The sequence below is a fragment of the Saccostrea echinata genome, unplaced genomic scaffold (assembly GCF_033153115.1).
Source record: "Saccostrea echinata isolate AGI-Se365-2 ecotype Australia unplaced genomic scaffold, CSIRO_AGI_Sech_v1 ptg000040l, whole genome shotgun sequence".
In the NCBI taxonomy this organism is placed as follows: domain Eukaryota; kingdom Metazoa; phylum Mollusca; class Bivalvia; order Ostreida; family Ostreidae; genus Saccostrea; species Saccostrea echinata.
Genome location: NW_026889789.1, coordinates 1,984,156 through 2,056,244, shown reverse-complemented (window position 1 = coordinate 2,056,244; position 72,089 = coordinate 1,984,156). Strand labels below are relative to the sequence as shown.

At 33.5% G+C, this 72,089-nt stretch overlaps 1 protein-coding gene, 2 long non-coding RNA genes and 2 pseudogenes across 5 annotated transcripts in view; 3 read left to right on the top strand and 2 right to left on the bottom strand.

The window, feature by feature from the left end:
- The window catches only part of LOC133200506 (uncharacterized), a 3,577-nt pseudogene extending 920 nt beyond the window's left edge, over positions 1-2,657 (top strand).
- Positions 1-15,156, bottom strand: part of LOC133200444 (uncharacterized) — a 121,696-nt gene extending 106,540 nt beyond the window's left edge. Inside the window, exon 1 of the mRNA XM_061336241.1 lies at positions 15,096-15,156. The gene's annotated coding sequence lies outside the window, so the exon portion shown is untranslated. The remainder of the gene's footprint in view (positions 1-15,095) is intronic.
- Positions 3,214-6,110, bottom strand: LOC133200505 (uncharacterized; annotated as a pseudogene).
- A 10,998-nt stretch (positions 15,157-26,154) lies between the features above and the next one.
- On the top strand, positions 26,155-39,170 carry LOC133200451 (uncharacterized). Of its 3 annotated transcripts, XR_009722950.1 has the most exons (7): positions 26,155-26,261; positions 30,542-30,611; positions 31,598-31,740; positions 36,797-36,906; positions 37,123-37,288; positions 38,207-38,443; positions 38,906-39,170. It is a non-coding gene; the product is annotated as an uncharacterized LOC133200451 (long non-coding RNA). The 3 variants fall into 3 exon arrangements; XR_009722948.1 differs by lacking the exon at positions 38,207-38,443; XR_009722949.1 differs by lacking the exon at positions 38,906-39,170 and having other exon boundaries at positions 38,207-38,839.
- Positions 39,171-61,357: 22,187 nt separating this feature from the next.
- On the top strand, positions 61,358-70,733 carry LOC133200450 (uncharacterized). Its single transcript, XR_009722946.1, has 4 exons — positions 61,358-61,501; positions 67,843-67,952; positions 68,169-68,334; positions 70,436-70,733. It is a non-coding gene; the product is annotated as an uncharacterized LOC133200450 (long non-coding RNA).
- The last annotated feature ends 1,356 nt before the right edge of the window (positions 70,734-72,089 follow it).

Sequence of the window (72,089 nt, the reverse complement as noted above, 5' to 3'; positions counted from 1 at the left end):
AGGTGAAATTATTTTTCAAAATATGACATCTTTGTTTTGGATGGTGGCCGTGGGTGGGATTTAATTGAGAATATTTTACTAAAAATCTTAAATAGGGTATCAACAGAGTAGCTTACAAGTTACAACTGAATGAAAAATAATCCAAGTTTAATTATTTTACAAAGGAGGAAAAAAATCAGAAGTGAGGAGTCTCTATCATCTTCACAGATGGACCAGCTGCAGATTACACATGTGACAGAATGTCAAGATCAAGAGAAGGTAAAGCTCCTTTAAAACACCATTGATGACAAATGGCCAACATAAAAACATTTTCAATAATTTTTAATAATATAATAGTTTTCTTAACTGTAGATTGAATTACTCATGATTCACAGTATACAGTGCAGGAAACTAATTTTGTTACATAAACCAGCATCAGCATAAGCATTAGTAGCATCAGGATCGAGCTAGCATCAGGATCAGCATTTAAAAAACAGCATTACCAGGATCAGCATCAGCAAGCATAGGATAAAACCAGCATTGACCTACATAAAACCAACATTATCCTACTAGCATCAGAAAATCAATGAACTTTAATTCAGTAAAAAATTAAAAAAGAAAGAAAGAAGATTGGTTAAAGTATTCACATTATTGATACATAGTGAGATATTATGATAAAATAATTGTAAAAGGCACTTTTATTGCTTTAAACGGCAATGCTGAAATTCATTATCTACTTCCGGTAGCATGATGATGCTTCCGGTAGCATTGACCTAATTATAAAACAGCATCAGGATAAGGATTACTAGCATTAAATCAGCAAGCAAAGGAAGCATTCAAATCAGCAAGCAAAGGAAGCATTCAAATCAGCATCGATGCTGTAACAAAATTAGTTTCCTGCACTGTATTTCAAATTATATTTTTTCAGTTGATATCAGAGCACAACTACTCAGCATCCTGCACATTTAACTGTACTCAAGAAATGCAGCGTCTCTCAACAGAAATAGAACACCTGGAAAAGGAATTACATGCGTTAAGATTAGAGTCTAGTAAAAGGAAGCCAATGTCAATTCACGATATTAAGGACAGTGAAGAGAAGGTACATGAAGTAAATCCAATTATGGTTTCCTATTTCCTAACAACTTCAGTAAAACTTGTTGCGAAGTGCCATTGAGGGATGAACAACTTTGATTGATTGTAAATATATTTTGTTATTACCGTTGAGTTCATAATATACATAATTTAAAATGATAGGAAAGAAAAATCATTTCACTGTGAGGGTGAATAACTTCAAAAGCATATTTTGCTGTAACCTTGTTTTACTGTATGATAACAGTTATCAGAACTCTTAATTTAGGTTCACAATTTTTAAGTTTGCTTGATAGTTGAAGGCATTTTACCTGTAATTAAGATTGTGTGGTCATTCTACAATAATCATTTTTTCCACTAGGGATCATTTCAATCTCTCTGTCTCATATTACCAGTTTTAAATGAAATCAATGCATAATGTGGATGGTAGTAAACCTGACTGAGACTGATATTGTTATTACTTGAAACTAATTTATCTGCAATCTTTAAAGTTCTTAGATTTATTTTAATCAGTAAAATATATTTATTTTCAGATGCTTTTATATACATCCCTACAGTATGACATATTCGAAATCTTAGTCAGATTGTTACAACGGTTTGAACTTGATTACTATAATGGCTGGACTCCTTCAATGGAAATAGAGGACCAACTACTTATTGTACTGATGAAGTTAAAACTCAATCTTCGGGACATTGACTTGGCCCATAGATTCCGTGTCAGTCGACCAACAATTTCGAACATCTTCCATACCCTTGTTCATGCACTACACGAGATGCTGTCTGATGGCGTAGTCAATGAATGTTTTCCAAGTCAACTTAAATGCAAAGGTTTGTTTTAACATTTATTATAATGACTTCCAAAAATTTAATGCATTTAAAATTCTTGTATACTTGGAAGTTTTACTGTAACACATTTTTTTTTGCACAATTACAAATCATTGGGTTAATTTTTTTCCAACTTTTTTTCAGGGTCTATGCCAAAATCTTTTGAGGATTTCTCCTCAGCTAGAGCTTCCATGGATGCAATTGAAACTACCCAGGACATCCCAACACATATGGACAGTCAGGCCATGGCCTACAGTACCTACAAAAGTCGACATACTGTTAAAGCAGTGACTTGCATGGCTCCAAACGGTGCACTTACATTTTGCTCTAAGCTGTATCCAGGTTCTACTTCTGATGTAGCTATTGTACGTCACAGCCAAGTCCTACAAAAGTTTAAAGCTGGAGACCTTATTTTGGCCGACAAAGGTTTCACCATTCATGATCAGTTGCCCCAAGGTGTCTGTTTAAATATACCAGCTTTTTTATCGACACGAGGCCAGTTTACCAAGCAAGAAGCAGCACTGTGTTACAAGATTGCTAAAGCACGCATTCATGTGGAAAGAGCCAACGAGAGGATAAAGAACTATGAGATTCTTCGTCACATCCCATCTACTTACAGACCAATCTCAACAAAAATATTTCAACTCTGTTCTTGTCTTGTAAACTTGCAAGCTCCACTTTTGAAAGAAATTGCTTATAGAATTACATATTATAAATCTGCATTGGTGTTTGACAGTCTGTTACATTATACATCACTACAGTAAAAATGTTCATACCAAAGTGCCAGGGATAAACAAATTTTGATTTGTTATCAATGTCAATGATTATTTTAGTCAAGTTCATAGTATGTTTTAATACTAGAAGGGAATGAAAATCCCTTTGTTAGCATGAATTTATTACAAGGGTGTTTGCTGTAACTATATTTTACTATATAATTTGGAAGAGGGTCTGCTTAATATTTTAATTGTTGAGTTTCAAGTAAATGTACCTTTAAAGCACAAATCAACAGCTTAGTATTACATTCAACAATTTATCTAACGATGATAAAAAATGTTACATTTCCACATTGAGAATAACATCTTCAATTCATTAATAAAATGATGATAAATTTTATTATTTTTTATCTGTAGTACATGATTAAATTAAACACAATTGCTATTTAAAATATTCTTATAAGCCAGAAGTTTTCTGATGAATTGTGATATATCACATCATACAAGAATAACTGGAATTTTCAACACATTTAAGATGAATTACTCGTTTTGCACTGTGGGAAAATTCTAGAGATACAGAAACAAGTGTCAAAATACATGAGAAACCAGAACTCAGTTTTCCATCAGTGCTGGAATGAAAATGTTAAAGTAGAAATCTACTAGCTTTGAAACATTTGCAGTCCATTCAATGTCTTTTACTATTCTAATCACAATGCAGTCTACTCTTGTCCACACAATTAAGTCGCAGCATGTTTTATTACATATATGTAGCTGGCCTTGAATTTGATGATAGTATGGGTGACTGGTTTTCAGGCACAGGGAATCCTGTTTGATATCTAAAAATCAAAAAAACTCTTTTAATGTTGTGTTATGCCTATTCATATCCCCTCCCTTTTCCATCTCTTCATACTATGTTGAACAGTTGCACTTGTAAATTAATACATGTATCCATTGTGATCATTTACTCATCTAGATTTTTAATTTTAAAGTAATGAACAAAACAGATTTTTAAATCCAACTTATAAATTATTATTTACCTATGAAGAAATCCTTCAAATTTTGTGCTGCATCTGCTACTGTTGAAGACGATGCTGTATATGGAAACTTCACCTCAACAATATCAGGAATGGCATCTTTGACTTCTGGAGTTTGATAAAATACACTGCATGTTGGTGGTCGTACAACTAAGCCATCAGGTGAAGCTCCCAACACTCCGGATTCATGCAACCATATCCCTTTCAGAAAAAAAAATGTAATACTACTGAATGCAAACCATAATACAATTGTAATGCACACAAAGTCTAAGTTGAGCATTTATAATTCCTTCCACTTCAAATACAGTACATCGATATGCTTGTACAGAGTGGTACTGGGGTACTTTAAGTAGATCTCTATTCCCAGTAAATTTTCTGTAATACATCGATCACTAAATGAATTGAATATTTTTTTTTACAATTAGACTTTAGTATTTGATTGTCTACTTGTCACTAGGATCATTTGTTTTGACACAATGAATTTTAACATTCTGTGAGAGGTTGAAGGAATATCATTTTTTTGCTGTATACCTGATTGCTCTACAGCTGCATCAAAGTCGTTTTCATACTTTCTCAAAGCATCATCTTTGAGTGATACCCCATGCCACAGCTTTGATGGACTCCAGATTGTAAGCCGACATAAGCCGTTTCTTCAGTGACATTGTCATTCTGAAGAAGAAAATATGATTATTTGGTTATTGATCAAATAATTTACCCTGCATCTATATATCTAGTCATTACAGTCAAACCTCATTATCTTGAACTCAATTGGACCAAGAAAAAAGTTTGAGATATCCGAGGATTTGGGATTCACAAGGATTTAATTGATTTATCGAGAATAAAATATGTCTATAATAACTGGTTGGGACTTCAAATTTACTTCGACATATCCATGGTATTTAAGATATCGTGTTTGAGATAACAAAGTTGAACTGTACTTTGAAAGGCTATTTTGAAAAAAATTGAATCACACATGTCTTACCGTCTTTGCTTGGAACTGAGAACTGCACCAAAGTTGGAAGCTGTTATTCGGTATTTTCTTACAATCGACCACATTGGGTTGTTTCTTTGCCCAATTGTTGCTAATGCTGTTCTTTTAATGGCTTCCTCTGACAGGGATAATGCATGTCTTAACCATACCATAAGGGCATCAGAATGAACATACTCTGGTGATGTTAACAGGTCTTCAATGACGGGAACAGGTGGGCCTGGCTCACATGGCTCTGGTTCAAGAATCCATTTTAATGCTGAAAAATTTCCAGACTTGTGTCATTCTCAAAAATAATATCCACATGCATATACAAGGTAATTATTATCTAAGAGATCATGCATTTAATTTTGGCGAACACTGTAATTTTTTTTTTTATTTGAATGCATTACATTTCAAAATTACAACTCACTTGCCAATATTTGTTCAGAATTGTTCCTGTATATAATTTTGCATGTGGCATCCTTAGTGTGAATGTGCCAAGGAAAAATTGGTGCAAATGTACAATTAACATTTACTAACTTATTAATCAGGGTTTCATACTGACATATTCTATTAGAATAATATAAGAATGACCTGATGATTTGCAAAAATATGAAAAAAAATAATCTTTATAAACTCTAGGGAAATGGGAAGTGCGTCAAATGGTGGCAACATGGGGAAAAGAGTTAAATGAAATTTATTCCTTTCAAAAAATGTATATATAAAAATGCTATCATATTTATTACCTGTCCAATTATGCAAAGATTCTTATTTATTACCTAGTAGGTTAAAAAATTGGACAGATTATACAAAGCCAACAATATGCTCCTCATCTTTGTACATTTGTACATTTACCTGCTTTTCACACAGTGAAAATCAACCAACGGACAGAATCAAAATAACAATATCATAACACTCTTAATGTAACAATCAAATCAAATTTAAATAACAACAACAATAACATCAAAATCATAATTTCATTCTTATATTTTACCAATAAACCTTCCAAGCTTTGCTAATTCTTGCTGCAAAAAACACCGGTCACTTTCATCAAAGGGGCGGCTCAAAGCACTTCAAATGTGAAGCAAATGTTTTATGATTGATATATATTTTTAATGATTGATATGTTTTTTTTTAAATCATATGTAATGAATAATTGCAAGTATATGAATAACTATATTTAAAAGAAAATACATATTGCCTCTCTGACAATAAAATGTTTAAAATATAAATACTTACCAGTAATCTTGGCGTGCAGGGGGAAACAATTCTTCTATTGTTTTTATGTCTTTTTTAATTGACGTCTTTGGGTTCTTCAACCACCCACACTTTATGTCAGTCTTGCTCACACATTTGTATCTGTGAATTTATGTCTCATGGTTTACCAATAAAGTATCACTTCAGCCTTCTGGCTCATGATTGAAATACATGTGAATAATCTTGAATCATCTGGTCATTAGACTTTGTATGCTAAATATGTTAAATGTATCTCTTACCCATATAGTAATGCAGAGGCAACATGATGACACTCATATTTTCCCAGGGGGCACTCACATGATGTGTTCGAGACTTCATAAGAACTTCCTAAAATTGCCCGTATGATACAATATATATATAAATAAAAAGTCTGCTATACAATCATTATACTACAAATATTTAACAGTGTTTAATATTTTTTACATCTGAAAATATGTTCTGTTCAAAATAACCAGTAGAGATGTATCAAATATGTCCTTTCCATTTTCCGAATGTTTATTCTTTAAATATTGAATATGAACACTTCCGAAACAGAGAACATTACATCACATTTAATGATGACTCCCCCCCCCCCCCTCATCTTTCCGATTCAGCATGGTGGTATTGGGACATCGGGAGGGGTGTCCGGAGGGAAACCAACACTGTCTTATTTCTAAAAGCTTTACAGATTACAATATGTTTTCAGTATTGTCTAATTGTCAGAGATGTTAACGGAAATGTACACAATAGCCTTGGTACTTACCGTGACTTTATATGATGTGTTCCTCATCGAAGCTTGTACAACCGCATGGATCATTTTCGTCTCTTGGTCAAATAAAAATTTTAGAACATGGTTACTAATAACGGCGTTCTCCGACTTTCTCATCAACTTCGGTTTCTCGGCTGTATAATTCGCCCAATATTGTATCGATATAGCCATATTTGTTTGTCACCGGAAATACATCACCGGAAGTGATGCTAAACGAGACTTTCTTCTTCATGTCCAGAATGGAGGAGTAATTCACCTGTCGTAAGTCTGCACTGTCCTGATTGAATCCATATTGTCTCACTTATGCCGAGCAGTGTCAGATTGTAATTTCTCATCTCTGCTGCAATTTGCGCTGTTTCCCTGTTTCGTACATGGTTCTTACGTTCCAAATTCCTATGCTGATATTTCTGGGTCCGAGAAGGGTTTTCGGCCTTGTAGTTTCCTTCTGTCTCTGGCTTTCACCACATGGCGTCCTTCGCCTTCCTTTTGGAGAACATTCTCTTCCAGAATTTGAGAAGTCTTGATTAAATCTTGTTTGCGCTTCTGTAGCAATTGCCGTTTTACATAGCGGGTTGCTAACCCTGCGCAAAACCCCCTGGACCCGGAAGACCGGTGGTTTTCTGTTGGGGTTTTCCTTCCCCTAGTCACAGATTCCAGTTATTTAAAGGCGCTGGAGACTCGCCTTTTGCCACTGTCAATCAGCTCATCAAGAAATATGTCAATTAGTTAAATTGAGATTTTTAAGTTTGAAAAAAGAACCGTGGGAGGAGGAGATCTACCTCTGTACCTTAACAAACTGCGCGATTTTGAACAAAGTATTTATTTTCTATATACCTGTTAGTAGAAACTGTAAGATACATTACTGGAATTATTCCGTCAGCAATGGTAAAAAATCAATTTCCCGCGCTTGCGTGGGATTCATCTGGCATATATATATATATATATATATATATATATATATATATATATATATATATATATATATATATATATATATATATATATATATATATATATATATATATATATATATATATATACAGTGCAGGGAACTAATTTTGTTACATAAACCAGCATCAGCATAAGCATTAGTAGCATCAGGATCGAGCTAGCATCAGCATCAGCATTTAAAAAACAGCATTACCAGGATCAGCATCAGCAAGCAAAGGATAAAACCAGCATTGACCTACATAAAATCAGCATTATCCTACTAGCATCAGAAAATCAATGAGTTTTAATTCAGTAAAAAATTAAAAAAGAAAGAAAGAATATTGGTTAAAGTATTCACATTATTAATACATAGTGAGATATTATGATCAGATAATTGTAAAAGGCACTTTTATTGCTTTAAACGGCAATGCTGAAATTCATTATCTACTTCCGGTAGCATGATGCTACTTCCGGTAGCATTGACCTAATTATAAAACAGCATCAGGATAAGGATTACTAGCATTAAATCAGCAAGCAAAGGAAGCATTCAAATCAGCAAGCAAAGGAAGCATTCAAATCAGCATCGATGCTGTAACAAAACTAGTTTCCTGCACTGTATATATATATATATATATATATATATATATATATATATATATATATATATATATATATATATATATATATATATATATATATATATATATAGGCGTTTGCAATGAAGATCCTTTTCTTTGCACTGTATGGCAGATAACAAGAAATAGCCTTCTCTTTTTCTATGTTTTCTTAAAGGATAAGATATTATAGACATTTAACTTCCTAAAAGCATTACTTAACAAAAACTCCTTCTATCTATGCGCATGAAGGAAAAGGGTATCAATCGATATTTATTAGTCATTAATCTAAAGATATAACAACTTCTCATTACAAAGTTTGGATGAAATAAATCTAAAAATATAGTCAGGTATTTTAAAAGATAGAACTGATTTTATTCCTAGTTTCGTATAAAAATATATCTTGCAGGATGTCATTACATCGAATTATGCTGATCGACTCAATGCTCTGATATAAAATTTCAGAGTTGAAACCAGAAATATTTCCAAAGAGAAAATTCAGTGAAACATTTATAACAAGTGTTAAGCACGCGGTTTGTCATTAAAAAAAAAAAAAAAAACAATGAGAACGAAAAAAGGCCTTGCATCATCGATTCACCCAGCTTTACGCCAGAAAACAAGACATTTTGGGGTTTTTCTCAGTTACAGAAAAAAAAAACTCTAAAAGAGATAAATTGGACCTCATATATTGTGTGATGCTTTTTGAAACGTTGCATATTTGCTCAGCAGCTTCGCAAATACATGTACATATAAAATTTTCAACTCCTTGGATAAGGAAAGGTAAAATGCAACAAGCAAATTGTAGTCCCCGCGTTCGGTGTATTAGTGGATGGGAGATGTCATTATTTATGGCATATTGTAACTGTCTTGTTTGTGTGTCCTTTCTTGTTTGTGCATCATAAACAGAAGACATAAATTATTTATTTAATAACAATAATGGCAAAGATTATACCTTCTCAAAACTACATGAAACTTCAAGATCAAGGTTATGAGCTCAGATATTATGATACAATTAAAAAGTTGTCACAAGTAATGTATAAAATATCAAATACAAGAGTATACAATCGGAAAGGTCTTGAAACAGGTAATGCACATGTCAAATGTAAATGCCATATATTCTCTCAATCAAAAATTATCAGCAATGATAAAATTTTTGAAAAGTAGGTCAAACGTCGAGGTCAAGGTCACTCAATCAAAAAACATAGTGCATTTGGAAATGTCTTGTCACAGATAATGTACATATATAATATGAAAGCCCTTTTCTCATTCAAATTTTACGACAAATTTAAAGTAATGTTATTTTTTTTTTTTTTTTAAAGTAACTCAACTTCAAGTCAAGGTCAAGGGGTAAAAATTCCTAGTATATTTGGAAAGGCCTTGTCACTTGTAATAGACATATTAAATATGAAACCCTAACTTTTCTCAATCAAAAGATATAAGCAAACCTATAATTTTTGAAAAGTAGGTCAAACTTGAAGGTCGAGGTCACGGGGTTAAAAATTCATAATATTTTTGGAAATGACTTGTAACATGTAATATGCATGTATAATATTAAAAAACCATTTTTTTCTTATTCAAAAGTAATAACCAATTTATATTAATGTTAAAATTTTTGAAAAGTAGGTTAAACATAAAGGTCAAGGTCACGGTGTCAAAAATCTTGGTATATTTGGACAGGTCTTGTTACAAGTAATGTACGTGTGGAATATGAAAGCCCTATCTCTTCTCATTCAAAGGTTATGACCGAGGTTAAAGATTTTTTTTTTGTGACAGGCAGACTGACAGACGAACAGTTAGACAGACTGACAGACAGACGAATGAGATTTAATGTCCCCTTGCTTTCCCATAAGCGGGGGACAATAATATAGATCCTCTACAGCTCTGTCTGAACTTACATGTACCATTCAAATCTGAGCTAGAATCTTGCTATTTTCATTTATACACTGAATATATGCACATTAGTTCACAGTCTGCTTTTATGTATATCTTCATAAAAGACTATATGTACCAAACGTTATATTCTGATTCTATTTAAAAAAAGAAAATGAAATAAAATGAAAGTGAAATAAAAAGAGAAAACGAATCTCCACTTACCATCAAAAGAAGCAATTAACCATGTTGCAATTGTATAAACTGTGTGAGCTACATATAAAGAGATGGACAGAGACACATTAAGAAATCGTTTTGGGGGAAACTGATTTTATTCCTTCCTTCATTCCTTATAAGAATATTTGTGTTTTTTTTTTTCCTTTTATGTCATGCATCTTGTTTTGTTAAGAGCCACATGAATACGGAAGTTACCTTATTTAGCCTGCATTTAGTCCTTGTTTGAAAAAGTAGACTTAATATTGTAAAAGAAAAAAAAAACAAGTAGCACTTTAGCCATGATAAGGGTTCTTTTCATATATCAGGAAGAATACAACAAGATTTAAGTTCTTAAATTATGATAATCGCCCTTTTTTAACAACTGAACCGATTGATCTTAAATAAGAAGAAAGGCTGATAATTCACAAGACAAAGCTTTGTAAGCTAAGACAGTGCGAAATTTGACACTTGTTATTATTCATATATGAAAATATAACAAACAAGAGGCCCAAGGGCATTAACGGTCACCTGAGTATAATGCAACACTTTAAATGATCCATAGAAGTATAAAACAAAATTAAATGATAGACGAAGGAATGTTGCCCAAGAATTTCAAAAATCTGGTAAAAATACCTTTGCTTATTCTAGACCCGAGTGATCTCATTGGGATCATACATAATTTTCCCAAGTCTTACAGGGATGGTAATGAATGCAAAACATACAAATACAATCGACACTTGCCTATTGTGTAAGGTATTCAATATATACAGTTATGTTTTTGTCACTTGCCTAGTGCTACAATTTAGTACACACAGACTTGGGTTTACAACGTGCCTATTTGCCACTTGTCACTAATTACAATAAGTCATCCTGACTCTCTGTGACTCTCTGTGATTCTTTTTTCACTTTGATAAAGTATAAAACAACTGTATACAGTCTCTTGTCAACCATGACAGTGACAATAACTTAGATCATCACAGTGTAAACATGCAGTATACAATTACAACTTTGCTAAATATATAAATAATCTTTATGTCAATCTTTTACACTGCTTTCCAGGCAAGAATCTGACTTTGGGCATTCTTTGCTCATTTAGACCACACATTCATTTATTCATTTTTATTTTGTAAGAGGCACTCTTCCTCGTCATAACTATGTACTTAACTCATCGGCTTGATTCAAGGAACCACTGTCTGTTTTGTTGGGTATGCCAGGGACATGAAAGATGGTTGGAAACGTGGGATAATTTGCATAACAGGCGAAGTCCGTTATGCATAAATTATCCCACGTTTCCAACTGTCGTTGATGTCCCTGGCATACCCAACAAACTAGACTGTGATTCCTCATATTTACATTTACATGTTAGATGAAATTGAAAATATAAATTTAAAAGATTTAAAATACACAAGGCCTTCCATGTTAATTTCAATAACCCCGCCCACTGACGTCACACACAAAGACAGCCGCACGATATTGACATGCATAAAAGTCTCCTGACATTTTACCTGACGAAATTAACATTCCGGTTGAATTATCAAGAAATCAGCTCTCCTAACTTTTAAAGTTATCAATGAGAAAACAATTAGAAATATAAATATTAAAATATGCATGAGAGGTGAAGGTAACATTGTAAGAATGGGTCTAAAATTAAACTTGCATAAATAGCAAGTCTTTTTTCACATCTCACTCTCTATTCCGTATGATACAAGTATACTATTAACTAAGAATTCAAAACAAAATTAATTATATGATCACGTCCATGTATGTATAGAAGATTTTAAACCAATGCCTGACAATCAACGTGTTCTAACACGATGTCCTAATTTGCAAATACATGTAACATGCTAGCTTTTACGTCATTTGACGGGGTTTAGTTTTTTTCAAAGTTACTTGAGGTAAGAAACCGTGTGGTGAATTATAACATTCAACATGTCACAGCCCTTGGTTACAACAGAGAGAGCTAATGAAAGAAGAAATAGTTTTTCTCTTTTAAACCATGAGCTTATGTTTATTTGACGCAACTTCACTAATGTCGTAAACTAATTTTACGACTATTATCAATCGGAGAAAAATAGACAAACATGCGCTGACAATGTATAAACTTGGTTATAAAGTGGGCGTCCTCATCATCTTATGGTGATTTAAGAAGTTGTTGTTGACCCCTGACTATGAAAACAGATTTGTACTTTTGTAATTATGTAGTAAAATTGCAGACTGAATGTTGACCATTCATGCAATTAAAAGAAAAAATGCTCGTTTAGAATATTAACTGTGTATTTTGCATATCCTTAATACAGTGCATTCATCATTTGTCTCAGTGATTCGTATAGTTGGCTAATTAATTCTGGAGGACTCATGAGAAAACTATGACAGGATCCAGCTGTACTACAAACTCAGTAACTCATATACAGCTCTTGAAAACGGATTAGAACAACAATGCAAAAATACATATGTAACTGTACAGTACATGACTGGTGTGCCACATTGTATTGTATGTTTATTGTTTAACGTCCCTCTCTCGAATTTTTCCACTTATGTGTAGATGCCAGCACTTGCCTGTGGAAGGCTACAAATTTTGACCTTTACTCGGCACTTTGGGCCATTGAGCAGTGAGGGATCTTTTTCGTGCCAGCACCTACTGCGACACGGGACCTCGGTTTATACAGTCCCATCCGAAGGACCGGTCTCCACGTTCCACAGTGGGAGGTGTGCCACATTGATAATATAGTTAAAAGTGCTCCCCTCAAAATAAAGATTAAACAAGAAGCAAGGTTATACAAGCTACTAACCTCGACCACGGAACCACCATCGGACTGAATACTATAACTTGAAAATCGAGTGGTTCTTAAAATATTCGATATATAACGATAATATAAAAGTGTATTATATAAATCTATTCTCTTGGCTATCACTCATTCTAAACACTGGCTCATATCATCTGTTAATACTGGCTACACATGGTAATCCTTATCAGGAACATCGGACCTTGAGTCATTTGGGTTTTTATTCGGAACATGTACACATCCTTTTATGACAGTAATCTTATGATTTGTTGCTTCAGGGACATATGTTTATCACTCATTGAATGGGGGTATATTAAAATTTTTATCATAGTTTAATTGTAACTATAGATACATATTTACATTGCAAATGTTTTATTTTATGTAACATTATTAAGAGCAATGCGTATCTATATCCGTATAAACAAGGGTTCCCCGCGTCATAATGGTTCAACGTAATTTCTCAATGACGTCATAAAGGGTCGACGCGCAATCAGTGGATCAGTTGGGTTTGAAAAATAAAAAGTTTCACGCGTTAAAGATTATAATCAGGTAAATATGAACAAGTCACAAATGTAAATATAAGTAATAAGGTATCATTTTAAAACATCTATCGGGTTGGTACGAGATCAAATTTATCATAAAGCCCTTCGGGCTTTATGGAATTTGATCTCGTGACCAACCCGTATTTATAGCCCGATAGATGTTTAAAAATGATACCTTATTTCTTAAATGTATCCTATACGTCTCAAGGACAGTTTGTGATCTGTTGCATTATGGGATATATGTTTATTCCCATATTGCAACTTGCAGTTTACAAATGTATGTGAAACTTACCCAGTACTTGTATGTTTATTGTTTAATGTATATTGCCTTTTTTCTTCGTGGGTCTAAGCTTTCCCTATTTCAGTCTAGACATTAGTGTTCATGATTTTCTGTTAAGAATGAGTTTTAATGACTGGAAATTTGGATTATCCCTCTTTTAAAAAATATTGTAAATTTCTCATGTTTATATTTTGTGTCTGTTAGAATTATATTGCATTATTCATGTTGTTGATATTACTTTTGAAAATTTCAAGAAAATTATTAAACGCCATAAAAGTGGCACGACATGAACAATTGTCTTACAGCCTTTATTCATTGAAGGAGGACAAGATGTGGCGTTATAGTGATGAAGGGACAAGGGCAAGAACTAAGCAGGTAAATGGGGTTATTGGGCTATCAAAATACTCATTGCATTAATATACACCTTTCCTTCTGCCAGTTCAATGTGCTACACAAAATATGACAAGAAAAAAAACAAAACATGTTTTTGAAATATTGATGTCCCCATATGGCAGCTTATGGCAAATGCAATTTTTTTCAAATGCAAGTCAATCTACAAGGACAAGAAGTCAAAAATATTGGTACCTGAAGAAAGGACTTGTCTCAAGGGATATAACAATGAAATTTGAAAGCCCTAGCACCAAACGTTAAAAAGTTATTGCAAAGGTTAAAGTTTTTTTTTTTCTAAAAAAAAGTAGATGAAACTCCTAGGTCAAGCTTAAGGTCAATTGGTAAAAAATGTTGGTATCAAAACGCGAAGGTCTTGTCACAAGGAATGAAGTTGTGAAATATAAAAGCCCTAGCACCAACTGTTCAAATGTTAGGACCAAGGTTAATTTTTTTAAAAGTAGGTCAAACTCAAGGGTTAAAGTCAAAGGGTCAAAATCGTTGATGATCAAGATAAGATCTTGTCACAAGAAATACACAAGTGAAAAATAAATATGAAAGCCGTAGCCCGTAGCACCAACCATTAAAAAGCTATTGCCAAGGTTAAAGTTTTTCAAAAAGGAGGTCGACCTCCAAGGTCACAGGATCAAAATTGTTGGCATCCACGGGAAGGCATTGAATAAATTTAAGATATATAAAATAAAAAGGCCCAATACTCATACAGATCAGCTAATGAGATTTAAATGAGCTTAGGTTTAGATAAAAAAAAAAAGATGAATTATGCATCTAAGAACACAGCCCTTTCAGTAATCCAAAGAGAGCACTGATTTCACTTTACAACGAAACATTAGTAACTTACCCTAAAATATGTCGTCAAAAGTCACATAGGAAAGAGACAGCTTCTTGTGTTTACAAAACCACTTTCTATATCTTTAATACATTTGGAGTTAGTGCGTGTAAAGAGATTGCTCACTATGTGGAACAACAGTAATTGCATTAAAGATGTGCATAACCTTGGTGACAGCACAACTGTTTAGATATTAATGTAATTAGTTTAGACTGTATCGCGTTGGTACACCAGAGCGTGACTACTCAATGTGCATGTGGTTTTCTTATTATCTAACATGATTAAGATGTTTATTGTGAGATTATATATGCTGAGTACCCTTCTCTATCTGTCGCTCGCCTTCGAGATACTAAGCTGTACGAATTAGAAACTTATATTAACGAGATACAATGTAAGGGGCAGTTAATAAGAAATAATAAATCGTATAAAACGAAATCTCCTCCTAGGCATCGGATCCCACCTCTGGAATTTCCAGGATTCTGTTTTTTATGCACTGTTCACAAATTTGTATTGTTTGTAGATTTTTATGAGATCGATCAGTGTTCGTTATCTTGTCATATACGAAGTCGTACGTACATGTACGGCATAACAAGTTGTAAAAACGAAATAATAATTTGTAAATGCAGCTAGACAATATATCATACACTTGTACGAACACCATAAGTCGTATTTACGAGATAAAATAATGTCTCGCACAAATAACATAATAAATCGTACTTACGAGAAACAGTATGTAATATGTACGATTTCAGTAGTAATAACGATATAGTTCATAATAACGATATATAAAGTCGTTTGTGTGATATAATAATTGGTAATTTCAAGAGTATGTCTTTGTAAAAATAATAAGTCGTACAAACGTAGGAAGGATGTTCTAAGTGCATGGTAAGCACTACCATTATGTCGTAATCTAGAGATATCAAGTGTAAGAAAACTTATAGGTGGCTACCCTTGTTGTGTTATATCGTCTTGTTTATAGGGGTCTTGACATATAAATTTTCATAATTTCTTATATTTACATGTACAGTATTTATGTATTGTATTTAGGCGTCTTTACATAAATGAATTTAAAAAAAAAACTTCTTTTATTTGATTGATTTTATAGTATGGATTATATCGACTGAAATAGAATATTGATTTGAGAATATTGATCTTAGCATCATAACTAAGAAATCAATGCAGTAATCTCAACAAATATGTATATCCATAGTATTTATATCGATAAATATATATGTAATATTCCAAGGGGAAAAGCGTGAAAATATTATTCGCGAACTAAGTTCGCTAGCGCGGTAATTCTAATGAATCATCTCTTCACTCAGGATTTAGTGAAGCCACATGTACAGGTACATTGGACAAAGTATAAAGTATCAAATATTTGCTCTAATATATATTAAAGAGAAAAACGTTTTGGAGAAATAGGAGTTGAGGACTCATTAGCAGTTAGACTGTCCTCAATGAAGCAAATATCATTTTGCCTCTTTCTAATTAATAAAGAAAATGAAACATATACATGACTAGCAAACATTTTGTATAACTTTTTTTTTCAATTCAAAAAAAAAAAAAAAAAAAAAAAAGAATCATCAATCCATATCGTATGCTTTTAAGGTATGCGTAATAAATATTGTGATGAGTAAAATAATTAACGACAGCCTCAACTCCAACACCCTGATTTCAATGTTCTACTAAAAATACGAATAGTACTAGGCTATTCGTGGATGCATATGCATAGAAAGTAACAATGTTAAAAAAAGTGACATTGGCTACATAAACTCTGTAAACGTTTGATGTTTTCTTATAATGTGGTAAACATAGGAGCTGCTTTTTTATTTTATGGCACCCATTTTAATGGTACCCTTATCAGTACCTGATTTATGGACTATTTAATTTTAGGGGGTCAGTTTGCATAACATGATGCCATTACTTTTATTTGTTCAATTCTTTTTTTTATAGTCTCTTCGAATGATGTGCATTTTTGCTTTGCGTTGTTTACATGAATAATTGACAATTTTTCAATGCTATGTTACATTGTTTTTTTTTTACTCCATCAAAAAATTCAGCCCAGTCGCTAAATTTGACTACGAGGGTTGATCAAAAAGTTAGCGACAAATTACAATTTAGATGAAAAAAAAAAGAAAAAAAATTGGCGCATCTATAGATATAAACTTATTCTGTTAGTAGTATGTGTTACCTAATATTTTGCTCCATGTTTCTGATCTCACTATGTGAAAATGATGTCCTTAAAATGACTATGATATGTGACAAATAAAGTTGACTCAGTCCTACTCGAACAAGTATGGGCTGTAACGTTTTATATAAATCTTGAAAAATTCTTTGCAGTGACGTAAGATGATTAATACAAGGTTTATGGCGACAAAAGACTTGCCAAAAATAAAAAAAAAATCAAAGAGTAAATGGCTGAATTGTTTTGGTGAAGGAAGCGAGATAGTTAAAAGTTATGTTCATTTTAGCTGTCCAGTGAAAGTGAGTTTGGAGAGATATGAACTGGGTACGTTAAATTAAAACCGGTTATCGGCCCTGTAAAATCAGCAAAAATTAATCACACGTTTACATTTTATCAATTGTAACAATTCATTGTCAAGGTTTCCCTGTGTTTGAAATGGGTTTCCATTTTTTTTTTTTTTTTACAAATCACGTGCTCTTTTATTTACATAATGTTCTAAATCAGTCATATTCCGCATTTCCCCTATTTGGGGTGTTTTTGTCCTATTCAAAGTTAAATTTCGATAAGGCAATATCCAAGTGTGTATACGAAACTTTACAGAAAGAGCAATCATACCCCAATTTCTAATATAAGAAGAAAAAATGACCTTAAAAAGGGCGGCCACAGTCGGTTTAAAATAATTCTAGTTGGAAATACTGCATTTTTGGATAGGCGTCACATTTTCTCAACAATAAAGTTTCTACTTTTTAAGAAATCTATTATGTATTTTTGTATCTGAAGGTTTTATTATCTTCTAAATTCAATTCTGCATTAGAAAAATGATTCATTGCAAAGTATGCCATTGGAGATTACTCCGTTTACTGGTATCACATATAATCCGTTGTCTGTGAAATTTAACATGGAGCATTACATGTAAATTAATGACCTTTAAACACATGACGTCATAAAGATAAATCACGTTGTATATATTTTCTAGAGCACAACTTTACTAAAATGTCCCTGTCTTCATTACTTTGGTAATTTTGTAGTCAATATTTACGTACATTAATTACGACATAAGCGGTTATGATTATGACGATCAAATAACATTGAATTACTAACATCTACTTTTACATGTAATAAAAACGTTTCCCTCACTTTGCTTTATTTAAGTATTAAGAAATATTCAATTACAGACCATGCTTCTCAACCCCAGATCCCATTTTACAGACGAAATCATGATTAAGGGGAAAAAAAATTTCTCTACTTTTTGTCAATAAACATCAGCTTTCTTAAATATGTTTTATTCGTTTTCAATTTTAATTGTCAGGGATCCATAAATATCAGAAGACAATATTTGGAAGAAGAAAATACGAAAATTATAGCGCCGCCAATTTTGGGAATGGAAAAAAAATCAAAGAACAACGTACAGTTTTAATACAAATCTGCCGTTTTTTTTTTTTTTTTTCTCCTCAAAAATATGGAAGTGATGTAAGGGACTAAAACTCATCTTTTCTGAATCATTGAAATTCCATGCAGTTAGAACAAACAAATTGTTTTCCTCAGTTGACCACCTAAATGCTAATTGTGATGTCATGAACTTGTGCATTTTCCCGTATTTTCTTAAAAAATTGCAGAAGACATAAATTTTTAGTGGAATTTTTTTTTTTTCAGATAATATACAGCACATCCATCGCCCACTAAAATTTTGAGAAATGTGATTTTTCAAAGGATTTTACACAACATATCTGAAAACTGAAGTGGGCGACGGCTGTGGACACTGTTTTCGTAAGGTAAATAACCTCTGAAATGAGTCATTTTTAGGCTTTTTCTGTTAAAACTTAGAAATGTACCAAATTAATGACGTCATATTTCCAGAATGGTCCTCCATTATGCTAAATTCTTACATGATTTATCGCATTCATATACTCAACTAATACTTAAGCCAATTTCATAACTTTTTGAAAATATTAAATTTTAAGGGCACAGAAAAGCCCAAACCGTACCTTCGTCTTTTTGAAAAAGAACTTTATGTAGGAGGTTCCAATTTTTTAAAACAGTTAACACATTTTTTTTTTATTTCTCTTAAAAATTAAAATGTAATTTAATAGGCAATGTGAGTTCTGGTTGGAGATAAATAATTGGAAAGTTCTTGCATATAAAAATTTTGAATGAAGTGAATGTCTCGTTTCGTCTGCAAGGATGAATCAAGTTTCATTGCTTGTTTGATGAAATCGTTTTATCAGAAAATAACCAATTTCTAAAATTTATTTCACTCTTTCCAGTTATCAAAGATACGGTGAATTGAGATAAAAGTTCTAAACTCTGTGTGTGTGTGTGTGTGTGTGTGTGTGTTGGTTTCACCGATCTCCCGAGGACTATGGTGTGAAAAAACACCTTTACTCCGAGGACGTAAATTTCTTCCGAGGACTTTTTCCACGTCCTCGGAAAAAAATTGCTTGTATCGTCACAAAATATCGAACTACATCACGTGGTGAAATTTGGTGAAAGTCCTCAGAAGAATAGTAAGATGTGAAATTGTGTTACACCATCACACACTTTTATCGTCTGCCATAACACACATTTGATATTTTAGACGCGCGCTGATGCGCGCGCATCCAAACAGGATATTTCCGATGCGCACTGATGCATGCGCATAGGAATGGCGGAAATGATGAAAGGTCTTGACTTTTACGTCTCAATATGTAAGTATTCACAATATATTTACTTAACGTTGTTTTCATTAATGAAAATAAATAATCTTAGATAAAAAAGACATTTAACAAAGAATTTTAATGCTAGTATCTGTACTTACATGTAGATGTAAACAGATAGGACATACACGAACATTAATAGGAAAAGACATAAACAGATAAATGATAGATCTCATTTGACTACTTAAAAACGTGTAATTGAGGAAAAACTGTCAATGAAGAAGGGGAAATGATAAGTACGGAAAACATATGTTTATACCATGTTCATTTCTATGAGCCTTTCAGGTTTTTAGGTGACATTAACTTGTTGACAAAACGCTTGCTTATAATAACCCCCCCCCCACCTAAATATTTTTTTAAATCACAAAACACTTGTACAAGCAATGATACGTGGCACTGGTTAACTTAATTCACACAAATTAAGGTAGGATTATTAAAAACGGCAGTTTGTAAATTTAGAATTTACAGAGGGAAGAGCCAAAATTACTGAAAAGGGAAACTAAAATATCGATCATTTATCTTCACATGACAATCTTAGATTCCTCACTTTTTCACTGTAGAGACTTTTTATTTGGAATCGAAAACAATGTATAGTTCCTTTGACATAGTTTTCAGAAATGGAGCAGTAGATTAACTTGTTAAAAAAGTAGCATGCATGCAAATCTTTAATTTATGGAAAAGCAAAATTAAAAAAAAATATTCTATTCTTTTGGAAAATCATGGTTAAGTTTTATGGGTCTGAAAAGCAGTGGTGATCAAGAAAACAAGACCAACCGTACTCAGTATTTATAACTTAACAAACTTTCAGAAACTTATAAATGGAATATTAAGGTTATGGATTTTGTTTATATTTGTTGTTGTAAAACTCGAGATTAGTATGAATACTTTTGCACACTTCAATTCATTTAATGTTCCTTACCTTTCATCTTCAAAACACAAAACTGATCTCCATGTTTGTTACACGTTCCTTTGAGAATTTTTCACTCATATTAAAAAGCCACCACTTGCCGGTGGAGGGCTGCAAATTTAAAACTGTACTCAGTACTTATGGCTTTTGAGCAGTGAGGGATCTTTTTCATGCCAGCACTTACTGCGACACAGTACCTCAGTTTATAAGGTCTCCTCCAAAGACCGGTCTCCACGTTCTGCTATGCAATTTGAATCCACAATGTAAGGATCATCTTACTCCTCGACTCGTCGCCTGCATGGCGCAGTGGTTAGAGCGTCTGCTCTAGAGTCGCGGAGTAAGGAGTTGATCCTTACGTCATGGGTTCGAATCCCACTGTGGGACGTGGAGACCGATCCTTCGGATGAGACTGTATAAACCGAGGTCCCATGTCGCAGTATATGCTGGCACGAAAAAGATCCCTCACTGCTCAATGGCCGTAAGTGCCGAGTATAGGACAAAATTTGCAGCTCTCCACCAGCAAATGGTGGCGTCTCCATATGAGTGAAAAATTCTCGAGAGGGACGTTAAACAACATAAAAACAAACAAACAAACTCCTCGACTCTAAAGCAAATGCTCTAACCATTGCACCATGCAGGTGACTTTGATTTCCATGCCTCAGAGGAAATGACTTGATAGCCTCTTATAGGAGTAACTGTCACTGACTATATGCACTACCTATGTGGTCACATAAACCAAATACTGCTGCTCTTTGAGACATAGTTTATAAGTCTTATATAATGCACTTAAAATAAGTCAAGATTCCAAAGAATTTCAAACATCCCATTCATTCAAAGAGTTAAAAATAATCAAAACCTCAGGAAGTTTCAACAATTCTTAGATTTGAAAAAATATTTGCTCAAATTGAATTAGATTTCATATTTTATTCTGTTTATGTCAAACATGATGTTCTATTTATTAACAATTGATTTCTCTCCTTGGTAAAATGATTTTTTTACTGTTTATTTAACGTCCCTTCGAGAATTTTTTACTCTTGTTAAGAAGCCACCACTGCCCTGTGGAGGGCTGCAAAATTAGACCTGAACTCAGCACTTATGGCCATTTATATTAGCAGTAAGGGATATTTTTTGCAAACACCTACTGCAACAAAGAACCTGCTTTATACGGTTTCATCCAAAGGACCAGTTTTCAGGTCCCACAATGGGATTAAAACCCTTGAAGTAAGGATCAACTCCTTACTTTGCAACTCTGGAGCAAAAGCTCTATACTCTATGCCACGTGGCGACTGGTAAATTGATAAACATGCACTAAATATGTTAACTCTACCACAGGCCTCTATGTGACCTCTAAAATTTAGGCACCAACTGGCTCCTTATGAAAATAAATTTAGTCACAAATGCAAATTTTAGCCGCCAGGTAAATTTTTCTTAGGCACCAATCTAAAAACTGATATTAGTCAATATTAGAGACATGTCCATTGCTTCTTTTCGGCTCTTTCTAAAAAAAAAAAATTGAAAATGTTTATAGTTCAGTAATTTGATGATCACCAAGCCAATTTAAAATGGTCGCCAATTTTGCGAATTCTAGAAAAATTTTAGGCACCAATCATAATTTTTAGGTGCTATGGCAACTTAATTAGTCGGCAATTAGACCTATACCATATATCGCATACCCTGTAATTGTTTTCACTATCTGCACATCTTTGATTTTTTTGCCTTTACAAATCAACTTGGTTATAAAGATACATGACTGTATAATTTTTGTAAAACAGCTGGATTTTTAAGTTAAATTTCTTTTGGTTTAAAGCTAAGAAAACTTAGATATTATAGCTAAAGGACTGGTTATTAAGGGACATGCAAGCTTAAGTATTTCTGACACATTTATTCTATCCCCTTTAAAATTACCATGGGGCTATGGATACACGTTGGTCATGTGATCAAATCCCATGGAATCCAAAGGGCTTTATGGTAGGTAACAACATATGACTATAGTCCCATAGATGATAAAATATTATACTTTTTCATGTTACATTTTGCCCATATATGAAGCATTAGAATATTATAAATTGTGTATAAAACATTAATGTTTTTACTTTGAATTTCAAATGTCAAGCGTCACCTGTGTGGCGCAGTGGTTAGAGCATATGCTCTAGAGTCGCGGAGTAAGGAGTTGATCCTTACGTCGTGGGTTCGAATCCCACTGTAGGACATGGAGACCGGTCCTTCGGATGAGACCATATATATCGAGGTCCAGTGTCGCAGTAGGTGCTGGCACGAAAAAGATCCCTCACTGCTCAATGGCCCTGAGTACCGAGTACAAGTCAAAATTTGCAACTCTCCATCGGCAAGTGGTAGCATTTCCATATGAGTGAAAAATTCTCGAGAGGGACGTTAAACAACAACAACAAAAAATCAAATGTCAAGCTAGAATAAGGAACTACAGCATTGAACTATTGACCCTTTTTAGTCATTCATAGTTATAAATGAGTCTCCTTGAATCCTAATATTTCTCAGGAGAAAGCACTGCAATTTTAAATAAGTGTTTATTTTCTAGAAACTTTTGTTTGTGCAGGTGTATCAGATGCATTCCAAAAGTGTTCAGTCACTGAAAATTTAAATACAGTTGAACTTTGGTATCTCAAGCACTGATAACTTGAATACCATGGATATGTCAAAGTTATCTGGAAGTCCGAACCACTTATTTTTTAAGAAATTAACACTCGATATCTTGAATACTCCTATATCTCTAAGTTTTTTCAGTTCCATCTATTTTAAAATAATGAGGTTTGACTGTGCATCTTTCTTATTTAGCATTTGATGAATTTCATATGAATCACCAACAAGTTTTCACATTTTGATGCAAACTTTTATAGTTCTAAACAACCAACCACTCATTAATCAATTACTACATATAATTTAAATAAAATAAATTAACAATTAGTTAAAAGTTCATAATTATATACATTTTACCAACTCTTTTTATGTATTCAACTACAAGATATTATATACATAATTTAAATAAATTTAAATTGATCAGAAATGTCAAAATGGAAAATTTGAGAAACATGGCTTCATTTACTGGACAGTACTGAAATTGTAGAAAAGAAGTTCATTCATTTATCAATTTTTTGATTCGTTCTAGGAACAGATCAGAAAATATGTTTCAAAAATAGGTAGTATCTATTTAAATAATTAAAAAAATCAAAGTGAAGGAACACTTTAGCATATGTGCCTGCCTGTTCATCTATTTGCAATCATACTAATAAATAAACAAAGCTGATGTATCAAGATAATAAATGCTACTATATAAGTGAAGCATTTCAAGTAAATCTTTTGGTTGTAACCATTATAGCATTTTGTCGTGTTAAACAGAAAAAGTAATCTAACTATGAAGTAGCTCCCAAGTAGTCCATATGCAAGTACTTCCAAGTTTCTTTTTAACAACCAGTTTTGTACCCATTTTTGCAGATGAGTAGGGCAGTATACATGGACCATATTCAAAAGCTTTAGAGATATTTATGAAATAATGAAAAAGTTTGGTAAAATAATTATAATTTCATTGCCTCAATTGATATAATTCACATTTCTTTGGATTGAAAAATCCTTATATAACCTTCAATAAGAGTCCTTAATTATTTCCTATGTATCTTAAAACACGAGATCTGATTGGTTAGCAAGCGGTGTGTAAATTTCCTTACACCCAGCTAAAGCTGGGGTGGGGTGGGTGGGGTTAAATAATGTGACATCACAATGAATAGTTTCTATATCAAATAAACACCATACAACATGATGTCACGATGTATTGAAGCATGTAGTAAATCAGTAGTTTAAAATATTAGTGGAATTGGGTTTACGGAGAAATTATTAGGTTATATAGGAAATAAAGATTTGTTATCCAGGTGTAATCAAGGGTGTACAAAGATTTACCTGTTAGCAAATATAACCTATCACTGGGTCGTATTTTGGCTGACTTGCTTCATACCAATTGTTAGGCCTTTGTTTATATGCTAAATTTGACTATCGAATATTCCATCTACTTGATCAATATATAGGGCTCACAGTGGGTGTGGCCGGTCAACAGGGGATGCTTAATCCTCCTTGGCACGTGATCCCACCTCTGGAATTTTAGGGGGTCTGTGTTTATGCAGTGTTCAAAGATTTGTATTGTTTGTAATTTTTATGAAATAGATCACTGTTCATTATCTTCTCTTTTTCATTCCATATCCATACCCCGCAATCATAACTTTGACCTTTTGACTCCAGAATCAAGAGGAATCATCCTCTCCACTGGAGTAGAGACTGATCTAAAAGCCAATTTGAAAGCAACTAAATCATAAACACAAATTTAATTCCTGATGTACACATACCCTAAATTAAATTAGTGACTATTGTCTGCCCCAAAATAAATACAGGGACCCAAGACTTTATCTTTGAAATAATTAAAAATTCTTTTAAACAATGTATAAGTACTGCACAACAAATGTAAATCACATAACACATAAATATGCATAGACTTTTAACACTTACAACAGGGTGATTGGGCTATGTGTATGTTTAAGGTGTGCAATAGAACATCTCCTATGACATGATACAATATTTTACAAGATGGTGCTTATATATTGAATAAATTATGTGATATTTTGTTAGTATATTACTATATAGGTCTCTGGGTATTGCTAAGAGACCCCTAACATAGAATGAAATGCAAGTTGGGACCCATGCATGTAGTTTTCTCGTTTATTTAATTAGACGCATGCAATTTCTTCACTATAAGAGCATATTTTATGATTAAACAAATGTCATTTCAAACTTTACCAGATATACTGTAATACAGTGCCCTACACTCAGTCAGTGTCAGTATGTGTACAGGGTGATAAAAAATACATGATCAATATTGCCATTTATCATGTTTATTTACCAATAATTTCAAAACTTTTTAATTCTGTATTGCATATTTATGAAAAAATCATGACGATACTATCATTAATTACTTGCAATAGGATTAATCAATAAAATAAATGAATTGTGCATTTCCGTCCTCATTACCATCTTTCTTCAGCATCGACTAATACGAGGTTCGACATGGCAATTATAAATAAATATTTATCTTTTTATTCTGTCTTCAAATGCTGTACAGCTGGTCTGAAAAAAATTGTGATGGATTACCAGAGGAAATAAGATCTGATTTATTAGAATTAAATGTTCTGTATTTAAAAAAAAAAAAAAAAACGGGTTGGCAATTTACGAAACAACAGTGGATCGGGTTATTTAGCCGACCAAAATGGCAGTACAGGCTCCGACCGAGGACTGAGGAAGCTTAGGATGACTAATAAGAATGGTTGCGGCGAGTGTTTTGTTGTGGAGGTATTAGAAGAATGTGTAAGAAACATACGGTTAGTCGCCTAAGTTCAAATCTATCAAATTCAAAGTTTTAATTAAAAGATATCTACAATTCTACGCTTGGACGATACACTGATACACAGTCATTTAGCTGGTACAATCACTAGTTTTAGCTACGTAGCTTGAATTACCTACATAGCTTTATTTACCTACCTGAAGTAGCTTTATTTAACTACTAAATCAAACATTTCTTTAATTAGCTTTTTTCTCAAGATGTGCACAAAATCGCACTTTCGTGCAGTGATAATTTTCAACTTTTAGCTCATCTGAAAACAATTCATTATGTTCATGAAAAAAATTCTCTTGAAAATGTGTCTTTTTCTGCGCAATTGCACTCAAAGTTATAAAAGTTTTAGGGCTATATACAACGCTCAGTTAATTTGTGACCAAACAGTTACTATTAACAAAGAAGATCAGTTCAGGTAAACTTGATAATTGATTGGTAATTATTCAGCACAATGTGAAGTAATCATACTTATCCATGCCTCACCGCACACAAAGTGGTGTATGGTTACTCAAACAGCAGAAATACTTCTGTATTCCGAATGTCGCAGACCCGCGCTTCACGACTCATGGTATTTTACCTTGCGCAGTTACGTCTGTTCCTCGCATGACATATCCACACATTTGACAACCAACAAGTCATGAACATGCATGGTACACATGTATGTATAAAATAAACAATTTAATTCATAGTTTAACTTGCTGTAATCCTTGTAACAACAATAAAGCAGTGGAGATACCAAACACCAAAACCAAAAAATATAAAACTCATTTTTTGTTTACACTGCAATAGACTGGAGTCATCTGGAAGAGGAAGTAGTTGTAGATAGAATTTTCTAATCATTAAAATGATTAATGTGCTTCAGACCCGGTTAGAGAGAGGTGTGGTGAGGGCTCGTCTGGAGACGCAGTTAGATTATTTAACTAATTTAAAAGTAGTTCGTGCCCCAAAGCTATTAAAGAGTTTTAAGACCGCGTTACAACATCCTGATGACTAAATGCACCCTCCTCCATCACATTAAAACCCAAGAAGATTATTATAAATTTATACTTGTACATAAACAAACTGATTGAAGAAATGCCCATGTAGAAAACGCATGGTTTTTTCTCGTCAATGTCGTAGCATTATACTGGTGGATGATAGTTGACATATTAGTATTGATAGAATACTTCCAATTACAATTACTTGTTTTTAATTTTAACCTAAAATCATTAAAGTCATGACTGTATTTGTAGACCCCTACAGTTTGGGGTATTTCGAATCCTGTGTGTACATGAGAGCAGATGAATAAAATACACATGCTGCACACTTGTTATATTAATTTTACATGTCAGATGTACACTCAATTTTCAGACAGGACCAAACTTTTACTAGTCAGTGTCGATCAGACATGCCTTATAAATGTTAAACCCTGTGTCCGAATGCATAAATATTTTTTACTTGTCTGATTCTGAACAGATTTAAAGAAATTTGTTGAATTTAATGAAGGCTAAATTAGCTATAAAAATAACTGACTTATTTAGATTTGTGTTATCATGAAGATAGAAATATTAGTTGCGCTCCTCCTCTCATTAGCAATATTTATCGAGGTATAACTGAGCGTTAAAGATGGAAAATTTATGCTATGCTACAAGTACATATTTTAACTTCAGTATCTTGAATCGTAGGATATCACAAAGATTTTTCTAGGACCCATTAGGTTCGATGTTTATATTCTACTCTAAAATGCTTAAAAATGAGTTTTTATACTACTAGTATCATTTACATTTTTGAAAAACATTTTTTAATAAATTTTTTTATCATGTTTTTGTCACAAATATAGTTTCACTATATATACCATGAAGAATTCACATCACATCAGAAACAGTTAATAACAAATGCCAGAAACAAATACAACAAAACAGAAACAGTTGTAACACCCTCTTGATCATCCTCATGTGCTTTTATGCTACATATTATAATAGTTCGGGTTAGAGATTTAATGCTGTTGGTTACTAAGGCAAATATAAACAAAAAATGGGGCATAGTTCCTGGGCTCGACATTGTATGCTCATCCACTTGTCCAGTACAGGTACCAGTAAAATTTTTCATGAACAATTGATAATTACTGACCACTTGTCTGATTTGACAAGGGATATTTTTCTAGGAAGAATTTTTTTTAGCTGAGCATGAAAACTTAAAGAATTAAAATTTGTTGTCAACTTTTTATCGGAGGTTCAAAATGAAAACATGCCATGCATGCGGTTTGTAAATAGTTAAATGTTGATCCTGCTCGTAATAATGATGGCCCTGGTTGTCAAACTTGATCAGGAACAATGTTACTATGAAACTTGTCTGAAATATCTGATGTTTTTCAGGCATTTGTCACAATTTTAATTTTAATATTTAAAGTACCAGGAAGTTGACTACTTAGAACTACAGTAACTTTGAAACGTGTACTTTTACTGAAGGAAATTTGGGTTTTTATTATCTGGCAGGAGAGCTTTAGCAAAAGACAATTTAGGCTACAAAGGATAAGCAAAAGAAGGCAAAGAAAAATTTGAAGTCATATAGTCAGCTATTTCTTGTTGTTACTATTTTTCTTTCATACATGTAATTATATAACATGATTTACATCTACTTTAGGATAGGATGATACAGTTTAGTAATTTGCAATAGATGTGTCCACTCAAAATCTCAAAAACAGACTCAATGAATGTATTATAGACTATTGTAATGTACAATATTTTTTCAAATTGTTAAATAGGTCTTTTATGAAATATTTTCATACAAGTAAAAGTTATGTTCAGACAAGTAAATTTCACAATCACTTACTTCGAGGGTAACATGCCAGAATATTTTCCCCAATTGTGTCACCCAATGTCGAATGCATATCTTGTCATTTAATTATTCAGTTTTATTTATTTCAATATATTAATATCCAAAAACATTATTGCTTACATGTATGTAATTGCTAGTCATGAGAACCCCCTGGAGATAAGCCTATTATGGCAATAGATGGGACTGAAAAAAAAACCTTTGAGAAACAGATAATTGAGGTTTCAAGAATAGCGGGTAAAGATCATAAACTCACTGAACTTGAGCACTTAGACATATCCATGGTATTTGAGAAAGAGTTTTAAAATACATAAGTAAAACTGCCATTAACAATAAATTTTATTTCTCCATTTTTTATTTTAGCGCACCTGAGCCAAAGGCTTAAGAGAGGTTTTCTGATCAAAATTTGTCTGTTGTCTGTCACTGTTGTTGTTGGAGGCGGCAACATAAACTTTTCACATTTTCATCTTTTTCTCCAGAACCACTTTGCCAATATTAAACTTGCCACAGAGCGTCCTTGGGTAAAGGAAATTCAAGTTTGTTCATATGAAGGGCTACACGCTCTTTCAAGGGGAAATAATTAAGAATTGTTGTAAATTTAATGGCATCTTTAAAAACACTTCTTCTCAAGAATCAGTGGACCAGAAAATGAAATTTCTCTGAAAGCTTCATTACTGTGTGCCAGAAAATGAAAATTCTCTGAAAGCTTCATTACTTAGTGTACATTCAGGTTTGTTTAAATCATGACCCCCCCCTCCCCCCCCCCCAGGGTAGGGTGGGGCCACAATGGACTTTTTACATATGAATAAATATACATCATCATGTGTAGTAAAAAAAAAAAAGTAGAACAGCAAGGCCATAGTGACTCGGGTGAGCATTGTTGCCCATGGCCACTTGTTCTTTTTACAGGCATTTTTTACTTTGACAAATTGCACTTTAATAATATAATTATAAGCTTAAATTGGATAATATTTTATTAACCATAACATTGTTATTCAAACTTTTGTGAAACTGTGAAATTAACTTGTCAAATGACTAGAAATTTCTTACTGAATCTAGATATGGATATACAGTTCTACAACATTTAAAATTTTACTGTGGCTCAGCACACATAAACATTTTTGGAGATCAATAACATTTTGTCGAAATCAAAGACAAAACCAAATGCTTGGGTATTTATTTACAAAGTTTGATTTGTTAATTTCTTACCATATGAATAATTTACCCTTTCTTTCCAGTAGTACCTTGTTATGCCATGCTTAGCTTAGAGCCAGGAATAGCAAATCAAAATGAACTTAGTCAGTTATTGTTCTTTGTAGAAAGAGACAATTTCTTTTCATGTTTTCTTTTTCGGTTTCTCATTTTAGGCCTACAGTATTTATTTTTTACTCAAATATTAGGAATATTATACTTGTGGGCAATCAATGAATTTAAGGAGTACTCTTTTTTTAGGTGCTCATGATGCAACTTCCTGGATGGTGTGTTAACTGTTTATCAGCATGTGAAATCCACATGATTGAAGGTATCTTACCTATCAGTAATATCAATTTTCTCTATTAAAAGCTGCATAAGGAATTATTTTATTTCTGGTCTCAAATTTTTGTCCAAGCATCATTCATTTTTTCTTCATCTTTTATCTAGTGAGGGTCATATTAATTGATTAATTTAATCAAGGCTTTATAGTAAAATATAGTGAATTGTTTTCTTGTGTATGACCTTTAAAGGGGCATAGACTCAGATTTGAAGTTAATATTTTCTAAAATTTTTGACTAGATCAAGACATATGTGTGGCTATAGTATTTCACAGGGAAATATCATAAAAAACTTATTTTACCTGGAAATTATTGAAACTACGAATTTAGGGACGCATTTGATTGACACATCCTTGCACTTTCACAAAGTAAAACTTCATCCTTGATACTTAAAAAAAGTAGAAATTTTGTTGTGTTTTAATGAAATAGATTAAAGATAAAATCCAGAAAATTCACAGTTGAAATGTGAGAAAGCAAAACCAACTCATCAGTATTGTCAGTCCGTGCTCAGTGATGTGTGCAGAGTTTAACAAATTGATCACACCCAATGGAACGTAAACTGTTTTGTGTTCAATTTGTTAAACTCTTCACACATCACTGAGCACGGACTGGCAATACTGGTTAGTTGGTTTTGCTTTCTCTCATTTCTACTCTTAATTTTCTGGATTATATTTTTATTAATATTTTTTCATTAATATGTATCAAAAAACCTATTTTTCTTAAGTATTAAGGATGAAGTTTACTTGTGAAAGTGCAAGGATGTGTCAATCAAACGCATCCCAAAATTCATAGTTTCAATAATTTACAGATAAAATAAGTTTTTTATTATATTTCCATGTGAAATGCTATAGTCACATATATGTCATGATATAATACAGACAATTTGAGAAAATATTTCAAAATGTCGAATCAGTGTCTATGTCCCTTTAAGAGTAACAGGTAACTTCACTTTTGAAAATAATTTTTCTTATTTCAGGAGAAGTCTCCCTTGTTAAAGATCAGCAACGGCAGATAAACAATGCATGATGCAATCTGCTCACTAAAAAGATTACAACAATACACCCCATGCATGTATTTCTACCTATCACCTATGTAACCTTTGTCATGCTCTTCAGAGAGGTAAGAAAACAAAATAATTATGAAAAAAAATTTTGGTAAAAGTGACACTTAGAGATCACTTTATCTGTTTGTCTGTCTGTCATACCCTAGCTCCTGAGAACTGTAAGAGGAATGGATTTGATACTTTGCACTTGCATTGCTTGGCACTTTGGCTTTTGTAAAATACCATATACAGTCAAACTCGTTTACATTGAAATTTAAGGGACCTTGAGATTTATTTCAAATTAACCGAATTTCATTATATCTGTGTGCTATGAATTACATAAAAAATGTAGATACAGTTGAACTTCATTATCTGGAACACTGATATCTTGAATACCATGGATATGTCAAAGTGATTTGCTGTCCCAACCACTTATTCTTTAAGTATTTAACCCTCGATATCTCGAATCCTCAGATATCTCGAAGTTTTTTCTCGGTCCCTTCAAGTTAGAGGTAACGAGGCTTGACTATACAGTAAAAAAATATACATGTGAGAATTCATATTTTTTACATAACATTACATGCAGTGTTTCAGAAATGTACTTATCTCTATTTTTCAAAAATGTCCTAAATTTTTTTTACTGTTTTATTTTATTTTTTTTTTTTTTTTTTTGATCTGTGTTAGAAAACTATCAAGACTATTTATACATGAAAAAAGTTTGTCCTGAACATTTCCGCATAGATGCAATGATTTGTCAGGTTCGAATCTATAGAACAGCCCTGTCTCATCAGCATTGAAAACATATGCTTCATATACTTCAATTCAAGAAGTTTATTTTCCATTTACTTAATTACAGTGGATTTATTTACTCCGGCACTTTCTCCACTAGGGCTGTGTCAATATATTGATTAATCAATACATATCAATATTCAGGAATTTATCGTATCGACAAACTAACTTCCAATACGTATTGGGAAGACAGTTTTTCTTATAATTCTGTGAAAAAGTTGGGAATTTCAGTCACCAAAGATAATTTTTAACTGTTTTTAATTAAAACTGGTCAATAATAAAATAAACATTAAGGAGATAGCACATCTTAATTAACTATTGCAAAATTCATATACAACTATATTTTAACATATTAGATTTTCAGTCATTAAAAGTTTGAATTTGAAGTGTTCTTTGTAAAGACAGTGAGACATATGAACTTCCAATTTGGTATTAAAACACCCAGTTTTTATCAAATTTATGCATTAAATGATTTACAAGACCTTTTTGCTAGACTTATTTAAGAATCCAATATATTGCATATTGCTTTATAAAATATCTTATCGAAATATTTTGGTCAATACACAGCCCTATTCTCCACACACCAATGTACACATGACACCCCTGCGTATTTTATCCATGTCGGTTTTAATGCCGTAGATAGAAAATAAAAATGGGGACTAATATGTTCCGGTGAGAAATGCTCAATTATTATTATTTTATCTATACAACACATAATTAAATTTGTACAGGTCCACCAACATCAAATCACCTGTGAAAAATTAACACGTGCTAGACTTTATATACAGTCAGTCACCTGAGTCCATGCGTCGCAATCGGCAACTTCAATGTACCCGTTATCAAAACTGGTTCAGCAGACCCCAAAATCACTTCAAATTAACAGAGTTTTTCAAGTTAACCGATTTCAATCTAAACGAGTATTTATTGCAAAGAAACTGTACCAGCATTTTGATTTTATAAAATCACTCTGGCGGTTGATTGAATTATTATTATTTTTTTCTTTGTTTTTTGATTTTGAGAGGCAGGATTTTGATAATTAGCATTTATATCACGTTACTGTATATGAGCTCATGACACTGTACTTTGAAACTGTATGCAATATAACCACACAAACTGAAATTTAAATACAATGAAAAGACATCAGGATGGGTATACCAAAAGTATCGTTATAGAGTGAATAGAGAGTGAAATCTCTTTTGGAAGATATCTGGGATAAAGGTATATTTATTAAAAATAATTATTTTAATTATTATACCCCCATTCCGAAGGAGAGGGGGGTATACTGTTTTACCCATGTGTGTCTGTCTGTCTGTGTGTCTGTCTGTCTGTCCCTAACAAATATTTCGTCTCAGTTTTCTCGGCAACTACTCATCGCAGATGCTTGAAATTTTAGCACACACTTTATTGAGGTATGCCATATGGTGGGATTCATTTTTGTACGAATCCAATGTCAACTTCCTGTTTATCTGTGTGTCTGTCCATACCATACATAACAAATTTTGATCGCAATTTTCTCAGCAACTACTGATTGCAGATGCTTGAAATTTTAGCACACTCTTTGTTTAGGCATGTCATATGTTGGGATTCATTTTTGTACGAATCCGATGTCAACTTCCTGTTTATCCGTGTGTCTGTCCGTACCATACATAACAAATTTTGGTCGCAATTTTCTCAGCAACTACTGATTGCAGATGCTTGAAATTTTAGTACATTCTTTGTTTAGGCATGTCATATGGTGGGATTCATTTTTGTACGAATCCGATGTCAACTTCTTGTTCATCCTTGTGTCTGTCCATAACTGAACTTGTGTATATTCACATCAGAATGTATATTCACATCAAAGCGGGGGTATTACTAGTGAACATTGGCTCACAGACTTCTTGTTAATTTCAATTTTATAATTCACTTTAGCTTTGAAGGGTGGAGAATCATATATCTATTGTCAGATTTTTTTATGATAAATGCTATTCTGTATGGGTCTTACTATTTGTGGATTTTTTTTCTTTGCTATATAAGGGCTATTTTGAAATTATAATGAGACATTTACTTTTACTCCATAAAAGAAAGACATAAATTCATGAAAATTTGTCAACATTTTCACAAGAACAAATAAAACAGCTATGCAAAATTTCTAATTGATAGGATAATTAGACATGTCCCATTGGAATTATAAACTTGCATATGTCTATTGACCTAAAGCATCATTGCTTCTTCATTTTCATCTCATGCCAGCCATAGATCTTTACCATGTTGAGACAGTCTGGAAGCTTTAATGCTTCTTTCTCTGACATCATAGAGACTACTCAACTGATTGAGATGAAACCTTTTTAGGGTTAACAGGCATGTTGTGTAGATGTGCAGAAGGAAGGTCATTTTACCCACACTTACATGCACATGCGTGCGCGTGCAAGGAGTGAAATGACTGAAGCAATTAAAACACCATTAACCTTCCTGTTTTTTTTTTTTTATGATATGCTTTGAACTTCATTGTATAAACTTATATTAGTGGTGTAGACAAGAAGAGGTGGTTGAATTAGCAAGAAAGCATGTGCATGCATGTGTGCTTTGCTCTGTTTGACTGACACAAAAAATCTCAATAACCTTTTTTTTTTATGAAATGCTTTGAAATTTAAAACATAGTCATACACAACAAGGCTCTACATTTTGATATAATATATGAGATATTGTGAAAACACGCTCATGCAAGTGTGCTGCAATTTGATTGGCTTAAACTTTAAATGGCTGTTACAGTAGTAACTTTCTTAGTTTTTAACAAAACTGGATGGAATTTACAATATAGATAGGTGTATTGGGTTCCTACATTGTGCTACTCTGAAAATTGAATGCACGAACGTGGATTCTGATTTGCTAATACTTATATGGCTGTATCTCTCATAGTTTTCAATGAAAATCTTTAGATTTCTTACATAGCTATTTATTGTGAGTCTCTTCACGAGGAAGGAATATGAAATATTTAGAAAATATGGGCATGTGCATGCGCTAGCGGTGTAACGATACAGCAATACATCGATCGTATTGATCGCAAGGGCTGATGATACGCGTATCGCCATGTATGTATTCTGATACAGTAGAAGATAATTTTCATTGTTTTGTTTGTAACTTCTACATACAACCTAACAAATTTTAATGTTTTAAAATGGCTGAAAAAGGTAGCAAAGAAAAAATACAATATCAAGACTATAAATCCACCTTTTGTTAACTTTGATAAGGGTTATCAAGATATTCTTTGTATATTTTCTATAACTTTGGAGTTAGCAAAGAATTATATGTTAAGATAAAGCTTAATTCAATTGGTTACAGCTGTATCGTGGTACATGTTGTATATCACATGACCGTATCATGATATGTATCATATTGTTAGGTAGTTTGCAATACTCAGGCCTAGCATGTGCTGAAATCCAATTGGCTAATACTCGAAGAACTATACCAGTGTTGTTTTTCGAATAAATACTACTGAAAATAAAGTATAGATTTATTAAACAAAAGAATTGCATAATTAAATGAAGCCTGTAATGAATGGGGCCAATAAGAGAATGGGGAAATGTCTGGGGAACATCTGAAACAGTTCTCGTTACAGTTAGCACGTTGTTATTGTTTAAGCAGATCTTTTAGTCTGGAAAAGAGTTCTCCACAGAGCTACGTAAAATTCTATAGGTATGCTTGCTGTGTCGCGTTGACGTCAAAATCTATTTTATTGATGTAATCAGATATCTATACCAAGCTTAGATTTTTTTATGATCTCCGTATTTCTGATTGAAATTCTAAGAAGCTTGCACAAAATGAATTGAAATGAAATTGAAAAAATAAATACCGATATATAATTTGAATTATTTTCGCTCTTGCTGTATATTGGTCCACTGGGAGTTTGAACATAGGTATAACATATTTCAATATATGATTTCGTGACGGCACCGGGTACCCCTTCTATTTACCTATTAATATACCATTGAAAAGAAGAAATAAAATATTTGTAAAATATTTGTTGCTTTTATTAATTCTTAGTGTTTTTCAAACATATATGCCATTTTTCACCAAAAGGCATTACTTGGAAAGAAAAATAAACACTATGTACTAATAATCTCTTAACAGCCCTCATAATGCTTGTATCAAATAATATTTGACCATCTTAGATTTTCTTTTAATCTTAAATGATGCTGTTCATCAGGTGACACATGTGTTCCTTGGAACACTCTTTTAATTTTAGCTAGCAAGATTATTTGGACTTAAAAGTCAAGTTAATAATCTTTTAACAAACATTTTCTTCTGTCATGTTTAATTCATAGTCACTAGGCTACACTGAAATTTCCACTCATTGCTTTTCAGTCATCGACGGGAAAAGGAATTACCGGTAAGTTGACAGGACTTTCCACACTGTTTCTGGTAGCAGCTTATGATTGAATTGATGGTAGAAGACATGGCCCACTTAATCAAAGGTAAATCTCATGGAATAGTGCTAATAGTACTGATATTTTTTTTTACTCTGTTTTGCATTGAAGCTTTAGGTCAAAGGCAAATTTTCTTTGTGTGGATTCTTTTAATCTTCTCAGAATGTGTGGCTGCTAATTGAGCCATAGCTGTCTGTTTTCTTTGAGAGTCAAAGAATTGCAGCAAGTCTTCTAGGTTTTCAATGAAATTTCCTTGTTTTTCAGATAATCTGTATAGAGTGGCACCTTAACCACCACTGGTGAAATAGAAGATGACTAGTGGATGGTCATCACTTTGCAGCTCACTTTCACTTTCTGCAGCCCATCTCTTCTCATTCACAATCATTGTCTTTGGAGGAATGGTGACAGTGCAGTCCTCATGACTGGGCAGGTAACTTCCTTTCCTTTATTTCTCAGCTTTCACCTTTCTTACAAAATTTATTTCCATAGAACACTGCTACAATATTCTTCCTTTAAGAACACAGTATATGTCACTTGGGTAGCAGCTTAGAATTGGGTTTTCCCAATGGCACTGAAGGTGGCATTTTGTATTGAGCATCTCCTTCCACTCTGATACATGTATCAGGAGTTCCCCATTTTTCATTTAGATCCTGAATGTTCTGTTATATATTCATCATGCTGGTCTTCTACCCCCACAATAAAGGTTGGGGGAATATATAAGAATCACCTTGTCAGTCTATCGGTGCCAACTTGTTGGTCATTGGAAGCTCAAACTTGGTACAAAGAATGTTTATGACCTGTTGGTGTGTCAAGATCTTGACCCAAGGTCATTCCAGCTAGTTCAACAGGGTTTGACACTAAGGCATGTTTGACCCAGTCTAGTAAATGAGTAGTCCAGTCGTGTAAAAGACCAATTGGTCGTATTGATAAAATAACTGTTGAACCCCCATTTCAGTCCTTCAAATAAATTATCTAAAAACTTTTAAAGAAAGGACAAGGTATGGTAATGGCCGAATCTGGCCCCTTATTTGATGTAAAAGTCAGAACACAGTTAACTGTTGCAACATTCTAAAAGACACCCCAAACCAGGGGCCAAAAAGGGATCTTAGCCTATCTTATCCTTTCTTATATGTTAGATTGTAAACAGTCATTGCTCTGTAAAGAAAAAATCCCCACATGTCCCAATCACTATTTTTAGCCACAGCTGTTATTAACAAGTCAAGGGCAAAACTACTTTTGTTCAGTACAATGTTTCAATATGATGTAAATAGTTAAGTTTAGTATAGTTTTAAACTAATTTATTAATATTAACGATAATTATTTTATGAAAGTTTGTTGAATCTTTAAGGCTTATATTGCTCAAATGTCCTGATGAACCCGACGTGATTGGCGGGATCCCATCAAACAGTCTGTCAAAATTCAAGGTCACTGACAGAAATGATATAAACTTCTTGTCCAGGATATCAGTTTGCAACGGAGAATCATTGAAGCTCATTCTTGGTACAAAGATTATTGAAGACCTGAGAGTGTGTCATGACCTTGGCCCATGGCAATTCTGGCAAGTTCAAGGTCACTGGCTTAAAAGGTATAAAACACTTGTGTAGGCTGTAACTTTGTAATGGAGAATCATTGGAAGCTCTTACTTGCTACAGAGATTGTTTATGACCTGGAAGTTTGTCTTGACCTTGACCAAGGTCATTCTGGCAAGTTCAAGGTCACTGGCAGATAAGAGATAACATTCTTGTCCAGTCAATAACTTTGTAACTGAGCTTTAATTTGCTACAAAAATTTTTTTCTGACCTGAGGGTCATTGTGACAAGTTCAAGTTCAAGGAGAAAAATTGGATGTCCATATTTCACTCTTAGATTAATCATGTCCAAAGATCTGTCTTTTTTTTACCAAAGTCATTTTGGTAAGTTCAAGGTCACATTTACACATTCTAAATAAAAGAATTGCAGCAGGGTTATAACCTTATTATTTTGTTAGCTCGCTCAAAGCTCCTTTAGCTGACATAAGTGATGTAATAATTTTTCTCACTTTGTTTCAGGTCTACTGCATGTTGACAGCTGATACTTGTTCTCTATTTACTCCGAGAGGCCTACTACACATTGTACCTCAGTTATGACTGTACTCGTGCTGGCTTCTATGATGTTAATTTCCTTTACCTGCACTGCGTTAAACTTGGTCAATTCTGTTACTGTCAAACACCAACAGATGAAAATAAGATTTAGCTGATCCTGCCAACATTGTGACATAAGCGGTCCAATGTCCAATATCTCACTCTGCAGTCAAACATAATTTTTTTTTGTATGAACGCTCAGTAAAACATTGGAAATGTTAGACTTTTTTAGTATTGATTTATATAGTTACATATTTTTAAAATAATAACAATTCTTTTTATTGATGTATGTTTAAGTATGCAAAAATGAACATTGATGATATTAAAGGTGAGGTATTTATTTGTGATTTATCTTCTGAATAAAATTTTATATCAATAATTTATGCTCTTGTTTATACAAACTGCAAATGAGGCTTTCTATTCATTAGGAACTGGATCCATAATTACTTCCTTAAGGAGGAATGCCACACCAAAATTTAATTCGATTGGTCTTAAGACATCCATGTTAAGGAAGCTCTAAACGCTTTTTGGGCTTTGAGAAAAATATATCATGTAAAGGTGCACATATTCAGTGTATCAAGTTCATTTTCAACATAAAGTACCTGCCTTATTTCTGCAGAAAAAATGTTCAAAGACAATGAACTATTTGTGAACAGAAATCAGAAATGTTTTTTACTTGCATCAGGAAAATTAATGGAAATAATGTATTCAATTACTTAATCTTGGTCTAACATAACATTAAGAATACTTTAATTCATAAGAAATTGTGTCATTAACTGTAGATTCCCATTTATACTATTTTTCTTCTAAGGGCAAATCACCCAATAAAACTACCCTACAAATAGAACTCTTTAGTGTGCAGTGTTTAGAGCTTCCTTAAGTCATGGTTTCAGCATTGAAAGGGCTAGCTCTTAATTATGTTAAGAATATTTATAAGAATTTTCTCCAATTTTTCATAGAAAATGAAAAAAATGTTTTATTTGCAAATAAGATGCTTTATAGTTAAAAATTTGATGTTAATGAATGCATAATATAAATATCTCATAAAATATGTGAAGAAAAGCCAGATAGACATTTTAATTTTTTTACTAAATTTTTTTTTTCGGAAAAGTACATTATTTGTGAATATTTTCAAAACATATGGATAATATATTCAAAAAACAAGTCACAGCTACAAAGGATATGTTAGACAATCATATTTGAAAAAGAAATTGAAATGAAATTGCGAAATTTTAGAGAAATTATTTTTTACAAATTTTAGCCGATCCCGATCGAAATTAAACTGATCCCAACCAGAATTTTATAATAATTGATAATAGATAATATTTTCAGAAGAAATACAAGTTTGTTAAGGTGTAATACGCGTTAAAAAGTAATTGAACTTGATAAATAAATAAATTTCTCAGTGAAGGCAATAATTTCATCTTATTTATTTTGTGTTAATTTTGATCGGGATTGGTCTAAATATTGAAAAAAATAGTTTTCCTAAAATTTTGCAATTTTATTTCAATTTCTTTTTAAAATATGTTTGACTAACATGTTCTCCATAGTTCTGACTAGTTTTATGAAGATTTTATCCATAAGCTTAAAAAATATTCACAAATAATGTGTTTTATTTTCATAAATAAATTTTTTACTTAAAATATTCAAATGTCTATCCAGGTTTTCTTTAGATATTTTATTACACATTCATATTATGTATTCATTGACAGCAAATGCTTAAATTTGTTGTTTATATCAAAAATATTTGTAAGAAAAAGCTTTCCAACAACTACATGTGTAAAAGTTTTTGGTTAGCAAAGATGCATTTCATGCGAGAGGCGCACCAGTCATTGTCGGATTATTTTTTTGTTTAATATTCAATGGTATTAAGCCGATATCTGTACCGGTAGGTACGCATATCCCAAGATGACGTCGAGCTTGACAGGTTCATGAGTTTACACCGTTTGATTTTGTTATTTTTGTCATATTTCCTTAAATGAATCAAAGTGAATTGTAGATATATTGAGTCTTAACAATTAGCTAGCGACAAGCAGAGTTGAATAAAACCGCCAAATAAATTATATATCTCGTATGAAGGTGATAAGCGTACCTTGATGTTTTGGACATAAAAACCATGTGTAAATGATATCGGTACCTGCTAGTTTTATTTTTTTCTAATTCTTTGCATTTTAACAATTTGCGCATAAATGTATCTGTCAAATATTTCACAGGAACGTAGCATCGTTTTTGAAAAAAAGGGGGGTTGTGGCAGCAAGAGAAAAAAATTCAACATACTCGAAAATCCTATTTCGTGGGAGGTGTAAGGGGGGAGGGTAGGTGTTTCATCTTTCAGTACCAAATTTTATTAATACATTACCCTGAATTGACTATACTGCAACAAAAAAGGGGGAGCTGCCCTTTCAATGAATGAAATATATGTAGATAACGAACGGTATTCAAGCTCAAATGTCCATTAAGCAATACAAATCGGGAGCAGAGCAAACACGGACCTCTAAAATGTCAGAGGTGGGATCAGATGCCATGGAGGAGCGAGCATCCCTTGCCGACCGGTCATACCCGCCGTGTGCTCCTTGTCATGATCGTGAAATACGGAAAAATCCGTCGACAAGGAACCTTTTCAATCGTGAAAAGTAAAGTTTGTAGTTTCAAGTCTGTAACAATGTTTTTTAAGGTGGAGAGGGGTTGAGCCTCAGGAAAACATTCAGGATTTTTTTTAAATGTTAAAAAAGCAAAATGTTTACAAGCAATAAAGGGAAATAGGCTGTTGACTATTTTACAAAACTTAAATTCTTAAAACTGAGAAAGGAGGGGGAGGGTGGTGGTGTTATACTCTCATTTTCTTTTCTGCACGAAATATATTCTGTACAATACGGTGCAAGCGGTTCAACGCTACCACAGAAAAGTGTGGAAAGTGTGTGTTTGGGGGGGGGGGGGTGTCTCAGATAAAATAATACCATGCATACAGGTGTATCTGCAAAAGACAGATGAATCCAAATCCAAATCTTATGTAGAGAAAGAATACATATACTTTTACATGTACCGGTAAATACAATGTATAAAAATGTTTGTTTGTTTGCTTAGTTGTTTAACGTCCCTTCGAGAATGTTTCAATCATATTGAGACGCCAACACTTGCTGGTGGGGGGCTGCAAATTTAGACCTGTACTCGACACTTGCGGCTTTTGAGCAGAGAGAGATCTTTTTCGTGCCAGCATCTACTGCGATAAGGGACTTCGGTTTATACGGTCTTATCCTAAGGACCGGTCTCCACCTTATACAGTACGGAAATAATCCATACATTGTAAAAACAGTTTAGAAATGAGGCAAAAATGATACTTATATACATTTTTGTATGCTACGAAGAGATGCAAAAACAGATATATTCGAGGTGCCGTAACATATTTGGAGATTCGACCGTACATTATTTCGCCTACCACAATATCGAAGTGTATGCTTAAATCTTTGATAAAGTCCCAATATTTAATTACATTGTGACCCATATTCTTTTTCTTGAAATGTTGGGTTTTCTTTGGTGATTATTCAGATTTTGAGCGCTTGAATCATTTCCTTTGATTTAATGTATTGTATAAAGGTATATGTTGCAAATTTCTCTCTGCTTTATAGGTTTAAAGACTATATGTATATATCTTCAAATCATTTTAATTCACTAGCAGATTGAAGGGATATATAAGTATATCTATAGATGTAAACTCTCGAAGCTGTGGAGCTTTTCGACATCTGAGGATACATGTATGCGTACCTACTGGCACGGATATCGGCTTAATACCACTGATTTCGGTCACTGGAGGAGAGATTTTTTATACATGTATTTTCAAGAACAGATTCTTTATTTCCAAAATCTGCCAGCGCCCCCCTCTTAATTACCCCCCCCCCCCCCAATAGAATGAAAATTGTCGTGCCCTAAAAGATATTGATGATTTCTTTAAAAGAATAGATTGGATAGAAGTTTCTAATCTGAATTAAATTCAAACTATTCGGAAATTGAAATTATTATTTGTTTTCTGCATCAAGCGTATGAGAAAAGCAAATTTGGATTGAAAATTAACTTCAAGCTAGAATTTCAATCAATTTTTCTCAGACGTCCGACACGAATTCGCTTTCTATCACCAAATCATATGCGGCTTTTCCCCAACCAACTCAGAACCAGCAGCATACTTTGTACATATCTTAGGACTATCTTAAGATACGTCTTTGGATGTAAAACAAAAGCATCTTAGGAATATCTTTAGTTAAGAGGTCGTAATTTGGAAGGGGGGGGGGGCGTGGTCATGGGATCCGGTCCCCTTGGAATTTTTAGAGTTGTTGAAATGATATTAATAGTTAACCCAATCCCTCTAGAAAACACGGACCCCTGTTACAATGGCATAGAAAGTCACATACATTTATACATCTTCTGTATATCTATAAAGGCAAAGCGATTTAACACCCCCTCCCCCCTCCAAAACGAAATAGCTATATAAGGTATGGATAAGTTTATGGTTTTTTATCCATGCTTAACAATAATGTCTGAGTCTTCTTTTTTTTTTTTTTTGAGTGCGCGGCTCTGTACCCTCCTCCCCTCTCCGGAAAATGCCTTTATCCGCGCTTGATATGTATTGGTAATAATAAAATGTTTCAGAAATTTTATAAATAATCGCTATTCCTCGATTTTCATTTTAAATTTTTTATCAGGTTTGTCCATTCTTATCCCGTTTTCATGTATTGAGCTGTAATAGATATAATAGAGAAATAAAATAAAAAAAAAAACAGAAAAGAAAATCTATATGCAATTTTTAAAAAAAAATATTTATATTAATGGATAAGTCAATTTGAAAAAAAAATTGAAGCATTCCCTTTTTGAATAACAATAAAAATTAACATTATAACATTATGATATATTTATAATTCACATATAAAGAACAATTGAGATTAGTAATAAGATTTATTTTCAAAATGCCACTTCTTGCGGATGTTCGTCCCCAGATGTAACAGACCCCCCCCCCCTCTCTCTCTCTGTAGAAAGGTTGGAGGTAGTGCCCGTCTGCATCCGCGCCGTAGTCACGCTTATGAACGTTTTAACCTGCTACATGTTTCATTCATCAATTAATAAATGTATTTTCATTTATCACTGTCTCTTTTCTATTTGTACGGTTAAATGCATACATATACAGTGACACGGCACAGTGTCTACTTAATTGATTTAATTCATAAAAGAAATTAATATTTTTACAAAAACTATTGGATTAAATTATATAAGCTCTGTAAATTCAATATATTCTAGTTGTTTTCCTGGCACCAGCGCTTCTGATATCATTTAGATATGTCTTAGGATAAGCACATCGTCGTCTTGAAGTTAGGGCAAAGATAAGGAAGTCTCCTAAGATAGGATAGCTTCGTTGCCCCCCCCCCATCTCTCTTCTCCCTATGATATGCCGTAAGCTCGTCCCAGGAAAGCTAAAAAGCATGCCTGCAACTCTAGATAAACATACCATTCTTTGACAAAAAGAGATAGGGAGAGAGAGAAATTTATGACGCCAAGTGCAAGGAAAATATATATGTATATATATATATATATATATATATATATATATATATATATATATATATATATATATATATATATATATATATATATATATATATATATATATATATATATATATATATATAAATGAGATACTTAGATATATATATATATATAAATGAGATACTTAGCCCCCTCCATTTCCCGGATTTCATACAAGTATAAGCCAAGTATTCACATAGTGCAGTTTTGATTTATTAACTATGCTGTATTTATTATATAAAGGCATGGAATAAAATGTGATAATAACATACGTCATTATAATAGTGGTTGTTACGTGATTTTGGGGAATTCGAAAGAGAATCTGCTTAAATGCATGTAAAATTTTAATTTTTGCACTCAATATAATTATGTAGGTTGCAAATTTCGAATGTTCATTACGTCATACATGCACTGAGGTTTTCATCATCTCAACCCCTTAACAGCATACAATTCATCTAATTCTTGAAAAATATTCAATGACTAAATTAAATTACATGAAAGTTTATACCTGTATGAAATCCGGGAAATGGAGGGGGCTAAGTATCTCATTTTTGACTCATCTTCACGTACCTAAATTAATTCTTTTCTTCCTGTTCAACTATATCTACTTTTGGTTTCAGAATTACATTGTAATTAGTTATCAGTTAGTTGATCAATGGTCAGTTAGGATTTAGAGCTGATGAGGGAATCCGTACACCTACCCCTGGGATTTTCAGTCTTAAACTTTATAGAGTCAAATAACCTTCCCCCCAACCCCCTAAGGAGAGGAAATGCAGAGCTTTCGGAATTCATAAAATGTACATGCATTTACAAGAAGGAAAGGGGTCTGTCAGTGTAACCCCTTTCTAGTTAATTTTGTATCGTTCATTTGATTTATGCCCAATTCTTTTTAGATGCATGTATAATATCCTCTAGTCCCTTACAAAGTCTTGTATGATGTTTCCTTTTTTATTACATGTGCACTGCATGCACCGCTTGGTATTTGAAAAAAAAAACATCTAGTTCAGAACATTAATAAAAGTGTTAAAGTTCTGCCGGCAATTAATATTTCGTAGTAAATAAGGAAATTCTAAATACTAAATTTGGAGATTTTTCAAATTGGTGCGCTCTTATCTCAGTCCTTATCCCAGTTTATATCAAATCAATGTATTTAAGAATAGTTTGATTTACATTAAGATTTGGGTTGTTAAGCGCAACATCTTGTAATTTTTGCTAACCAATGCAAAGTAACATGCACCGCATGCACCAATCACCTTTTCCTAGTGAGTACCGAATCTATAAGTATTAGTATGCTGTCACGGTTGTTAAATTCCTGTTAAAGTACATCATTGAGGGAGTTAGCAAGATTCCAGTTCCCCAAGGCCAGGACTATTTCCCGAGGCGAAGCCGAGGGAAATAGTCCTGGTCGAGGGGAACTGGAATCTTCGCCTCGGGAAATAGTCCTGGCCTTGGGGAACTGGAATCTTGCTAACTCCCTCAATGATGTACTTTTAACTGTTTTATTATACCGATACAAACGTAAAATTTAGAGGATTCGGATGGCGTGATTTCAAAGCAGGGATTAGCTCACTGAACTAACACACGGAGTTATGTCCATTCACATATCATACCAATGTAAAAGTAAAATCATTTCGGATAACCGGGAATTAGCTTTCGAAGGAGGGATTGGCTCATTTGACTAACGCACGGGGATTAGTCCATTCATAACGATTTCCAGGGAATTAGTCAGATACAATAACTGCGACATAAACACTTCGTGGTCGTTTCATTTTGTAAATGAGCAGAAACTGTACAATAACTACAAAATATTAACAATACAGAACTGTTTAATTTTAGCGATGATGGAAAGCTGTGTGAATCACTCAAATTACATGACAGCGCTGTTACGTATTTACTCAAAATTTTAGATGAATTTAGGATAGAAGTGAACAGCGGCGGATCCAAAATTTTAGAAAGGAAGGAGGAGGAGAGCAGTTCACGGATGGTTTTCTTTGACAAAATAAAGAAAAGAAAAAAATTGTCCAAACTCTAAAATCGTATTCCCTGGGTTAGGGATACTAGGATAAGGATATAAGGATACTAGCTCATCATTAGTCCTGAAACTATGTGCCTGGTCGTTACGTGTGAATAAATTAAAAATTTACGAAAGCCAAAAAGAAAAAAAAACTCAAAGTTGAGGGGGGGAGGGGGGGGTGCCTGACGCGCGCCAGTATGTGCTCTAAAACCATTTTCCCGGGAAATACTTGAGGATGGGGGGGGGGGGTCTACCGTACAAAGTCGGTCCTTTTGCTGGTTGGAACAATGTTGAGGTCTACATGAATATTTTATGTGTTTGAAGGGTCGAAGAAGGTCTTGATTAAAACTATGTAAATTAAGATTTACGACGCTATCACCCCCCCCCCCCTCGCCTGTGTATGACGAATGATGACCCTTATTGTCAACACACATGGCGCACGTTCTTACAGCTCACCGTAAGAATGATTGAAAACAAAAAAATGTGTTTCCTAACTTTGTTTACATCTCTTTTGTGGGGCATAAGCAAAACGTCCTCTATCGGATAACACATCGTCCTCGCAAGGTTAACACAGCGTCCTCTCAAGCTTAACACACCGTCCTCTCACGGTTAACACACCGTCCTCTCAAGCTTAACACACCTTCCTCGCAAGGTTAACACACCGTCCTCTCACGGCTAACACACCGTCCTCGCAAGGTTAACACACCGTCCTCTCACGGCTTACACACCGTCCTCTCACGGCTAACACACCGTCCTCGCAAGGTTAACACACCGTCCTCTCACGTTAACACAACGTCCTCTTACGTTAACACAACGTCCTCTAAAGCATAGTGAAAAAATCATGCTTTAATTTTCAAAATACAACATAATGCAACCCCCCATCGTGTATCTAGTGCCAAACCTTATAAATATACCAAATCTTGAAAAAATATCTCAATTAGAAAGTATAGTCCTCGGAGGAAGGTGGGGTGTCATAGTCCTCGAATGGTCGGTGATGCATGTGTGTGTGTGTGTGTGTGTGTGTGTGTGTTGGTTTCACCGATCTCCCGAGGACTATGGTGTGAAAAAACACCTTTACTCCGAGGACGTAAATTTCTTCCGAGGACTTTTTCCACGTCCTCGGAAAAAAATTGCTTGTATCGTCACAAAATATCGAACTACATCACGTGGTGAAATTTGGTGAAAGTCCTCAGAAGAATAGTAAGATGTGAAATTGTGTTACACCATCACACACTTTTATCATCTGCCATAACACACATTTGATATTTTAGACGCGCGCTGATGCGCGCGCATCCAAACAGGATATTTCCGATGCGCACTGATGCATGCGCATAGGAATGGCGGAAATGATGAAAGGTCTTGACTTTTACGTCTCAATATGTAAGTATTCACAGTATATTTACTAAACGTTGTTTTCATTAATGAAAAATAAATAATCTTAGATAAAAATAGACATTTAACAAAGAATTTTAATGCTAGTATCTGTACTTACATGTAGATGTAAACAGATAGGACATATACGAACATTAATAGGAAAAGACAGAAACAGATAAATGATATATCTCATTTGACTACTTAAAATCTTGTAATTGAGGAAAGCTGTCAATGAAGAAGGGGAAATGATAAGTACGGAAAACATATGTTTATACCATGTTCATTTCTATGAGCCTTTCAGGTTTTTAGGTGACATTAACTTGTTGACAAAACGCTTGCTTATAATTAACCCCCCCCCCCCCCCCCCCAAGATTTTTTTTTAATGACAAAACACTTGTACAAGCAATGATACGTGGCACTGGTTAAATTAATTCACACGAATTAAGGTAGGATTATTAAAAATGGCAGTTTGTAAATTTAGAATTTACAGAGGGAAGAGCCAAAATTACTGAAAAGGGAAACTAAAATTTCGATCATTTATCTTCACAGGACAATCTTAAGATTCCTCACTTTTTCATTGTAGAGACTTTTTATTTGGAATCGAAAAAAATGTATAGTTCCTTTGACTTAGTTTTCAGAAATGGAGCAGTAGATTAACTTGTTAAACAAGAGGCCCAAGGGCCACATCGCTCACCTGAGCACTGTGGCTAGGAAAAAAGGAAAAATCAGTTTAGTATTGAAAAGCTTAAATGCATAAGTGGTCCCAACCTACCCCTAAAAAGGGAGTGGGGGGGGGGGTCATGATTTGAACAAACTTGAATCTACACTATATGAGGATGCTTCCGTATAAATATGACAAACCGTGGCTCTGCTGTTCTTGAGATTTTAAAGATTTTTCCTATATATTCCTATGTAAAACTTTGATCGTTCATTGTGGCCCCGCCCTACCCCCGGGGGTCATGATTTGAACAAACTTGAATCTACACCACCTGAGGATGCTTCCATATAAATATGACCAATCATAGCTTTGCTGTTCTTGAGAAGAAGATTTTTGAAGATTTTTCCTGTATATTCCTATGTAAAACTTTGATCGTCCAATGTGGCCCCACCCAACCCCCGGGGGTCATGATTTGAAAAAACTTGAATCTACACCACCTGAGGATGCTTCAAAATAAATATGACCAATCATAGCTTTGCTGTTCTTGAGAAGAAGATTTTTGAAGATTTTTCCTATGTACACCTATGTTAAACATTGATCGTCCATTGTGGCCCCACCCTACCCCTGGGGGTCATGATTTGAACAAACTTGAATCTACACCACCTGAGGATGCTTCCATATAAATATGACCAATCATAGCTTTGCTGTTCTTGAGAAGAAGATTTTTGAAGATTTTTCCTATATATTCCAGACCTATGTAAAACTTTGATCGTTCAATGTGGCCCCACCCTACCCCCGGGGGTCATGATTTGTACAAACTTGAATCTACACCACCTGTGGATGCTTCCAAATAAATATGACCAATCATAGCTTTGCTGTTCTTGAGAAGAAGATTTTTGAAGATTTTTCCTATATATTCCTATGTAAAACTTTGATCGTCCATTGTGGCCCCACCCTATCCCCAGGGGTCATGATTTGAACAAACTTGAATCTACACTACCTGACAATAATTACACATGAGTTTCATCTTTCCTGGCCCACTGGTTCTTGAGAAGAAGATTTTTCAATAATGCCATTAATTTTTTGCTATTTCGTAATTATCTCCCCTTGGAGGAGGGCTTGGCCCTTCATTTGAACAAACTTGAAACCCCTTCACCCAAGGATACTTTGTGCCAAGTTTGATTGAAATTGGCCCAGTAGTTCTGGAGATGAAGATGAAAATGTGAAAAGTTTACGACAACAACGACGACGCCGACGACGCCGCCGACGACAGACAACGGACAAATTTTGATCAGAAAAGCTCACTTGAGCCTTCGGCTCAGGTGAGCTAGAAAGTGGTTGGGGGGGGGGGGTCATGAATTGAACAAATTTGAATCTACATTATCTGAGGATGCTTCCATTTAAATATGACCAATCATGCCTTTGCTGTTCTTGAGTAGAAGATTTTTAAAGATTTAACCTATGTATTCCTATGTAAAACTTTGATCACCCATTGTGGCCCCACCCGACCCCCGGGGGTCATGATTTGAACAAATTTGTATGTACACTATCTGAGGATGCTACCATATAAATATGACCAATCATGGCTCTGCTATTCTTAACAAATAGTTTTTTTTAAGATTTTTACTGTGTTCCTATGTAAAACTTTGATCGGCCATTGTGGACCCACCTGACCCCCGGGGGTCATGATTTGAACAAATTTGAATGTACACTATCTGAGGATGCTTCCATGTAAATGTGACCAATCATGGCTTTGCTGTTCTTGAGAAGAAGATTTTTGAAGATTTTCCCATATATTCCCATGTAAAACTTTGATCGCCCATTGTGGACCCATCCGACCCCCGGGGGTCATGGTTTGAACAAATTTGAATGTACACTATCTGAGGATGCTTCCATGTAAATGTGACCAATCATGGCTTTGCTGTTCTTGAGAAGAAGATTTTTGAAGATTTTCCCATATATTCCCATGTAAAACTTTGATCGCCCATTGTGGACCCATCCGACCCCCGGGGGTCATGGTTTGAACAAATTTGAATGTACACTATCTGAGGATGCTTCCATGTAAATGTGACCAATCATGGCTTTGCTGTTCTTGAGAAGAAGATTTTTGAAGATTTTCCCATATATTCCTATGTAAAACTTTGATCGCCCATTGTGGCCCCACCCGACCCCCGGGGGTCATGAGTTGAAGAAACTTGAATCTACATTACCTGAGGATGCTACCATATAAATATGACCAATCATGGCTTTGTTGTTCTTGAGAAGAAGATTTTTAAAGATTTTTTCCTATATATTCCTATGTAAAAATTTGATCGCCCATTGTGGCCCCACCCGACCCCCGGGGGTCATGAGTTGAAGAAACTTGAATCTATACTACCTGAGGATGCTTCCATGTAAATATGACCAATTATGGCTTTGCTGTTCTTGAGAAGAAGATTTTTAAAGATTTTTTCCTATATATTCCTATGTAAAACTTTGATCACCCATTGTGGCCCCACCCGACCCCCGGGGGTCATGATTTGAACAAACTTGAATCTACACTACCTGAGGATGCTTCCATGTAAATATGACTAATTATGGCTTTGCTGTTCTTGAGAAGAAGATTTTTGAAGATTTTTCCCATATATTCCTATGTAAAACTTTGATCGCCCATTGTGGCCCCACCCGACCCCTGGGGGTCATGATTTGAACAAACTTGAATCTACACTACCTGAGGATGCTACCATACAAATATGACCAATCATGGCTTTGCTGTTCTTGAGAAGAAGATTTTTAAAGATTTTTCCTGTATATTTCCTATGTAAAACTTTGATCGCCCATTGCGGCCCCACCCTACCCCCGGGGGTCATGATTTGAACAAACTTGAATCTACACTACCTGAGGATGCTTCCACATAAGTTTTATGTTTTCAAGCACAGTGGTTCTTGAGAAGAAGATTTTTTAATGATGCCATTAATTTTTCACAAATTCTCAATTATCTCCCCTTGGAAGAAGGCGTGGCCCTTCATTTGAACAAACTTGAATCTCCTTTACCCAAGGATACTTTGTGGCAAGTTTGGTTGAAATTGGCCCAGTGGTTCTTGAGAAGAAGTCGAAAATGTGAAAAGTTTACAGACGGACAGACGGACAGACGGACTACAGACAAAATGTGATCAGAAAAGCTCACTTGAGCCTTCGGCTCAGGTGAGCTAAAAAGTAGCATGCATGCAAATCTTTAATTTATGGAAAAGCAAGATTTAAAAAAAATATATTCTATTCTTTTGGAAAATCATGGTTAGGTTTTATGGGTCTGAAAAGCAGTGGTGATCAAGAAAACAAGACCAACCGTACTCAGTATTTATAACTTAACAAACTTTCAGAAACTTGTAAATGGAATATTAAGGTAATGGATTTTGTTTATGTTTGTTGTTGTAAAACTCGAGATTAGTATAAATACTTTTGCACACTTCAATTCATTTAATGTTCCTTACCTTTCATCTTCAAAACACAAAACTGATCGCCATGTTTTTTCACTCATATTAAAAAGCCACCACTTGCTGGTGGAGGGCTGCAAATTTAAAACTGTACTCAGTACTTATGGCTTTTGAGCACTGAGGGATCTTTTTCATGCCAGCACTTACTGCGACACAGGACTTCAGTTTATAAGGTCTCCTCCAAAGACCGGTCTCCATGTTCTGCTATTTGAATCCACAATGTAAGGATCATCTTACTCCTTGAATCTAAAGCAAATGCTCTAACCATTGCACCATGCAGGTGACTTTGATCTCCATGCCTCAGAGGAAATGACTTGATAGCCTCTTATAGGAGTAATTGTCACTGACTATATGCACTACCTATGTAGTCACATAAACCAAATACTGCTACTCTTTGAGACATAGTTTATAAGTCTTCTATAATGCACTTAAAATAAGTCAAGATTCCAAAGAATTTCAAACATCCCATTCATTCAAAGAGTTAAAAATAACCAATACCTCAGGAAGTTTCGACAATTCTTAGATTTGAAAAATATTGCTCAAATTGAATTAGATTTCATATTTTATTCTGTTTATGTCAAACATTATATTCTATTTATTAACAATTGATTTCTCTCCTTGGTAAAATGATTATTTACTGTTTGTTTAACGTCCCTTCGAGAATTTTTTACTCATGTTAAGAAGCCACCACTTCCCTGTGGAGGGCTGCAAAGTTAGACCTGAACTCAGCACTTATGGCCATTTATATTAGCAGTAAGGGATATTTTGTGCAAACACCTACTGCAACAAAGAACCTGCTTTATAAGATTTCATCCAAAGGACCGGTTTTCAGGTCCCACAATGGGATTAAAACCCATGAAGTAAGGATCAACTACTTACTTTGCAACTCTGGAGCAAAAGCTCTATACTCTATGCCACGTGGCGACTGGTAAATTGATAAACATGCACTAAATATGTTGACTCTACCACAGGCCTCTATGTGACCTCTAAAATTTAGGCACCAACTGGCTCCTTATGAAAAAAAAAATTTAGTCACAAATGCAAATTTTCAGCCACCAGGTAAATTTTTCTTAGGCACCAATCTAAAAACTGATATTAGTCAATATTAGACACATGTCTATTGCTTCTTTTTGGCTCTTTATAAAAAAAAAATTGAAAATGTTTATAGTTCAGTAATTTGATGATCACCAAGCCAATTTAAAATGGTTGCCAATTTGGCGAATTCTAGAAAATTTTTAGGCATCAATCATAATTTTTAGGTGCTATGGCGACTCAATTAGTCGCCAATTAGACATATACCATATATCGCATACCCTGTAATTGTTTTCACTATCTGCACATTTTTGATTTTTTTGCCTTTACAAATCAACTTGGTTATAAAGATACATGACTGTATAATTTTTGTAAAACAGCTGGATTTTTAAGTTAAATTTCTTTTGATTTAAAGCTAAGAAAACTTAGATATTATAGCCAAAGGACTGGTTATTAAGGGACAAGCTTAAGTATTTCTGACACATTTATTCTATCCCCTTTAAAATTATCATGGGGCTATAAATACAGGTTGGTCATGTGATCAAATCCCATGGAATCCAAAGGGCTTTATGGTAGGTAACAACATATGACTATAATCCCATAGATGATAAAATATTATACTTTTTCATGTTACATTTTGCCCATATATGAAGCATTAGAGTATTATAAATTGTGTATAAAACATTAATGTTTTTACTTTGAATTTCAAATGTCAAGCGTCACCTGTGTGGCGCAGTGGTTAGAGCATTTGCTCTAGAGTCACGGAGTAAGGAGTTGATCCTTATGTCGTGGGTTCGAATCCCACTGTAGGACATGGAGACCGGTCCTTCGGATGAGACCATATATATCGAGGTCCAGTGTCGCGGTAGGTGCTGGCACAAAAAAGATCCCTCACTGCTCAATGGCCCTGAGTGCCGAGTACAAGTCAAAATTTGCAACTCTCCACCGGCAAGTGGTAGCATTTCCATATGAGTGAAAAATTCTCGAGAGGGATGTTAAACAACAACAACAACAACAACAATCAAATGTCAAGCTAGAATAAGGAACTACAGCATTGAACTATTGACCCTTTTTAGTCATTCATAGTTATAAATGAGTCTCCTTGAATCCTAATATTTCTCAGGAGAAAGCACTGCAATTTTAAATAAGTGTTTATTTTCTAGAAACTTTTGTTTGTGCAAGTGTATCAGATGCATTCCAAAAGTGTTCAGTCACTGAAAATTTAAATACAGTTGAACTTTGGTATCTCAAGCACTGATAACTTGAATGCCATGGATATGTCAAAGTTAACTGGAAGTCTGAACCATTTATTTTTTAAGAAATTAACACTCGATATCTTGAATACTCCTATATCTCTAAGTTTTTTCAGTTCCATCTATTTTAAGATACATGTAATGAGGTTTGACTGTGCATGTTTCTTATTTAGCATTTGATGAATTTCATATGAATCACCAACAAGTTTTCACATTTTGATGCAAACTTTTATAGTTCTAAACAACCAACCACTCATTAATCAACCACTACATATAATTTAAATAAAATAAATTAACAATTAGTTAAAAGTTCATAATTATATACATTTTACCAGCTCTTTTTATGTATTCAACTACAGGATATTATATACATAATTTAAATAAATTTAAATTGATCAGAAATGTCAAAATGGAAAGTTTGAGAAACCTGGCTTCATTTACTGGACAGTACTGAAATTGTAGAAAAGAAGTTCATTCATTTATAAATTTTATGATTCGTTCTAGGAACAGATCAGAAAATATGTTTCAAAAATATGTAGTATCTATTAAAATAATTAAAAAATCAAAGTGAAGGGCACACTTTAGCATATGTGCCTGCCTGTTCATCTATTTGCAATCATACTAATAAATATAAAAAGCTGATGTATCAAGATAATAAATGCTACTATATAAGTGAAGCATTTCAAGTAAATCTCTTGGTTGTAACCATTATAGCATTTTGTCGTGTTAAACAGAAAAAGTAATCTAACTGTGAAGTAGCTCCCAAGTAGTCCATGTGCAAGTTCTTCCAAGTTTCTTTGTAACAACCAGTATTGTACCCATTTTTGCAGATGAGTAGGGCAGTATACATGGACCATATTCAAAAGCTTTAGAGATATTTATGAAATAATGAAAAAGTTGGGTAAAATAATTATAATTTCATTGCCTCAATTGATATAATTCATGTTTCTTTGGATTGAAAAATCTTTATATATCCTTCAATAAAAGTCCTTAATTATTTCCTATGTATCTTAAAACACGAGATCTGATTGGTTAGCAAGCGGGGTGTAAATTTCCTTACACCCAGCTAAAGCTGGGATGGGGTTAAATAATGTGACATCACATTCCTTACACCCAGCTAAAGCTGGGATGGGGTTAAATAATGTGACATCACAAAAAATAGTTTCTTTATCAAATAAACACCATACAACATGATGTCACGATGTATTGAAGCATATAGTAAATCAATAGTTTAAAATATTAGTGGAATTGGGTTTACAGAGAAATTATTAGGTTATATAGGAAATAAAGATTTGTTTTCCAGGTTTAATCAAGGGTGTACAAAGATTTACCTGTTAGCAAATATAACCTATCACTGGGTTGTATTTTGGCTGACTTGCTTCATACCAATTGTTAGGCCTTTGTTTATATGCTAAATTTGACTATCGAATGTTCTATCTACTTGATCAATATATAGGGCTCACAGTGGGTGTGGCCGGTCAACAGGGGATGCTTAATCCTCCTTGGCACGTGATCCCACCTCTGGAATTTCAGGGGGTCTGTGTTTATGCAGTGTTCAAAGATCTGCATTGTTTATAATTTTTATGAAATAGATCACTGCATGTTCATTATCTTCTCTTTTTCATTCCATATCCATACCCCGCAATCATAACTTTGACCTTTTGACTCCAGAATCAAGAGGAATCATCCTCTCCACTGGAGTAGAGACTGATCTAAAAGCCAATTTGAAAGCAACTAAATCAATAGACACAAATTGAATTTCTGATGTACATGTACCCTAAGTTAAATTAGTGACTATTGTCTGCCCCAAATTAAATACAGGGACCCAAGACTTTATCTTTAAAATAATTAAAAATTCTTTTAAACAATGTATAAGTACTGCACAACAAATGTAAATCACATAACACATAAATATGCATAAACATTTAACACATACAACAGGGTGATTGGGCTATGTGTATGTTTAAGGTGTGCAATAGAACAACTCCTATGACACGATACAATATTTTACAAGATGGTGCATATATATCGAATAAATTATGTAATATTTTGTTAGTATATTACTATATATAAGGTCTCTGGGTATTGCTTAGAGACCCCTAACATAGAATGAAATGCAAGTTGGGACCCATGCATGTAGTTTTCTCGTTTATTTAATTAGACGCATGCAATTTCTTCACTTTAAGAGTATATTTTATGATTAAACAAATGTCATTTCAAACTCTACCAGATATACTGTAATACAGTGCCCTACACTCAGTCAGTGTCAGTATGTGTACAGGGTGATAAAAAATACATTATCAATATTGCCATTTATCATGTTTATTTACCAATAATTTCAAAACTTTTTAATTCTGTATTGCATATTTATGAAAAAATCATGACGATACTATCATACATTACTTGCAATAGGATTAATCAATAAAATAAATGAATTGTGCATTTCCGTCCTCATCACCATCTTTCTTCAGCATCGACTAATACGAGGTTCGACATGGCAATTATAAATAAATATTTATCTTTTTATTCTGTCTTCAAATGCTGTACAGCTGGTCTGAAAAAATGTGATGGATTACCAGAGGAAATAAGATCTGATTTATTAGAATTAAATGTTCTGTATTTAAAAAAAAAAAACGGGTTGGCAATTTACGAAACAATAGTGGGTCGGGTTATTTAGCCAACCAAAATGGCAGAACAGGCTCCGACCGAGGACTGAGGAAGCTTAGGATGACTAATAAGAATGGTTGCAGCGAGTGTTTTGTTGTGGAAGTATTAGAAGAATGTGTAGGAAACATACGGTTAGTCGCCTAAGTTCAAATCTATCAAATTCAAAGTTTTAGTAAAAAGATATCTACAATTCTACACTTGGACGATACACTGATACACAGTCATTTAGCTGGTACAATCACTGTTTTAGCTACGTAGCTTGAATTACCTACATAGCTTTATTTACCTACCTGAAGTAGTTTTATTTAACTACTAAATCAAACTTATTTCTTTAATTAGCTTTTTTCTCAAGATGTGCAGAAAATCGCACTTTCGTGCAGTGATAATTTTCAACTTTTAGCTCATCTGAAAACAATTCATCATGTTCATGAAAAAATTTCTCTTGAAAATGTGTCTTTCTCTGCGCAATTGCACTCAAAGTTATAAAGGTTTTAGGGCTATATACAACGCTCAGTTAATTTGTGACCAAACAGTTACTTCTTGAATGGATTAACAAAGAAGATCAGTTCAGGTAAACTTGATAATTGATTGGTAATTATTCAGCACAATGAGAAGTAATCATACTTATCCATGCCTAACCGCACACAAAGTGGTATATGGTTACTCAAACAGCAGAAATACATCTGTATTCCGAATGTCACAAACCCGCGCTTCACGACTCATGGTATTTTACCTTGCACAGTTACGTCTGTTCCTCGCATGACATATCCACACATTTGACAACCAACAAGTCATGAACATGCATGGTACACATGTATGTATAAAATAAAAAATTTAATTCATAGTTTAACTTGCTGTAATCCTTGTAACAACAGTAAAGCAGTGGAGATACCAAACACCAAAACCAAACAATATAAAAACTCAATTTTTGTTTGCACTGCAATAGACTGGAGTCATCTGGAAGAGGAAGTAGTTGTAGATAGAATTTTCTAATCATTAAAATAAAAATGTGCTTCAGACCCGGTTAAAGAGAGGTGTGGTGAGGGCTTGTCTGGAGACGCAGATAGATTATTTAACTAATTTAAAAGTAGTTCATGCCCCAAAGCTATTAAAGAGTTTTAAGACCATGTTACAACATCCTGGTGACTAAATGCACCCTCCTCCATCACATTAAAACCCAAGAAGATTCTTATAAATTTATACATGTACTGGTACATAAACAAATTGATTGAAGAAATGCCCATGTAGAAAACGCATGGTTTTTTCTCGACAATGTCGTAGCATTATATTGGTAGATGAAACTTGACATATTAGTATTGATAGAATACTTCCAATTACGATTACTTGTTTTTGATTTTAACCCAAAATCATTAAAGTCATGACTGTATTTGTAGACCCCTACAGTTTGGGGTATTTCGAATCCTGTGTGTACATGAGAGCAGATGAATAAAACACACATGCTGCACACTTGTAATATTTACATGTCAGATGTACTAAGACAGGACCAAATTTTTACTAGTCAGTGTCGATCAGACATGCCTTATAAATGTTAAACCCTGTGTCCGAATGCATAAATATTTTTTACTTGTCTGATTCTGAACAGATTTAAAGAAATTTGTTGAACTTAATGAAGGCTAAATTAGCAATAAAATTAACTGACTTATTTAGATTTGTGTTATCATGAAGATAGAAATATTAATTGCACTCCTCCTCTCATTAGCAATATTTATCGAGGTATAACTGAGCGTTAAAGATGGAAAATTTATGCTATTTTAACTTCAATATCTTGAATTGTAGGATATCACAAAGTTTTTTCTAGGACCCATTAGGTTCGATGTTTATAATCTACACTGAAATGCTTAAAAATGATTTTTTTATACTACTAGTATCATTTACATTTTTGAAATACATTTTTTAATAATTTTTTTTATCATGTTTTTATCACAAATATAGTTTCACTATATATACCATGAAGAATTCACATCACATCAGAAACAGTTAATAACAAATGCCAGAAACAAATACAACAAAACAGTTGTAACACCCTCTTGATCATCCTCGTGTGCTTTTATGCTACATATTATAATAGCTCGGGTTCGAGATTTAATGCTGTTGGTTGCTAAGCAAATGTAAACAAAAAATGGGGCATAGTTCCAGGGCTTGACATTGTACGCTCATCCACTTGTCCAGTACATGTACCAGTAAAATTTTTCATGAACAAGTGATAATTGCTGACCACTTGTCCGATTTGACAAGGGATATTTTTCTAGGAAGAATTTTTTATAGCTGAGCATGAAAACTTAAAGAATTAAAATTTGTTGTCAACTTTTTATCGGAGGTTCAAAATGAAAACTTGCCATGCATGCGGTTTGTAAATAGTTAAATGTTGATCCTGCTCGTAATAATGATGGCCCTGGTTGTCAAACTTGATCAGGAACAATGTTACTATGAAACTTGTCTGAAATATCTGATGTTTTTCAGGCATTTGTTACAATTGTAATTTTAATATTTAAAGTACCATGAAGTTGACTACTTAGAACTACAGTAACTTTGAAATGTGTACTTTTACTGAAGGAAATTTGGGTTTTTATTATCTGGCAGGAGAGCTTTAGCAAAAGACAATTTAGGCTACAAAGGAATAAACATACATCATCATGTGTAGTAAAAAGAAAAGTAGAACAGCAACGCCATAGTGACTCGGGTGAGCATTGTTGCCCATGGCCACTTGTTCTTTTTACAGGCATTTTTTACTTTGACAAATTGCACTTTAATAATATAATTATAAGCATAAATTGGATAATATTTTATTAACCATAACATTGTTAATCAAACTTTGGTGAAACTGTGAAATTAACTTGTCAAATGACTAGAAATTTCTTACTGAATCTAGATATGGATATACAGTTCTACAACATTCAAAATTTTACTGTGGCTCAGCACACATAAACAGAAATTTTTGGAGATCAATAACATTTTGTCGAAATCAAAGACAAAACCAAATGCTTGGGTATTTATATACAAAGTTTGATTTGTTAATTTTTTACCATATGAATAATTTACCCTTTCTTTCCAGTAGACCCTTGTTATGCCATGCTTAGCTTAGAGCCAGGAATAGCAAATCAAAATGAACGTAGTCAGTTGTTGTTCTTTGTAGAAAGAGACAATTTCTTTTCAGGTTTTCTTTTTCGGTTTCTCGTTTTAGGCCTACAGTATTTATTTTTGACTCAAATATTAGGAATATTATACTTGTGGGCAATCAATGAATTTAAGGAATACTCTTTTTTTAGGTGTTCATGATGCAACTTCCTGGATGGTGTGTAAACTGTTTATCAGCATGTGAAATCCACATGATTGAAGGTATCTTACCTATCAATAATATCAATTTTCTCTATTAAAAACTGCATAAGGAATATATTTTATTTCTGATCTCAAATTTTTGTCCAAGCATCATTCATTTTTTCTTCATCTTTTATCTAGTGAGGGTCATATTAATTGATTAATTTAATCAAGGCTTTATAGTAAAATGTAGTGAAATTATTTCCTTGTGTATGACCTTTAAAGGGGCATAGACTCAGATTTGAAGTTAATATTTTCTCAAATTTTCGACTAGATCATGACATATGTGTGGCTATAGTATTTCACAGGGAAATATCATAAAAAAAACTTATTTTACCTCGAAATTATTGAAACTACGAATTTAGGGACGCATTTGATTGACACATCCTTGCACTTTCACAAAGTAAACTTCATCCTTAATACTTAAAAAAAGTAGAAATTTTGTTGTGTTTTAATGAAAAAAACTAAAGATAAAATCCAGAAAATTCACAGTTGAAATGTGAGAAAGCAAAACCAACGCATCAGTATTGTCAGTCCGTGCTCAGTGATGTGTGCAGAGTTTAACAAATTGAACACACCCGAAGGAACGAAAACTGTTTTGTGTTCAATTTGTTAAACTCTTCACACATCACTGAGCACGGACTGACAATACTGGTTAGTTGGTTTTGCTTTCTTTCATTTCTACTCTTAATTTTCTGGATTATATTTTTTTTTTATATTTTTTCATTAATATGTATCAAAAAACCTACTTTTCTTAAGTATTAAGGATGAAGTTTACTTGTGAAAGTGCAAGGATGTGTCAATCAAACGCATCCCGAAATTCATAGTTTCAATAATTCACAGATAAAATAAGTTTTTTATTATATTTCCATGTGAAATGCTATAGCCACATATATGTCATGATATAATACAGACAATTTGAGAAAATATTTCAAAATGTCGAATCTGTGTCTATGTCCTTTTAAGAGTAACAGGTAATTTCACTTTTGAATTTTTCTTATTTCAGGAGAAGTCTCCCTTGTTAAAGATCAGCAATGGCAGATAAACAATGCATGATGCAATCTACTCACTAAAAAGATTACACCAATACATCCCATGCATGTATTTCTACATATCACCTATGTAACCTTTGTCATGCTCTTCAGAGAGGTAAGAAAACAAAATTATGAAAAAAAAATTTTGGTAAAAGCGACACTTAGAGATCACTTTACTTGGTGTCTGTCTGTCTGTCATACCCTAGCTCCTGAGAACTGTAAGAGGAATGGATTTGATACTTTGCACTTGCATTGCTTGGCACTTTGGCTTTTGTAAAATACCATATACAGTCAAACTCGTTTACATTGAAATTTAAGGGACCTTGAGATTTATTTCAAATTATTGAATAACTGAATTTCATTATATCTGTGTGCTATGAATTATATAAAAAATGTAGATACAGTTGAACTTTGTTATCTGGAACACTGATATCTTGAATACCATGGATATGTCAAAGTGATTTGCTGTCCCAACCATTTATTCTTTAAATATTTTACCCTCGATATCTCGAATCCTCAGATATCTCGAAGTTTTTTCTCGGTCCCTTCAAGTTCAAGGTAACGAGGCTTGACTGTACAGTAAAAAAAAATATACATGTGAGAATTCATATTTTTTACATAACATTACATGCAGTATTTCAGAAATGTACTTATCTCTATTTTTCAAAAAAGTCCTAAATTTTTTTTAAGTACTGTTTTATTTTATTTTTTTTTTTTTTTGATTTGTGTTAGAAAACTATCAAGACTATTTATACACGAAAAAAGTATTGCTTTATAAAATATCTTATCGAAATATTTTGGTCAATACACAGCCCTATTCTCCACACATCAATTTACACATGACACCCCTGGCCTGCACATTTTATCCATGTCAGTCTTAATGCCGTAGTTAGAAAATAAAAATGGCGACTAATATGTTCCGGTGAGAAATGCTCAATGATTATTGTTTTATCTATACAACACATAATTAAATTTGTACAGGTCCACCAACATCAAATCACCTTTGAAAAATTAAGAGCCATTCTCTGTAATGACTTCAACTTTTATATAGGAGCTGTGGCACGCATAGTCTCAGAATTTCCCCAAACTCTCTATGATAGAAGTCTTTGACACCGTAAACTCAAATCAGGCAAAAATTGGTTGCTACGTGTCATGGTTACCATAGCAACATGTCCTAAAGTTTGAAAAAAGGCATTTTTCAACATCTTCAGAGTCCCACAGTTAACGTTTGCAGCAAAGCAAACAAGTGGCAATGACTGTTTCTGAAAGTTGAAGGCCTGATGTCTTAAATGCATGATAAACATGTTTGGTAAATCATCTATAACATACGTTACTATGGAAACAAAGTATTCAAAAGTAATAATTTTGTTCATTTAATCTTATAAAGTCATACACTTAAGAATAAAGACAATTATAGGTTGAATGCAAGCAAATAATAGAGAAGAGATCCTTGTAACATATACCAAGGACAAAATATGATATTTCTTATAGGTTGGCAATGGTTGCCATGGTTTTAATAACACAAAGGGACTTTAAATTTACTCTCTTAGTGTTTTAATCTTATCCTATCTTTTTAAAAAGCATATTTCTATATAACTGATGATCAATTTTTAAAGGCCTTGGTGTGACCCTAATTTTCACATTTCAAAAAATTCAATTTCAATTCTTTAAATAGTGCGTTGCTATGGAAATAAGGCGAAAAAACATACATAAAAATCTGAAAAATACTCTGTTTCCTTGGATACGTACCGTTGTATGTAGATTCCCAAAACTTTAATGATTGATATATGTGAACAACTAACCTGACTTTCAATTTTGACTATCACCCAATCTCTAACTGGATGCAAAAAGCTGGCAAATGGGGTCTAATATTGACAAAAAATTAACAAAATCGAACATTTTCTCTTCTTGGTAACCATAGCAACAGTGTTGTATTTTTCAAAAACCTTTATCAATATATGATATTCAGCTTTAGTTCTACGAGATAAGTACTATTCAAGGTGATTCAAATAATATTTTTCTTGATTAAAAGGTTAGTAAATTCCTAAAGCAGCAAAAAAAATATCACTTTAAACAACTAGTACGTTGTTTCCATGGTTACACTGCAAAGTAACAATTAATCTCAATTTTTCTTATGTTGTCGGTGTTGCAAGGTCCTAAGGATGCATATGTGCCGGTCATGAATTTTATTGTTTTTCCTCACGATAGTAGCATTAACCCAATCATAGCAACAGATTTTGCATGGTGACACTGTGTTACCATGGCAACCATGAAAATTATTTTTAGAATAATATTGCCAATACCTAATTACATGAGGTCAAATATTTTTCATTGTTTTTCTTGCGTTATTGATTTAGTTTGATCATGTAACATCTATCATTTGTGACTATAGAGCGTTTTTCAGCATTTTTCAGCATCTAACATGTATTCCAAATGTACCCATGGTTACCACTTACTTAGAGATAAATTCTAGATAGTTTCTTTATAGCATAAGTGGCAACAAGGTGTCATGTTTTTGTGAGAATGGTTTGTTTGTTTTTCTTAGTCTTTATTAAGGCTTAACAAAGATTCAAAGTAGCTGAAAATCTCAATTTTTTCAACTTTTCTGGCTGTTACCATGGCAACCAAGACACATAGCAACGAAATTTTATTTTATATATGTTTCTGGTGTCAAGTTGTAATAATGGGCAAAGTTTCATCAAAATCGGTGACCATGCGTGGCAAAGAAGTTTAAGTGGTTACAGAGAATCGCTATTAACACGTGCTAGACTTCGTATATAGTCAGTCACCTGAGTCCACTCGTTGCAATTGGCAACTTCAATGTACCTGTTATCAAAACTGCTGTAAGCTTTGTGTTCAGCGGACCCCAAAATCACTTCAAATTAACAAAGTTTTTCAAGTTATCCGATTTCAATCTAAACGAGTATTTATTGCTAAGAAACTGCACCAGCATTTTAGGAGAAACCAAATTCATTTCAAACAAACCGATTTTTCAAACAAAGAGAGTTCAATGCAAGTGAGTTCGTTACATTACAATTCAGTTGACCTTGACCTTTGACTTTATAAAATCACTCTGGCGGTTGATTGAATTATTATTATTATTATTTTTTTTTTTTTTTTTTTTTTTGATTTTGAGAGGCAGGATTTTGATAATTAGCATTTATATCACATGTTACTGTATATGAGCTCATGACACTGTACTTTGAAACTGTATGCAATATAACCACACAAACTGAAATTTAAATACAATGAAAAGACATCAGGATGGGTATACCAAAAGTATCGATACAGACTGAAGAGAGACTGAAATCTCTTTTGGAAGATATCTGGGATAAAGATATATTTATTAAAAATAATTATTTTAATTATACCCCCACTCCGAAGGAGATGGGGGTATACTGTTTTACCCTTATGTGTCTGTCTGTGTGTCTGTCTGTCTGTCCGTAACAAATATTTCGTCACAGTTTTCTCAGCAACTACTCATCGCAGATGCTTGAAATTTAAGCACACACTTTGTTGAGGTATGCCATATGGTGGGATTCATTTTTGTACGAATCTGATTTCAACTTCCTGTTTATCCGTGCGTCTGTCTGTACCATACATAACAAATTTTGGTTGCAGTTTTCTCAGCAACTACTGATTGCAGATGCTTGAAATTTTAGCACACTCTTTGTTTAGGCATGTCATATGTTGGGATACATTTTTGTACGAATCCGATGTCAACTTCCTGTTTATCCGTGTGTCTCTCCGTACCATACATAACAAATTTTGGTCCCAATTTTCTCAGCAACTACTGATTGCAGATGCTTGAAATTTTAGCACATTCTCTGTTTAGGCATGTCATATGGTGGGATTCATTTTTGTACGAATCCGATGTCAACTTCTTGTTCACCCTTGTGTCTGTCCATAACTGAACTTGTGTATATTCACATCAGAATGTATATTCACATCAAAGCGGGGGTAATTACTAGTGAACATTGGCTCACAGACTTCTTGTTAATTTCAATTTTATAATTCACTTTAGCTTTGAAGGGTGGGGAATCATATATCTATTGTCAGATTTTATATGATAAATGCTATTCTGTATTGGTCTTACTATTTGTGGATTTTTTTTTCTTTGCTATATAAGGGCTATTTTGAAATTAATGAGACATTTACTTTTACTCCATAAAAGAAAGACATAAATTCATGAAAATTTGTCAACATTTTAACAAGAACAAATAAAACAGCTATGCAAATTTTCTAATTGATAGGATAATTAGACATGTCCCATTGGAATTATAAACTTGCATATGTCTATTGACCTAAAGCAGCATTGCTTCTTCATTTTCATCTCATGCCAGCCATAGATCTTTACCATGTTGAGACAGTCTGGAAGCTTTAATGCTTCTTTCTCTGTCATCACAGAAACTAATCAACTGATTGAGATGAAACCTTTTTAGGGTTAACAGGCATGTTGTGTAGATGTGCAGAAGGAAGGTCATTTTACCCACACTTACATGCACATGCGTGCGCGTGCAAGGATTGAAATGACTGAAGCAATTGAAACATCATTAACCTTCCTGTTTTTTTATGATATGCTTTGAACTTCATTGTATAGACTTATATTAGTGGTGTAGACAAGAAGAGGTGGTTGAATTAGCAAGAAAGCATGTGCATGCATGTGTGCTTTGCTCTGTTTGACTGACACAAAAAATCTCAATAACCTTTGTGTTTTTTGATGAAATGCTTTGAAATTTAAAACATAGTCATACACAACAAGGCTCTACATTTTGATATAATATATGAGATATTGTGAAAACAAGCTCATGCAAGTGTGCTGCAATTTGATTGGCTTAAACTTTAAATGGCTGTTACAGTAGTAACTTTCTTAGTTTTTAACAAAACTGGATGGAATTCAGAATATAGATAGGTGTAATGGGTTCCTACATTGTGCTACTATGAAAATTGAATGCAAGAACGTGGATTCTGATTTGCTAATACTTATATGGCTGTATCTCTCATAGTTTTCAATGAAAATCTTTAGATTTCTTACATAGCTATTTATTGTGAGTCTCTTCACGAGGAAGGAATATGAAATATTTAGAAAATATGGGCATGTGCATGCGCTAGAGGTGTAACGATACAACAATACATCGATCGTATTGATCGCAAGGGCTGACGATACGTGTATTGCCATGTATGTATTGTGATACAGTAGAAGATAATTTTCATTGTTTTGTTTGTAACTTCTACATTCAACCTAACAAATTTTAATGTTTTAAAATGGCTAAAAAAAGGTAGCAAAGAAAAAATACAATATCAAGACTATAAATCCACTTTTTATTAACTTTGATAAGGGTTATCAAGATATTCTTTGTATATTTTCTATAACTGTGGAGTTAGCAAAGAATTATATGTTTAGATAAAGCTTAATTCAATTGGTGACAGCTGTACCATGGTACATGTTGTATATCAAATGACCGTATCATGATATGTATCATATCGTTAGGTAGTTTGCGATAATCAGGCCTAGCATGCGCTGAAATCCAGTTGGTTAATACTCGAAGAACTATACCAGTGTTGTTTTTCGAATAAATACTACTGAAAATAAAGTATAGATTTATTAAACAAAAGAATTGCATAATGAAATGAAGCCTGTAATGAATGGGGCCCATAAGAGAATGGGGAAGTGTTTGGGGAACATCTGAAACAGTTCCCGTTACAGTTAGCACTAGTTGTTATTGTTTTAGAAGATCTTTTAGTCTGGAAAAGAGTTCTCCACAGAGCTATGTAAAATTCTAGGTATGCTTGCTGTGTCGTGTTGACATCAAAATCTATTTTATTGATGTAATCAGATATCTATATCAAGCTTAGATTTTTTTATGATCTCCGTATTTCTGATTGAAATTCTAAGAAGTTTGCACAAAATGAATTGAAATGAAATTGAAAAAATAAATACCGATATATAATTTGAATTATTTTCGCTCTTGCTGTATATGGTCCACTGGGAGTTGGAACATAGGTATAACATATTTCAATATATGATTTCGTGACGGCACCGGGTACCCCTTCTATTTACCCATTAATATACCATTGAAAAGAAGAAATAAAATATTTGTAAAATATTTGTTGCTTTTATTAATTCTTAGTGTTTGTCAAACGTATATGCAATTTTTCACCAAAAGGCATTACTTGGAAAGAAAAATAAACACTATGTACTAATAATCTCTTAACAACCCTCATAATGCTTGTATCAAATAATATTTGACCACCCTTAGATTTTCTTTTAATCATAAATAATGATGCTGTTCATCAGGCGACACATGTGTTCCTTGGAACAGTCTTTTAATTTTAGCTAGCAAGATTATTTGGACTTAAAAGTCAAGTCAATAATCTTCTAACAAACATTTTCTTCTGTCATGTTTAATTCATAGTCACTAGGCAACACTGAAATTTCCACTCATTGCTTTTCAGTCATCGACAGGAAAAGGAATTACCGGTAAGTTGACAGGACTTTCCACACTGTTTCTGGTAGCAGCTTATGATTGAATTGATGGTAGAAGACATGGCCCACTTAATCAAAGGTAAATCTCATGGAATAGTGCTAATAGTACTGATATTTTTTTTACTCTGTTTTGCATTGAAGCTTTAGGTCAAAGGCAAATTTTCTTTGTGTGGATTCTTTTATTCTTCTCAGAAATGTGTGGCTGCTAATTAAGCCATAGCTGTCTGTTTTCTTTGAGAATCAAAGAATTGCAGCAAATCTTTTAGGTTTTCAATGAAATTTCCTTGTTTTTCAGATAATCCGTATAGAGTGGCACCTTAACCACCACTGGTGAAATAGAAGATGACTAGTGGATGGTCATCACTTTGCAGCTCACTTTCACTTTCTGCAGCCCATCTCTTCTCATCCACAATCATTGTCTTTGGAGGAATGGTGACAGTGCAGTCCTCATGGCTGGGCAGGTAACTTCCTTTCCTTTATTTCTCAGCTTTCACCTTTCTTACAAAATTTATTTCCATAGAACACTGCTACAATATTCTTCCTCCAAGAACACAGTATGTCACTTGGGTAGCACCTTAGAATTGGGTTTTCCCAGTGGCACTGAAGGTGGCATTTTTGTATTGAGCATCTCCTTCCACTCTGATACGTGTATCAGGAGTCCCCATTTTTCATTTAGATCCTGAATGTTCTGTCTTATATTCATCATGCTGGTCTTCTACCCCCACAATAAAGGTTGGGGGAATATATAAGAATCACCTTGTCAGTCTATCGGTGCCAACTTGTTGGTCATTGGAAGCTCAAACTTGGTACAAAGAATGTTTATGACCTGTTGGTGTGTCAATATCTTGACCCAAGGTCATTCCGGCTAGTTCAGCAGGGTTTGACACTAAGGAATGTTTGACCCAGTCTAGTAAATGAGTGGTCCAGTCGTGTAAAAGACCAATTGGTCGTATTGATAAAATAACTGTTGAACCCCCATTTCAGTCCTTCAAATAAATAATCTAAAAACTTTCAAAGAAAGGACAAGGTATGGTAACGGCCGAATCTGGCCCCTTATTTGATGTAAAAATCAGAACACAGTTAAAATTGTGATAGTTTGTAGGTAAGAATTAGAAATAATGCTTGTTTTAAAACCAGCACTAATTTTGATTCAAAGCTTACACGGAGGCCACAAGAGGGTGTAGAAGTAGGTTATTTTCCAGAATTTCCTCAATTCTGGTCGTATTTCGTCAAATTTGAGATACTTTTCACTTTAGGAAATATAGAGCACAAGGCTGCCTATCTGAGATTTTTATACATAAGATGCATCTGATACTAGTGTATGAAATATATAAATTTGGTAGATAGGCAAGCTTGTGCTCTATGTTTTCTGAACCAAAATGTGCTGTAAAATCAATGAAAATTTGCATAAAATGAGAAAATTCGGAAACTGACATATTTCCTAACCTTTCTGTGGCCTCTGTGTATCCCATAACTTAGAAACAGTACTCAATTTATGGCAGGGGTGACATCAGGTTTTTAACTGAAAAACTGTTGCAACATTCTAAAAGACACCCCAAACCAGGGGCCAAAAAGGGATCTTAGCCTATCTTATCCTTTCTTATATGTTAGATTGTAAACAGTCATTGCTGTGTAAAGAAAAAATCCCCACATGACCCAATCACTATTTTTAGCCACAGCTGTTATTAACAAGTCGAGGTCAAAACTACTTTTGTTCAGTACAATGTTTCAATATGATGTAAATAGTTATGTTTAGTATAGTTTTAAACTAATTTATTAATATTAACGATAATTATTTTATGAAAGTTTGTTGAATCTTTAGGGCTTATATTGCTCAAATGTCCTGATGAACCCGATTTGATTGGCAGGATCCCATCAAACAGTCTGTCAAAATTCAAGGTCACTGACAGAAAAGATATAAACTTCTTGTCCAGGATATCAATTTGCAATGGAGAATCATTGAGGCTCATTCTTGGTACAAAGATTATTGAAGAACTGAGAGTGTGTCATGACCTTGGCCCATGGCAATTCTGGCAAGTTCAAGGTCACTGGCTTAAAAAAGGTATTAAACACTTGTGTAGGCTGTAACTTTGTAATGGAGAATCATTGGAAGCTCTTACTTGCTACAAAGATTGTTTATGACCTGGAAGTTTGTCTTGACTTTGACCAAGGTCATTCTGGCAAGTTCAAAGTCACTGGCAGATAAGAGATAACATTCTTGTCCAGTCAATAACTTTGTTACTGAGCTTTTATTTGCTACAAAAATTTTTTTTGACCTGAGGGTCATTGTGACAAGTTCAAGGTCTCTGGCAGAAAAAAAATGCAAGTCTATTATTTTGTATTAATGGAGAAAAATTGTATGTCCATATTTCACTCTTAGATTACTCATGTCCAGAGATCTGTCATTTTTTAACCAAAGTCATTTTGGTAAGTTCAAGGTCACATTTACACATTCTAAATAAAAGAATTGCAGCAGGGTTATAACCTTATTATTTTGTGAGATCGCTTACAGCACCTTTAGCTGACACAAGTGATGTAATAATTTTTCTCACTTTGTTTCAGGTCTACTGCATGTTGACAGCTGATACTTGTTCTCTATTTGCTCCGAGAGGCCTACTACACATTACCTCAGTTATGACTGTACTCGTGCTGGCTTCTATGATGTTAATTTCCTTTACCTGCACTGCGTTAAACTTGGTCAATTCTGTTACTGTCGCTCACCAACAGATGAAAATAAGATTTAGCTGATCCTGCCAACATTGTGACATAAGCGGTCCAATGTCCAATATCTCACTCTGCAGTCAAACATCATTTTTTTTATGAACGCTCAGTAAAACATTGGAAATGTTAGACTTTTTTAGTATTGATTTATAGAGTTATATTTTTTTAAAGTAATAACAATTCTTTTTATTGATGTATGTTTAAGTATGCAAAAATGAACATTGATGATATTTATCTTCTGAATAAAATTTTATATCGATAATTTATGCACTTGTTTATACAAACCGCAAATGAGGCTTTCTATTCATTAGGAACTGGACCCACAATTACTTTCTTAAGGAGGAATGCCAGACCAAAATTTTATTCCATTGGTCTTAAGACATCCATGTTAAGGAAGCTCTAAACACTAATGAAAAATGCTTTTTGGGCTTTGAGAAAAATATATCATATAAAGGTGCACATATTCAGTGTATCAAGTTCATTTTCAACATAGGGTACCTGCCTTATTTCTGCAGAAAAAAATGTTCAAAGACAATGAACTATTTGTGAACAGAAATCACTGTTGTTTACTAGCATCAGGAAAATTAATGAAAATAATGTATTCAATTACTTAATCTTGGTCTAACATAACATTAAGAATACTTTAATTCATAAGAAATTGTGTCATTAACTGTAGATTCCCATTTATACTATTTTTCTTCTAAGGGCAAATCACTCAATAAAAATACCCTACGAATAGAACTCTTTAGTGTGCAGTGTTTAGAGCTTCCTTAAGTCATGGTTTCAGCATTGAAAGGCCTAGCTCTTAATTATTTTATAAGAATTTTCTCCAATTTTTCATAGAAAATGAAAAAAAAAATGTTTTATTTGCAAATAAGATGCTTTATAGTTAAAAATTTGATGTTAATGAATGCATTATGTAAATATCTCAAAATATGTGAAGAAAAGCCAGATAGACATTTTAATTTTTTTACTAATTTTTTTTTTCGAAAAAGTACATTATTTGTGAATATCTTCAAAACATATGGATAATATATTCAAAAAACAAGTCACAGCTACAAAGGATTTGTTAGACAATCATATTTGAAAAAGAAATTGAATGAAATTGCGAAATTTTAGAGAAATTATTTTTTACAAATTTTAGCCGATCCCGATCGAAATTAAACTGATCCCAACCAGAATTTTATAATAATTGATAATAGATAATATTTTCACGAGGAATACAAGTTTGTTTAGGTGTAATACGCGTTAAAAAGTAATTGAACTTGATAAATAAATAAATTTCTTAGTGGTAAATACTTAAAGAAGGCAATAATTTCATCTTATTTATTTTGTGTTAATTTTGATCGGGATTGGTCTAAATATTGAAAAAAAATAGTTTCCCTAAAATTTTGCAATTTCAATTTCTTTTTAAAATTTGTTTGACTAACATGTTCTCCATAGTTCTGACTAGTTTTATGAAGATTTTATCCATAAGCTTAAAAAAATATTCACA